The 72089-nt window shown below is 33.4% G+C and overlaps 6 protein-coding genes across 15 annotated transcripts in view; 3 read left to right on the top strand and 3 right to left on the bottom strand.

Annotated features, from left to right (window-relative positions):
• Nucleotides 1-449: 449 nt before the first annotated feature.
• LOC132271508 (probable ribonuclease P/MRP protein subunit POP5) lies at nucleotides 450-7278 on the bottom strand. Of its 9 annotated transcripts, none has more exons than XM_059772900.1 (6): nucleotides 7154-7278; nucleotides 5885-5985; nucleotides 2397-2584; nucleotides 2129-2266; nucleotides 1422-1585; nucleotides 450-1228 (listed from the first exon to the last, which is right to left on the bottom strand). In XM_059772900.1, the coding sequence occupies exons 3-5, from the start codon at nucleotides 2572-2574 to the stop codon at nucleotides 1437-1439; spliced, it is 465 nt and encodes a 154-aa protein (XP_059628883.1). In that variant the 5' UTR covers nucleotides 2575-2584; nucleotides 5885-5985; nucleotides 7154-7278; the 3' UTR covers nucleotides 450-1228; nucleotides 1422-1436. The 9 variants fall into 9 exon arrangements, with proteins under 9 accessions (XP_059628883.1, XP_059628886.1, XP_059628885.1 ...); XM_059772903.1 differs by having other exon boundaries at nucleotides 450-1219; XM_059772902.1 differs by having other exon boundaries at nucleotides 876-1293.
• A 1207-nt stretch (nucleotides 7279-8485) lies between these two features.
• LOC132271507 (thaumatin-like protein) lies at nucleotides 8486-9537 on the top strand. Its single transcript, XM_059772897.1, has one exon. It carries the CDS (start codon nucleotides 8628-8630, stop codon nucleotides 9315-9317), a length of 690 nt encoding a protein of 229 aa, XP_059628880.1. The 5' UTR covers nucleotides 8486-8627; the 3' UTR covers nucleotides 9318-9537.
• Nucleotides 9538-11269: 1732 nt separating this feature from the next.
• On the top strand, nucleotides 11270-12828 carry LOC132271506 (pathogenesis-related thaumatin-like protein 3.5). The gene is made up of 3 exons (XM_059772896.1): nucleotides 11270-11880; nucleotides 11979-12264; nucleotides 12406-12828. Exons 1-3 carry the CDS (start codon nucleotides 11400-11402, stop codon nucleotides 12557-12559), a joined length of 921 nt encoding a protein of 306 aa, XP_059628879.1. The 5' UTR covers nucleotides 11270-11399; the 3' UTR covers nucleotides 12560-12828.
• A 319-nt stretch (nucleotides 12829-13147) lies between these two features.
• Nucleotides 13148-19642, bottom strand: LOC132271505 (DNA-binding protein BIN4). Its single transcript, XM_059772895.1, has 12 exons — nucleotides 19441-19642; nucleotides 18346-18595; nucleotides 18054-18115; nucleotides 15981-16206; nucleotides 15704-15765; nucleotides 15566-15619; nucleotides 14945-15062; nucleotides 14794-14840; nucleotides 14190-14216; nucleotides 13835-13910; nucleotides 13598-13737; nucleotides 13148-13479 (listed from the first exon to the last, which is right to left on the bottom strand). Exons 1-12 carry the CDS (start codon nucleotides 19486-19488, stop codon nucleotides 13378-13380), a joined length of 1212 nt encoding a protein of 403 aa, XP_059628878.1. The 5' UTR covers nucleotides 19489-19642; the 3' UTR covers nucleotides 13148-13377.
• A 37536-nt stretch (nucleotides 19643-57178) lies between these two features.
• LOC132271504 (protein RESPONSE TO LOW SULFUR 3-like) lies at nucleotides 57179-57842 on the bottom strand. Its single transcript, XM_059772893.1, has one exon. It carries the CDS (start codon nucleotides 57771-57773, stop codon nucleotides 57396-57398), a length of 378 nt encoding a protein of 125 aa, XP_059628876.1. The 5' UTR covers nucleotides 57774-57842; the 3' UTR covers nucleotides 57179-57395.
• A 13537-nt stretch (nucleotides 57843-71379) lies between these two features.
• LOC132271503 (autophagy-related protein 13a-like) overlaps nucleotides 71380-72089 on the top strand; it is an 8262-nt gene continuing 7552 nt past the window's right edge. The window contains exons 1-2 of one of the 2 annotated variants that reach the window (XM_059772891.1): nucleotides 71380-71523; nucleotides 71855-72089. The exon at nucleotides 71855-72089 is cut by the window's right edge and continues 1314 nt beyond it. In XM_059772891.1, the coding sequence (XP_059628874.1) occupies nucleotides 72039-72089 (51 nt within the window). In that variant the 5' untranslated portion in view covers nucleotides 71380-71523; nucleotides 71855-72038. The remainder of the gene's footprint in view (nucleotides 71524-71854) is intronic. The other variant, XM_059772892.1, reaches the window with a different exon arrangement.

Raw genomic sequence — 72089 nt, 5'->3', positions numbered from 1 at the left:
AATATGGCTCCTCTTTCTATATTCATTAGTCTTTTACAAGAAATTTATACAATATCCCTTTCATTTCTCTTGAAAACTGTTTTCATTCCGAGGGTACACGTGTCAAAATACTTTCGGATTTATTTTTTTCTTTTCTTTTTTTTATTGGCCAAAAAACTCAACCATTTAACCCTACAAAACTCAAACTCAAAGCCTCACCAACCGGTTTATGAAACTTCTTCAATCTTTCAGTACCTAAGAAATACAATCAAAACACAATTAGAAAGGTCACATATGTGACAAGGATGCAGCACAAGACACACCGCACATTATGAAAAGAGTACTGCTAGACAATCAACGATCGGTTTTTTTTTTTCTCCATTCCAATCATCAGTACCCAACAAGGACTAAGGACTTTCAATTAGTAACGGACTTCAAAATGTTCAAATCAACAATAGACACAGTCAGTCGGTAATAATACCTATTCGCAGCTTTTATCATTTTCCTTCTAAAAAATGAGAGTTGTGCAAGAAATCTTGAAGTAGAAGAACAGACTGTTGAAAGTGAATCATCAACAACACTTTTAAGACATCAAGCACTAAATCTGTAAGTACAACAATTCTGTCAATGAGTAATAAAATAAAATGGCCTGTGCAATTAGATCAATTGAAAGTGAATAAATCAGCCATGACTTAACACCCCTTTAAATACTTTCCATAGCCTAACAACTAGAACTTCCTAAAATGTTCATACCTGCTTCATTTTCTTACCAGAAGTTTTCAAAACTGACTAAATTTATGATTGCCCCCATCCCAACAACATCCATTGAGCCATAAACAGATTAAAAAGACCCTTACACGCATCGTACGTAATAAATAGATTTTAATCGGGACAAGTTGAAAAGTTAAGAAGAGAAAAGGTTGCATCTTAAATCTATCCAGTTATCCGCATTAACTCGATCATCTATTTCTCGTACTCTGACAGCGACATTTGAACTATCTTTTCAAACATTAAGGGTTATGTGATTCAAAAGGCAAAACAACCTCCAAACAATCAAATATAAGGTATGTCATACTCTATCCAACCATTTTCAAGCTTAGCAAGGATTGTAATAGAAAAACTAAAAGAAAGACTCATAAAGGACCCCTTTGAACCTTCAAAAGTTATCTTGGACACGATGTCACCTTAATATGTGCTTGAACCGCGTTAAAATAGGCCCTCCGCCCATTCACATGCTCTTCTATATTTCCTTGGATACACAAAGGCAGGCAGGTCAGTAATGATAAATCGCCAACATAAATGTCATGAACAAAGCTACATGAACACAAAATTTGAAAAACAAGAATTTACTGGAGAGAAGGAAAACATGCACATAGAAGTAACAGCAAGCAGGTATATATGGAAGGGAAATAATAATATCGTTCTCCTACTGAATGTCTAACCCATTAAAAGAGAAATCAATGTTCCAAAATTTTGATTTTCTCTAGACAATTCTGCATGTGCTGGTTAACATCATCTGTGAGGCGAGCTCCGGCCACAAGCTTGTACTGCTCAAATTTCAATTCATCACACTTCAAAGCTGCATTTTTACAAGCTCTGATACTTCCTAAACAAAGAAAACTACATATTAACAAACTCATTTTATCACAAGAAGATATAATTAGATTAAAGAGAATATCTGCACTGTTGCTTGAGGTGGCATAATCTTGATGAGAACAAGACGCTATAACTATTTTAAGTAATGCATAACATCCAGGCTTTTTCCCAGAAAACAACTTTCCATAGAGGAAACACTGTGCTTTATTTGGAGAAATGGCATATTTTGTTTCTCATGTTTCAACAGCGTTTCCAGTTTCTCTCACTCATACAAAACAAGAATTTCTTTTTATTTTGGTTTGTGGTTATTTCCAGGCCTAGGTTCTCTGAAAACCAAACAGAGCCATAACTTTTTAGTTTTAATCACTTTGAAATCTACAGGTTTTCAAAAATGAACCACAGTACAAAGTAATACAGATTTCAAAGCAAGTGTTCTAGATTATTCAACTGTTTCATGTTGTTTCCTGAATACATGTCTCAAAACGTTTTTTTTTTTAATAACACAAAATTAGGAAGCCATTACATTCCTGCATTTTAAAGCTACTAGACTCACCACTTAGGTCCAATAAGTTGAATAGAACTGGACAATTTCCTATACTCTTGACCATGGTAATCGCAGACCAAACTTTTTGGTATTCATCCCTTGAGGCTCTGATGATGCACAGCTTTGTAACAGGATTCACATATTTGACTGCACAAAAATCGCATATTTGAAAATAATGAAAGGGAAATACATGGCCTTTTTATTGAATGTAAAAGGCAATTTTATAAGCAAGACATGACAAAAAGATAGAAACACCAGTGACATGTTATACACTCACCTTGGAATGATCCTAGTGATGAAGCCAACCCACACTCCCCAAAATTCACAAGAATGCTGTCTTTGATTGCTTTTGATACATTAAATTGGGTGATTATAATGGGATCATCAATCCCAAGGTCTTTATTTGGATCCAAGAAGACCTCCATTACCATGTACCGATTTTTAAATCCCACCATGACCCTACACCTTGTGGGTAACAAATTATATATTAAAAATTAAGCTATGAGATAAAGAGAGGCTCAGAGAAACATGCATCAAGATGATAAACATGAAAGAAACAAATTACTAGGTAATTAAGAAATTAGAGAGCATAGCTCAACTAAATATAAATGAATAAATAAATAAATGACAAGTATGGAAATGGAACAAGATAAAAAGCATTTGAGGAAGTTAAAAAAGGTACATGCTGTCAATTTATCGTAAGTGCACTCACATGTATACTGGTCTACAACTATAAACATTTATATTCTGATAATATATAATTCCAACAAAAATGTAAAAGCTAAATAAATACAGGAGAAGGGATGTAAGGGGCCAATTAAAAAAAAAAAAAAAAGGAACAAAAAAACAAAAACAAAGACCAACAACTAAACTCTGCTTCCACTTTTGAACATCAAAATTAAAAGCTAAAAAGAAAAATGAAGAAGAAGAACAATCCAATTATGTGGGAGATAAACACGAAAGAAGAGTTAAGCCAGGGGATCTCTAGAAGGCCAAACTTGAATCTTAAGAATTCGAAATGGAGACACTAAAATTTCTTTCAATGAGCTTCAAAATTTAAAGCTGGTGTTATAGAAATGTCATCAATACAATCCATTCACAAAAATGAGAGAAAGAGGGGAGGAGATACTAAAAGAGAAAAACCATGAAAAAAGTATAGAACCCTAAGACAACCAGAAATGAGTAGTAGATAAGGGCCTGCTTGGGATCAATTTTATGTTATTAGTTTTCTAGAATAGTTTTCAGAGAACAAGAATAGAAAAGAGTTTTCAGTCTTTTGAGTCTCAAAATCCACTTGGTAAGGAAAATTACAAAATAGTTTTTAGAGAAGAAAAACTTTGAATACTGTTTGGTAAGGAAAATACATCTTCAATTTCTTTTCAATTATTAAATCAGCATACTTCATATATAAATAGCTGATGATCAACAAAACTACAGCTTCCCCTACCAGAGTCCAAATTAGCTAAAACTCTTATATTAAGTTATACATACAATGGCAAATACAATGCTAAGTATATACACGTCTGAACAGAAGAATCCGGCAACGTTCAAGACCCAATTTAACCCAGTTTAGGAAAATGGCAAATAATACAATGGCTGAGTACATACATATCTATACAAATCTGAACAGCTGAACAGAAGAATTAGGCAATGCTGAAGACCCAATTTAGGAACCCCAGGTCAGGCCAACCAAAGCAAAGCAATTTAGGAAACCCCGAATCGGGAGTAATGTAGCCCTAGTTTCTTCCTCACTCTGAACCACAGCAATGAAGAAGAAAAATAATCATTGTAGTAATCATCCTCCTCTGCTTCACTACAGGGTGGTATAATAATCAATCGGTGACGACAACAATAACTAATTGATCAATCGGATGGAAGAGAGCAAACCACCACTGGAGGTTTCGTGAAATCTTGCCGGATTCACCATAGGTCAGTGGTGATACAGAATCCAATTGGCCAACAAAATTGACAAGAAGAGATTACTTTGATCACCAGAGCTTTGGTGTAGAGAGAGAGAAGGAAAGAGCACTTTGGTGCAGAGAGAAGGACCAGTGAATCTACCCGAACAAGAAGCTGCAACGATCTCCAATCCGCGACCTGAAGATGTTTCTTGAGGAGATCTGCAGAACACGAGAGAGCTTCAAGAGAGAGACAGAGGCTGAGAGAGAGGGGAGATAGATACAGTATCAGAGATGTGCGGCTGAAAGAAAGATGAGATAGAGATAGGGTTGGGATATAACGCTGGTTTATAAACGAGAGAAATCAATGCCACTTAAGTGAGTGAAGCTGTTCTCCGCATTTTCACCCAAATGAAAATCGTTATGAGAAAATCCACAAAACACCCTAGTTTCTTTTGAGGGTTGCGCACCCCTTTAGCGCCTTTTTAATACAAATCTTACTTATCAAATATAAATATAAATAAAAAAAGTTTTTAGAAATCAGTTCCAAGCAGAACAAAAATAATTTTTTTAGTTTTCTGTCACTCAAAAATCAGTAATGTTTTTTGAGTTGCAATCCAATAAAGGCCAAAGCTTTTTTGAGCTGGCAGCCTCCGTCCTTCGTTTGCTTGAGCACAGTGGCTTCAGGACACTGAAGCTAATTTAAACCAAGCTTAGGAATGGGCTGCCATTCTCTTGAACAGCGGAATAACAACTTCAAAGATTTAGAATTTCTCTTGAAAATCCACGGTAGCTAGAAGGTGTGCTTGATGGTATAAAATGAAAAAGAAGTCACTCGCAGCTATATGGAGAAACATGAACAAGTCAGGTAGGAGAACCCTTCACAAGGAAAGGCTAGAGTATAGAAACAACACACATTCTCCAAACTTACAGAACATAGTGGACAATGATAAGAATAGGTTCAGGCACAAGATCACACCATGAAAATGGAATAGGCACCTCAACATAGCTAAACCAGAATTACTAGATAGGATTTTATAAATTACTCAAGTTCATGGGTATCAAAATCACTTGAGTTCAGCTGAGAACATAAGTTAAGCCAAAAAACTAAAATAATAAGGATCAATTGGCCTTCCCGTGTTCGAATTCCACATCTCTATAGCATATCCTCATTTAAAAAAATAAATAAATAAATAAGAAAAGTTTTTCATATTATGTCCACTATCACCAGAATCAATTAACTTGTTAGTTCAGGCAATTAAATTATGGCCAAAACACTTGAACTGAGGCATTCCCTGTAATAAAAGGTGTTATGTGGAAGGAGTACCGACACAATTAAATGAGATATTCAGCTCAAGCCCTGATTATTGGATTATACAGCAATCAAAACAGGAATTTGTAGAATTACGTTAGAGAAGAGCTCTTGAAGAGGTTTTTATGGTGCTCTATTTCATGGTTCCCACTGAACCTTCACAATGTAGTCCAACAATAAAGGTTTTGCCAGTTCCCAATCTACATAAAAAACTAGGTTTAAACATATAAATGTTTAGAAGATTTCAGCTTCATAGACCAAAAAAATATTGCACTAAATGGTCACCAAGTTATCATGGTTAAAAACAGAACAAAATGCAATTTGAATAATTGATCCACAAAACAATTGAATCTGTGTACAACCTCATTAAATCACAATAATCCCTTAAGACTTTCGCAGGCTAAACTTTTTTCTTCCAAGCAAGTCAGTGTTCAAGTTAAACATGCGATAAATTAAGGAGGAGGTAACCCCGAATGCAAGCACATAAAGACGAGTACATATAATACATATGTGCAAAAATATATATATATAAATAGAATATAATTATTAAGATACCTGTGATTCACACTCAATAACAATGAATTTGAACCCAAAGAAAAGGCTTGCTGATTTCGCTCCTCGAGTAAACACTAAGCTTGACCATCTAGTTGTCCCTTCTAATAATCAACGAAATTAAAGATCCCAAAATTGTGAGTATAACTCTGCATACATTTTTTTTTTGATAAGTATAACTCTGCATACATATAACGTACGAGTAGAATCAATGTGCAATGCAGGTTATGAGAAACGTTTGTAAAAGTTTTTCTGAATAATTGACTTGGATAATTGAATATCAATAGATAAAATCATGTCAATAGAGCAAACTCCTAAAGAATCAATTAGAAGCTTAACCAGCAAACTCTGTCATTTTTAACAAAAATTGCAGTCACTTTTCTATATAATCAAACAAGTATACATTGTCACCTGGAAAACCTGAAGTATGAGCAATACTGCAACCAAAAATGCAGGGTTAAAAAAAAAAAAAAATAGAGTTGACCAAACAAATCAAACAATTTATTTCTTATTCTAAACTTTTAGAGATAGTTATAAAATATGTGAGTTCATCCTCATATTGAAAATAATAGAAAATAGAATTTGAGTTTTATGAAAATAATAAAGAATGGAATTTGAATTTATTGAACTATTCAGATAAAGAATATATTGATTGTGATGAGATAATTAGAATTAAAAACAAACACATTTCAAATAAAATCTCATTCTCTAGAACAGTAAGGAAACAAAAAATACCCAAAACATGATAACCATTCCTCTGTTTTAATTCACCAACACATTTGCTTTCAGGAAAAAATAACCATCTCTCTGTGTTATTTTCCTTTTAATGCACGTATAGCCTCCAAACTGAAAATTGCATATTGGTTGATTTACTATATAGTGAAGTACAATATTACATAACTAACACAATTATGGTTCTTAAAACCACATGCAAACTTGAGTTTTAAGTATTGTTTTTCCCATCTGCTGACCTCAGAGTAGTAAAGCACCCATAATAGCCTGAAGGCCATGTTTCTTCACACACATTCACATTCGACAAGCAAAGAAATTTCCATATGACTAACAACGACAAACAATGACTCCAATTCTAAGTTAACTGAAAAGGCCTATTTATTTGGTACTTCGTTGAATTTTTAAGTTTTCACATGTTACAAATAGCACAATACGTATATCCAGATCAGTAAGAATTCGAAATAGCCTAGAAACCAGTTGTTGATTTCATTGAGTGAACAAATTACTGGATAAATTCAAAAAAAAAGTATTGAGACATACCTTTCAAAATTTAGGGTTTTGAGTTGCGATTTGATGCAGAGAAGAAAGAGAGAGAAATAGAGACACGATCGGGGAAGACGGAGAGAGAGACACGATCAAAGTGCGGAAGCCCACCAAAGCTATTTCGAACTCCGAATTAACATTGGGCCATTCAAGTTCTAAACGGGCTTCAATTTTAAATTGGTAGGGAAAGGGCTGGACCAAAACTTATGATAAATTTTTATTTATGGGCATGGATCAAATAATTCACTTCAACGCATTGCGCTATTTGCAACGATTCATTTGTAGCCCTAGAATGGCTGAATACGTGTAATCATGTTTTTTTAGGATGACTTTTGTTCTATTTTACATTAATGACAGAATAATAAACACTTAATCAAATAATTCACTTCAACAATTCAATTTTAAGTACAAAAAAAAAAAAAAAAATCAATTCAATTTTAAAATCATTTTCCTTTTTTATTTGGAGAAAAGTTTTTATAAGATAAGGGTAGTTTGAGTTCCTTTCCAAATTATAACACTAATCGCTATGGACTTATTGTAAATTATAAACTATGAACAAATTCGAGGAAATTATTAGATGGTGTACTTCATAGACCAGTTAAATTTAGACTACGGAATTGAAAAAATAATCCTACAAAAGTGTATTTTAATATATTATAAGGAAATCTCAACACTAACTTTCATTAAATTAGTTCACAAATTATCCAATTGATCAAAACTAGGCACGGACCGGGGCGTATGCCCTCACTGAAATTTTTTCTATTTGCATTATTATTTATACTTTTTGTTAAAAGTTTGAAAATACCCCCTCTCACTTTGAAAAAATTTTAAAAATGCCCTCTCTCAATTGATAAAAATACAACAATTCACATTCTTGCCCCCGCTGATTTTTTCGATCCAAAAGATAAATCATCTTTTTTTCACTCTACGCCCGCCACATTTATGATTCTCTTTCACACACTTTGATATTCCCACTCAATTTTTTAAAATACCCCTATAAATATCTTGTGTTTTAGATCAAAAGAAAATAAAATAAATCGACTTTCTTGTGTCATCGCGTCCCACATTCATAGTAATCCAGAAAGCACGAACACAGTTAAAAAATCAAAGAATTTGACTCAAACAAGTCACAAAAAAAATTAAATTCTTATATTTATTATTTTATTTAAAAAATTTATCTTCATATTCAATATTTTTTATTCTTCAACAACGACCCCTAAAAAAAATTTCTGATCCGTCACTGATCAAAACCATCAGCTTCCTTAATTTCAAAACTGAATCTTTCAAAGTCAAATGGTCAAGTCAAGCCACAATACAACAATACATCATTCCTACAAAAAATTTCAACAACATTTATCATCTTATCATCTATCTCCCCAAACCTCCCTATACAAATCCCAAAAGGTCCCAAACCATTCCCTCACACAACACTCCAAACCCTAATTAACCCATCTGTCGTCTCTCTCTCAACATGAGTTTCTATATCTCAAAATGCTTATCCTTTTTCTTCATCATCATCACTCCCTTTTACTCCACCTCCACACACGCAGCCACTTTTGAGATCAAAAACCAATGCCCTTTCACAGTCTGGGCCGCAGCCGTGCCAGGCGGTGGCCGCCAACTCGACCGCGGCCAAACCTGGACCATCAACGCCAGCCCCGGCACCAAACAAGCCCGCATATGGGCTCGAACCAAGTGCACCTTCGATGGAGCTGGCCAGGGCCGCTGTGAGACCGGTGACTGCGGTGGACTCCTACAATGCAAAGCCTATGGCACACCACCAAACACACTAGCTGAATATGCATTAAACCAATTCAACAACCTCGACTTCTTCGATATCTCATTAGTCGATGGATTCAATGTGGCCATGGACTTCAGCCCCGCAAGGGCCGCAGCCGGAAAGTGCCGAGCTATCAGATGCGCGGCGGATATCAATGGGCCGTGTCCGAGGGAGTTGAAGGCTGCCGGCGGCTGTAACAACCCGTGCACGGTGTTTAAGACCGATGAGTACTGCTGCAACTCCGGCAAGTGTGGACCGACCAATTTCTCGAGGTTTTTCAAGGAGAGGTGTAGAGATGCATATAGTTATCCCAAGGATGATGAAACAAGCACCTTTACATGCCCTGCCGGAACTAACTACAGGGTGGTGTTTTGTCCTTGAAGCTGCCATATATATGTGCCTGCGCGTATAAGAAGAAGAATAAATGCATAAATAATAGTATTAGTAGTACTTATAAATAAGACCTCTCTGCCCCATTTGTGGACGGTACGAACCCGGTGTTACCGAAAACATGGATATGAAATAATATAGAGATATATATACATACATAACAACTTTTTTTTGGTCCATCTTGCTTGCACGTTAAATTTTATGAATATTACATATAGATAGACTTATGGATTCATATTCATTATTATTTAATGGAGTCAAAGTCATGATTTATAATATAAAATAAAAAATGAAGTTGACCAAAATACTAATATGAACATGGAAAAACATTATTTATTATCTAAATTATTCATATATTGCTTTTGTGCATATAGGTACCATTTTTTGTACAGGCCATGTCTGTGTACACAAAAAGTAGTATCTACATGCATAAGAGTGGTATCTTTATGTAGAAAAATAGTAATTACATGCACAAAAGTGATACATAAAATTAATAGTAAGGGTAATTAGTATTTTTTTATATTTACGTTAACATTTTGGTCAATCTTTTTTTTTTTTTTTCAAAATATCATGACTTTAACCTCCACAAATAATAAATATGAACCTGAGCACCATGTATTGGTAATAATACCTAAATTTTATTCTTCTATGTTTTTCTTACTGTAATTAATCGGTATGAGTAACGGAGAGTTGTCATACTTTATCATGACTTGAGATATATTCTTGTATAAAATGATAAATTTGGCAATTCATTTTGAGAGGGGAGAGAGAGAGAGAGAGAATCTTATTTATTACTGACAAACCTTGTTGAATCCTATTTATCGGACTCGCACCAAAATTCCACCAAGCATTACTACTCACAGGTAGGGACGGAGCCACGAGCTTCCCCACCCCCTTAAGAATGCTTCGACAAAGAAGGTTAAGTGTAATTATCAAAAAAAAAAAAAAAAAAAAAAAATTATTAAATAATTTTGGACTATTGACACTTGGTGAATTAATAATTAAAAAAATGTCTCATAAGAATATATTAATATATTATAAAAAAATTAAAAAAATCTTAACATTGATTTTTATTAAATTAGTACTTTATCAAGTGTCAAATAGTTCTGAATAACCTAATAATTTCTCGAAATAATCAAGAAGGGTAAAAAAAAAAAAAAAATTGAATAGTGTAAAAGCTTCCAATAAATGCAAAGTGGTGATATTACACACACAAATCTGTAATTTGTTTATGGTGTACCACACAAATCTGTAGTTTGCTTATGGTGTACCTTTTACGTACTTATACTCTACTATGCCACGTGGTGATATTACACACAAATTGTAATTTTTTTATGGTGTACTTTTTATGTATTTATACTTTATTATGCCATGTCCTTCTCTTTGACACTTAGTTCTAACATAAGTCGTGCAATTCTTCTCACTAAGTCTCTAGTTATTTGGACGTAAAAAAAAAAATTTACAACATATTTTTATTTTTTGGTATTTAGTTGTCCTAACATATTTACGAAGAAAAAAAATATTAAAATTTAACAAAAATAATTTATCCATAAATTTTGGATAAGTTAATTTACATGCCCCGTCTAATGGACTTGATCTCAATCTCAACGTAAATCTTTGTCAAACACCGACAAAATAAAAATAAAAAAATATTTTATTTAAATAAAAAAAATATTTTACGTGCGGCATCCCTGCTTGACACGTCTGCCCACTCTCTCTCCCACTTTCTGTGATTAAATATTTGGCTTTGAGCGGGTGCACTTAAGTTCCAACGTTCAAGCTATCTGATTGATACGCTGATAATTCAATTTTAAGAGTATTCTTTGCGTTATATAATTCTATTTTTTTTGTCACTCGACATTGTCCGTGCAGTTGTTAAAGAAAGGAATTGCTTCTAAAAGAGGACATGAATATAGAATGAAATACTAAACCCTAGAGCAAGATCTTGCGGCTGAGAGATTTAGCAAAGCAACCCAACACTTTTGTGTTTCAATCACAGATTCTCCTGTGTACGATATGTAGCAATACCCTTCTCAGAAACCGAAAACCTCCAAACCCAACATTTTTCTCCCAATGCTGACTATAACATCATGCATGTTACTCATTTTTCAGTTCATTTCTTTCTTTTCGTACTCTTCTGCTTACTCCTTCACTGTTACTAATAACTGCCCACATCCTATATGGCCCGGCACACTTGCCGGTTCGGGAACGCCACAACTTCCGACAACAGGATTGCAATTGGATTCCGGCCAAAGTGTGACAATTCCATCAGTCCCAGGATGGTCGGGTCGGATTTGGGCAAGAACAGGCTGCTCATTTGATGAGTTCGGAGCTGGTTCGTGTCAAACAGGGGACTGCGGGGGCAGGTTGGAGTGTGACGGCATGGGGGCTACTCCTCCTGCATCACTCTTCGAGATAACCCTTGGTGCAGGCAATGAGAGAGATTTCTACGACGTCAGCATCGTCGACGGTTACAATCTGCCGGTCATTGCTGCGGCCCGTGGGGTTTACGGTGCATGCAATGTCACCGGCTGTGTTTCGGACATCAACATGGGTATGACCTCAATTTACTAGTTATGCAGCAAAATTAGATTCACAGCTGTTAATACACATCTACTCGTGAAATAACCAAATCTTCTGAAACTAGAACAGGTTGTCCAAAAGAACTTCAAGTGGTTGGTGAGGATGGTGGAGAGGAAGGAGGAGTAATTGGATGCAAGAGTGCATGTGAGGCATTTGGGCTGGACCAGTACTGCTGCAGCGGGGAGTTTGCCAACCCGAACACATGCCGGCCCTCATTCTATTCAACGATCTTCAAGAGAGCTTGTCCAAGGGCTTATAGCTATGCATTCGATGATGGAACAAGCACTTTCACATGCAAGGCTTATGATTATGCCATCGTCTTCTGCCCCAATATCGACTATCCCAATGGCAATGGGTAAACATTTTTTTATCTCCGAGCCATCTGTTTTTTCTTTTTCTTCGGCAATGGCTACAAATTCTATACAGAATGATCCCCTTTTCTTTTTCTCAATGCACAAAAATAATGATGATAACAATAGTGTTTGTTGTAATGCAGAATGAAGAGATCAGATGGTGCACTTACAGCTCCACCAGCGGAAGAACACAGCAGCGGGGAGGTTGCAGGGGTGGTTTCCTCCTCAAACATTCTTTTCCCCCTTCCATTGTCAATCATCATCTTCATCTTTAATTTATTCCTCTATACATGCTGAATGAGACACCTTTACATTCATAGAAAGGCTGTAGAATAGAATCAAAAATGCACTTTTTTTTTATAAAGTAGAATCAAAATGCACCTTGACTGGAGAGGATGCTGAAGAAAGAAAGTTTAAGCTCTAATTCTAGCGGAAGAGCTGAATATGTATCAAAAAATTCTCAAGTCAAGTCCAACGAAGCTTATCAAGCTCCATAGAGACTATCTTCAGACTTGTACTCCATCCTTAAAAATAATGCAATGATATAAATCAATTGTTTTACGATCCAGTTTGAATGGTATCAAAATTCCCGAACCATAAGCATAGGGTGGGACAAGAACATCACCATGATGGTATAGCAATAAATTAATGAAAAAAACCATATCAGCATTTCACCCGTGAACATAACTAACTAGGTTTGGCTAAATTACTATATCAAACTTTGTAAATCAAAGTGGCCATCTTATATTAATCATCAATGGTATAATCATGAACTATGGTGAATTTGGAGGGCAGATTTCCTGATGGCTAACATGTGGAGAAAAAAAATAAAAAGAAATTGTTAAACCACACAAAATGGAAGAATCTGGGAAAGAATGCAAATGATTGTTGTGTAGATCTGAACCTCTTCTTTTTTCTTTCAGGAAAAAGGGCTATTACAGTCCTTGAACTAATACACCACAATTTGGGAAATAAATATGAATTTTGTAATTTCTACTGTTCTTCCTTAACCTATGAGAATAGGTGTCAGCCATTTGAGGTTGATGCTTCCTACCTAGCACATGTAAGTAGCAAAAAGAAAAGGAAAGAAAATGAAACAATACATACATTCTCTATCACTTCTTAGCCTTGGTTTTTTTTGGAGCTTGAGTTTTCTTTTTTGTGTTCTTTGGCCGTTTTCCACCTGCTGCAGTCTTACCCTTTTTTCGTGCGGCACCCTACACCGAGAATTCAATAAAATTATCATAAGTGGATCATGATATAAAAATAAATCAAGGTCTTGTCATGACATGAAACAGAGACATTTTTTTTACTAGGAAGAGTCAAGAGGCATACTGATGTTTTCCCCGCTTTCGCTTTGGTTTTTCCATTGGGTTGCTCTTCAGTGCCCTCATTTTGATCAGTTTGGCCACTAATGGCTTTAGGCATCTTCTCAGCCTCGTCTTCTGAATCAAATGAGAATCCATCCAGTGTTCCTACTCATGCAAAATGATTAAGGAAGAGCAATACTGTCCATCAAAATAAAAAATAAAAATGTAGAATATCCTAAAAGAACCTTAAAAAAATTCCTACCTTCAACCATTGTTTCAGCCTCATAAACATTAGATTGTGGTTTCAATTGAATAAAGTCATTCATGATAGCCTCTATCTGATCAAAAAAAAAAAAACTATAATGTCAAATCAATAAACCAAATTTCTCCAACATCTTGCTCATTTCTCAGCCATAAGAAAATAAGAAAGTTGGCATCAAGGAGGAGCAAAAGCTATGGATTTGTTAACCAATCATATTTTAGATAAAGTACAAGTGTAAGATTAAAGGGGCACTGTCAGAAAAGAATCAAGTAATGTGTACTGATATTAATGGGAAAGAAGAACAAGAATATTAAAGGTAAAAACTGAATAGGAAACAAATAATTGACAAACGAACCTTTGCTTCTGCCTGACCAAGGCTAACCTGAACATGAAGAATTCTATGTTACATCACAGAATCAAAACCATTTAATACTAAATCTGAACAGGAAAAAGGTATCATGAAGCACCATTACATGATCTCTCTGTTTCAACCATTACATGGAGAGATTCACGGTAAGAGTTTCTTCATCTTACGGCAGAAAGAGAGAGTTCACTGTGGGCTCTCATGATAGCACTGCTTGCATTAATTTGGGTGTACATACGAGAGAGAGAGAGGTAGTTATATGTCATGCAATTAGGCTCTATTTGTTTGAGCGTAAAATATTTTTCGGAAAATATTTTCTTTGGTGTTTGGTTGTCGTAAAATATTTACGAAGAAAAAAATATATTAAAACTTAACAAAAATAACTTATTCATCAATTTTCAACAAGCTAGCCCCACCCGATGGACTAGACCTAAACCTTGACCTAGACCTTTACCAAACACCGAAAAATAAAAATAAAAGAAAATATTTTACCTAAAAAAGGAAAATATTTTACGTCGAAACAAACGGAGCCTTAATGCAAATAAGTGTTCAAGGTTCAATTGTCTAATATAGAATTTCAAGAATAATGACATACAACACAGAATGTCCTGGAAGGAACTATGGTTGTTTTGTATATGGTTCCTGAAACATAAAGGTAAGTAAAATAAATCAGAAGAGGCTCTGCATGGAAACCTTCATAACAAGTAGCCAAGGCATTAATCCAACGGAAGAAATATAGAGTGTACCTTTCAAATCTATAAACATTTCATCATTTACGGTTGGGTTATCTGATATAACTAGTCGTCCAACAGAACCCATATCACCACTCAAATCTATGGATTCACCTTCACACTCAACAAGTGCCTGCACAACTTATATAAAACTGTCACTAGCAAGAGTTAATAAAACAGATTTGAACATGTTGGTAAACACACCAAATGAGATAAAGATAAACAGTATCAAGGCAGGCACCCGAGAGAGAACTAAACTAAAATAATACATTTACTGTAGCATACATGCAGCTTCAAATAGAAGCATTTAACGGATTTCCCAAAGACATTTTTTTTTTTTTTTTTGATAAGTGGATTTCCCAAAGACATTGAAAAGCTAAGTAACCAAACAATGAAGCAGACAACGGTGCGTAAATCACTTCTTGCTGAATGTCTCACCCTGGGTCCTAACTTTATCAAGTTCTTTTTGCAACAACAACAACAACAATAACAGGGTGAGACCTTGCAGTATGTTAGTGGATTTGATTATGCTTGTTACTCATTCTGAGACTAACCCAGGATCTTGAATCAATTTTCTGGAAAAGAGGCAAAAACAGAGAAAAATAATACCATGACCAATATGAAAGGTTTGTCTACCTTTGAACGGTGGACTTTCTCAGAGAGCACCAAAGGCAACCTTGAAGAGGAGAACTGCAATTTATATATCCCAAAGGTGATTCAGTAAATTAAACAACAGGGGAACACACTTTCAAAATGACTATTAAATCTTCTTACATGAGGTTCAATATGCTTCTCAGAAATTTCTTCTTCTGCAACCTCAATGTCACCGTCAATTCCTGTATTGTTATCAAATGATTTTACAAAACTCATACTAAGAGAGAATAAATCTACAAAGAGTGTGAGTGGTTCCAAGTTTCATGGAAGGATTATTTTACTATATTCTCTCAAAACTTAATTAGAGGTTTTATAAATAATTTATCTGAAATCTTTGCAATTCAATAAAGAACCATTACAAGAACCTCAGATCTGTCACTCCTTCTGCCTGTTATACCTTTTCTGCTCGTTTGGGGGTTCAAAATTTTCTTCTTTGTTGGTGTCTGATCCTCTGTTTTCAGCCGTTTTCTTGGTGATTTCCTTTTGGAAGCCTCACTGAACGGAGACTCTCCCCCACTGTCAATGAAGAGTGCATTCTTGTCACCTTCCTTCTCTGGCTTTAGGCCATTATCAGGACAAGACTCAGAATCTGATGATAATGCCCAAACTGAATGATTTGGTGCCTGTTCAAGCAACCACATTCTAGCAATTAGGATCTAGAAAAAGATGACAGCAAACTAGGAGATTCCAATTTAATATCCTCAAAAATTTAACAATTTAATATTATCAAGATACATATTGGTCTTGAATATCAAATTTTGGGACATTTAAGAACACTACAAGAGGTCGAAAGCCAGTAAATCTCTAGAACTCAAAAGGAAATTAGAATAACTATAGGGTCGATTGGTAACATAACTAAATAAGGGTGTTGTTGATCTATAGATAACATGAAAAACCACAACTTGGTCCAACTTGCCATGTTTCCTTACGAAGAAATTGTCTCTTTAAAATTATAAAACAAATCAATTTCATTTTAATCCTGTGCAAATGATGATCTACAAAAAGCATAGGAAAAATATGAAGATAGGTTGAATGTAGAAATTAGCACCCCAAAACAATCTTAGTGCTTCACCCAACAAAAAATGGATCTTTGCCCCCAAGGACATGTGCTGGTAGAGTAGCTGACCCTAGAAATCTCGTTAAGAATATCTTTAAACTGTTGCCTTCTCTCATCATGAAAGAAAAGACAAGCCAATCTCAGTACTGAGTACCCTGTTAGACTCCACCATAATCTGGACAAAATCTTTGGACTATGTATCGACATCTTCATTTACAAATAAAAAAATTAAAGAGAAAAAATATAGCAGTTCCCTTTAGATTCAGATACCTATTATCATGGCTAACACTAGCGGCCTCTCTTGTTTGCCTTTATAAGCTCCTGATAATGTTTCTTTGAGATCCTGCTATATGGCCATCGCTCCAGAAGAAACGATGGAAACTTTATAACATACCCTATATGCCGAAAAGGTTTTCTGCCTTGGATAATTAAAAAGTCATTAACAAACACCAACCATGTTTCCTCTAGCTTCTCGCTTATAGTCACAGACCACAATCCTTTTTCTTCTTACAACTTCACGATTATCAATCACCACGATCATGCAATTACATCAAACTCAGAATACACAATTATCGTGATATTCCTTGAAGATGCAGCTCAGTTCATTTTTGAACTCAATCCTTAGTTGCTTGCTGGGTAAAACTTTAAAAGACATCATTTTCACCTTTTCTAAACTATGCCACTTCCCTTCCCCTAACTCCCATATTAAAAATAAAAAATAGAGAGAGAGAGAGAGAGAGAGAAGGAACAAAAGTACGCATAACTTTTACCAATTTTTAAAGCTTCAGAAGATAATATCAATATGAAATGTTTCTCATGTTGCCTTAAGACATAATGACCTTGCTATTTCTTCCATTCATCCTAATGGTATCCCAACTTTAATCTTCAAATTCAAACCACCAATGGACTAGCATAAAAACAAGTGATCAATCTAATTCAAGCTGAAATTACTAACATATTCAATGTTTATGCACCTGCAAGTTACACATATGTGGATCCTTTGAAAAAGATAACTATACTTGCAAGCTACCACCAAGGGTTGTAGCCAAATGGTATTCCCTCAACTTCCCGAAATGGAAGGTTGAGGGTTCAAGTTCGCATAAGGTGCATTATTTTCCAGGATAAAGGGGGGAAAAAAGCCTATACTTCCAAGCTACAAAGATACAATCTTGGTGTAATACGGGCCATTGGCTTATTTTAGCTAATAATGACAGTTGTATTTTCTCAACTAGATGCTTAGAAGGAAAAAAAATCCATCATGATCAGGACATTAAGTAGTTCTATATCTAAATTATGGACTTCCTTTTTTCCTTTGCTCTTAAAGGCACCAAAGGCAACCTCAACAAGGATACCTGAAATTTTGGTACATTGAACTAAATAATAATTAGGCAAATTGTGTTCCAGGCTTCTTACACGTGGGTCAATATTCTCCTCAGATGTTTCTTGATTAGCAACTTTTCCATCACCCACATTCCCTATATCATCACCGAAAAACAGACACTTTAGAATTCAAAAGGTATACAACTTTCAAAAACTTATTAAGAATAAGAAAACTATAAAGATAAAATTATAGTATAATTCACATGCGAAAAGCTTCAAACCAAATCACATATCATTTCCTTCATAAGAACTTAATTGGGGGTTCTGTTACATATTTATTTAAAACCTGGACACGAGTTGTATAGCATGAGAAAATAAAACCCACCTCTTTTACCGCGATTAACTATTTTATTCTTTCTGGTGTAGGAGTGCTTTACTTTCAGCTTTTTGTTCGGAGACTTTGCTTTTGAAGTCTTATCGGATGGAGACTTTTCACCACCCTCATGAAAAACTGTATCCTGATCAGATGCTTCTTTCAGAGATGGTTTCTCGGGATCAGAGTTATCCTCCCTTGTAGGACTGTCATTTGGAGAAGACTCAGAACCTGATAACAAAGTCACGGCTGAAGTAGGTGCCTATTCAACAAAGTAATTTCTTGCAATCAACACCCGGCAAAAATGGGAGTGAAGTACATGGAACCAACCAAGCATAAGCAATCTATAGCCTTAAGAAAACCAACATTACTGTTCACCTCACAAACAGTTTTCATATCAATGTTTTTTGGATTCTTATTTCTTAACTATAATAATCTGAGCAATGTAAAATCAGAACCGCACGTTGGAATGCAAGAAAAGGGGAACGTATTATGTGATAGTTCGCATATAATTACAAATATATAGATATATGTACTGCATATAAATCTACACTGAAATGGCCACAACAAAACTAGCTGAAGATTTAGAAGTCCAATTATAGTGCAGTGTCTAGACTTCACTTAGTTACATTGCATTACTGCATAACTGAAGATGCATTAGCCTTTCATAGACAGTTTTCCGAGCTCCACACTTCTATTTAACGACTAAACAAGAATCGGAGAGAAGTTCTAGGCGAATAAATGAGTCCATGAAAAGTAAACATCTTCTATAATCCACATATAATTACAAAAAATTATAAATACATATATAAATATATATTTATATATATGTACATAGATATGTACTCAAATGTGCAGTATAAAACTAGATGAAGATTTAAAAGTTCAAGTGCAGAGTCTTGATTAAGAATTACACTGCATTGCTGCATAATTAGTGATGTATTTGTGTTTTTCATGAACAATTTTTTTAATTATATGCTTCTATATAACAACGAAACTAGAATCAGAGTGAAATTGTAGGTGAATAATTTTCTTATCTATACACATCTACTAAGTGGAACTAAAATCAGAGAAAAATGGAGAATAGAGAGATAAAATGAAAAGTACCTGAAAATGATGCAGCCAATCTGGAGACTCCTCTCTAGAGAAACTCATTCTAGCTACGTTCCGAGTCTGAACGATGGGAGAGAAGATTTTATAAAACCCTAACCTGAAAAAGAAAGAGAGAGAGCAAAAAAACCTAATACGGAGTACTACTTGCAAAGGCCGGTGACAGTTGCAGGTATGGAGGCGTGATAGAACGCAATTTACAAATATAGCCCTCTTCTTATTTCAGTTCTCTCTCCCCAAAACTAAAAGTGCAAAGAACATTCCTTTAATTTTAAAAAAGTGCAAATAACACCCCGTTATTCAAACACCACTCCTCTAGCTTCAAAACATTGCAAATAAGGACTTTTTATCCGAGGGATAGATAAAAATACGAAAATACCCCCCAATATTTTTTATTCAATAATAATATAAAAATTTGAAAAAGTCGAAATTACCCAAATAGACATTGACTTAAACTACGTCGTTTTGGGTAATGAAACACAGTGCACTTGCAAACTACGTCGTTTGGCAATAGGGTTATACAAACACTTGCAAACGACCGCGTTTGGCTAATCAACAGTTGCTGTTTCTGGCGCTCTTCGTCAGAAATGGCGGCGAAAGCACCCTGAGTGCCCTTGATCGGCGTAGTTGGCGCCGATTTCTTCCTCTGGAGCGAATTCAACTCGTCGATGGTCTGAGTCTTCACCGTCGGACCACTGTCGTCATGACACACCTCGTCCTGCTTCTTCGTCTGAATCTTCGAAAGCCCGTTCCGGCCACTCCCATTGTTGCTCGCAGCAAAGCTAAACTATCCGTTTCCAACTCCGTTCGCCGCCATCTCTTCCTTTTCTGCACTTTCACACAATTATATATAATATTCGGCGCTGTCGCGTCGCTGTCGGAAGGACCGCAATATTCGGCGTCGTCGCGTCGTTGTCGGAAGGACAGACGCCGACCTCGAAAATGATACCGAATCGATTGGCAATATTGCCGCAGAAAACTTGATTGTTAAAGCCCGTTTCTATTTATGCATAAAGGTGTTCCTTTGGCTCTCTGTTTTTTTTTTTTACTAGGGCTTGAGATTGATGCATGTTACAAGGGTTGGGATTTTGATCCTCGTAACCTGAAAATATAGTATCTATCTATATTGACAACCCCATGGGATGTGATCAGTCTGTTTGATTCGTATTCTGGGTTTTGCTCCTCCTCTGTATACTGGGTTTTGTTCCTTTAACCAATCCAATCTATACGGATAATTTATTTATGTGAATCCAAACCGCATAAATTAAATTACAATTGAAATCAACAATTGCAATATCCCCTTTTGGAACAAATGTGTGTGAGATTTCAGATACGGATTTGCCTTGTCTTTTCAAAATAGCTGCAAGTCCACATCGGTGAATCCCTTTTGGGAAGACGTCTGAGCTTGACTGACAACAAAATTGAGTCATGAAAGTGAGAGAGAAGACGACTGAACCTAACAAGGACTCGGGGAAGTGTAACACACACAGATTGGAAGCATGTTGAATAATCTAAAAGGGGTGAAGTGCAAAAAAAATTGTAATTAATGATCAAATTTTGTTATTTTGTCAAAATAAATATTATAATAATAATAATAATGATATATATAATGATCAAAATTTGTTGTTTCATAAAAAAATTCGATTAGCTCCACTGCAAATTCTCAAGCAGCTTGGGAACAGAAAAACAGAGCTGCTAGAATAATGTAAGTGGTTAGTGAATAGTGAGAGAAGAGAAATAGAGAGAAAATTGTATGTGTGTGTGTGTGTGCGCATACAGAATTGAGTGAGGGCAATTTTGGAACACATAAAGGGTAAAATTGGTATTAATGAGGCATTTTTTGTCACATGACCCGCACATGCTATTTTTTGGTGTCAAAAGTCCTTCTTTGCTCACTTTACAAACTACAGGGTGGAATTTTAACATGAAATGTATTATTTACACACTTTTGAAACTAGGAGTGTTTTTCGCGCTTACTCCCAAACTAAAACCATGTTTGGATCAATTTGAAAAAAATTGTTTCCAAAACTTAGACAGTGTTTGGTTACATTTGAAAACATTTTTTCCGGATAATTAGAAAGTAATTTAACTCAGTTTAAAAAAAACTTATTTATTTAAAAAAGTGACAACCAAACCCCTTTTCTTTTTTTTTCTTTTTTGTATAATTCTCTTAAAAACAGAAAAGTGAACCAAATGTATCTATCAAATACTAAACACCATTGGGATTCTAAATAATAGTAGCCTTCAAATATCAAACATCATATTGTGACTAGTATATTTTGTAAAATTTACTGATAAATGATAACAAAATAAAATTTATTAATTTTAATTTATTATAATTGCCATTGTGGACATTACCACTTGTATGCCACATGGACAAGGAGGTGGTCGCTGATGTGGCTATCATGTATAACCGTGATTATATGATGTGATTACTCCTCTCCTGTTTTTTGTTTCTTTTTTTTCTTTTTTCTTTTTTAAAAAAAAAAAAAAGGTTCGATTTACTCTTCTTAATATTAAAACAATTTAGCTATTCCTTTTTTTTTTTTTTTAACTTTTATATTTTTTTTCATAATCATACCCACACACCTTTACTTTTATATTATAAAAAATTGAAAGTTGGCAATATTATATGAAAATAAAATTAAGGCAATCATAACTCATAAGTTTGTAAAATACAAAAAAAAAAAAAATAATAATGATGATAATAAATAAAAATCTCGTATATTTATACTATTATTAAAAATACAAAGAATTTCTATTCAATTTTGAGTTTTTAAAAGAATTAATATAAAACACTATCACATATTACCTATTTTATTTATTTTTTTAAAAGAGTTATTTTCTTTCTAATTTTACCCTCCTATTTTTTTGGGACAATTTTAAAAAAGAAACAATTTTGAGTTTCTATCCAATCCTTAATTAAGTTAAAAAGAGTTTCAATTTTTAATTAATTTTGAAAATATTTTTTATTTTCTTTTTAAAAAATAGTTTTTAGTCAAAGAAACAATCAACTAACAATAAAGTAAATAAAGTTAGTGATTGACAACGGTTTTTTTAGTGTTGGGAAAAATCTGACCATCTGGAGCAAAACGATCCAGTACAACATATGATGTCTTGAGTTTACACCTCCTCGCTCTACTCATAATTGGCAGTTGAACGCGACCTCCCAATCCTCTAAACTTCAGGCTAACTCTTCAACTCTTATTATAGAAAAATAATTGAAATAATACAAACACTCATCTAAAAAAAAAAAAAAAAAACTCTCAAAAAGCTCTCTTACTTGTCAAAATATTAATCTCTACTAAATTTTTAGGAGAGAAAAAATAATATTTATAGATGTTAGAGAGAACTAATTATATTTCAAAAACAAGTTTAATTTATGCAAACAACTCCCCCTAAAAATAAAAAAATAAAAAAATAAAAAATAAAAATTGAACTAAAACAACAGTTCTAATTTGGTTAGAGGGCCTTGGTACCGGTCCGTGAAAGTTGGACCGGTCCATTTTTGACAGACTTGAAAATCTTGATTAAACACTCAAAATTTTCAAGCCATGATCGCCAAAAAATTGGACCATAAAGTGTGCTCGCCAACATACCTTCTCTAGTATGATGCTCTTTTCGAACGGAAGTTCAACGCATAGTGGTTTGATCGAAACGTTTTGACACCAAATTTTGCTAATATAAAATATGAACATCACAATATCTCCTTTTAGCAGTTTCATGACAAAATCCCTAAACAACATGTAATCTAACTCAATTAATAAAAGCAAATTACAATATTTTTCAAAAATAGAATGAAAAATAGAATGAAGTTTTATCTCCCATTCTCCCTCTTAAATATAGAGTACCTCTTCTCTCACTTTTTGTGAGGAATTGACAATACACTTCATAAGAGAGAGAGTATAAGATGGAGGAAACAAATGACAAAAGAGTAATATATAATCAATAATTGAGTTAAAAGTTCACACAAAATTGACATATATGAATAATATAAAAGATAAGTATGAAAATATAATTATCCATCATCCACACAAAAAATCTAAGAGATAATAACAATCATCGTCATCAAAAGATATATCCATAAAAAGCTATCATTATCAAAATAACATCAGCAATAAAAAATTCCAAATAGTTCAACAGTCAATATCATTATCAAGATTTAAACATTGAAAGATCAACTCAATTGTTATCCAACTAACGGATGGATGGCATAACAGTATCAACTTTTTTCTTTTTAAAAAAAGGTTAGACCTTTCACTTTTCAAAGGGAGATCAAGGGTTCAAGTTTCAAAAGAGACAAATGTGTGTGAGTGCCAACTAAGAAAAAAGACTCAATTGTCATCCATTTCAGATATCGTCCAACGGTTTACTCACTAGACTTTGAAACTTATTAAGCTCAAGATCTGGAGCTTGAGTCCTGCTAGGTATTCTTTGCGACTAGTCTTCGCTGCTCTGCATTGACGTACGCGGGCCGAGTGGAGAGACGCCATTTCAGGTTCTCGGAGATTAGTCGGGTTGTTGAAAGGACCTAAAGATTCATACTCGAAAACCCCGAGTTAACTATAAAAAAAAACTTATAAATTTTGTCAAAAACCTTGATTGCAATAATTCAAGCACCGATTATTTTAATTCACAGAAATATCAATAAAACTTCAAGCCAACTACAAATAAAAGAGAAACAAAAATCCACAAGATTAACCAAATTCTCTCCCAACTACAAATGACTCCTTCCAAGCTTTAAATCCTACAAATAATCATAAAGCATAAAACACTATCAATTTGGAAATATCTCCACAATTTCATCAAGGTATCACCCAAATAATGAATAAGATTATCACAATTTAAATCCTACAAATAATCATAAAAGCATAAAACACTATCAATTTCGAAATATCTCCACAATTTCATCAAGGTATCACCCAAATAATGAATAAGATTATCACAATTAACCAATATCCAAATATTAATCCCAAACTTTACAACTTTTTAATTCAAGCTCCAAACTTCAACCTATGTACCAAATAGAAACATTCACTAGAGAGAAAGGATGACGCGTAATGAGATTTCCCTGGTGAAGAATCACAAGATGATGATGCTCGGTGAAGTGAGGCTTTCAAGGGCACATGACAAGTTAAACATGCACATGCCTTGGACTGGTCCAGTTTCTAATTTTAAAAATGAAACACCAGTTGGACAGGTCCAAAAGTTTTGGACCGGTCCATTTGCCCTGAAAAATGAAAATAACAATTTTACCCTTCTTCTTCATCACAAGTAAGCGACAAACGGACCATAAAATGTAAAGAAAAAATATAAGAAAATAGCTTACCCATTTAACAATTATATATATATATATATATATATATATATAAGAAAATTCCTAATAAAGATAAATAAATATCTTTTTGGTTTTTTCAAATGTTTAATTTTTTTTTATTTTTGAATAACCAGAAAAATAATAATACAATCTAATCTTCTGATGCAATAAACATGCCATTAAGGAGTACACAAAGTGGAGAAATTTTTTAAAATTTTAAAACATTTATAAGAATGAAATTTTAAGATCCACGTATTATATAATAAAGTTTATTCTCAAGAACATAATCACAACATGAGTTCCAATAAAGTTTATGAAAATTTTAAAATTTGTCTAACTAGCTCATATGTATGAGTGTGTAATCCAACATCATAAAAAAATATCAAATTTCATTGATCAATTAATTAACATGCATTGGTCAAAAAAACATCAAAATAAAATTGTCTGAACATATTAAAAATATATATATTTGTAAGAAAGACGACTTTCACTTTAATGAGTAGACAATAATTCTCTTTTTTCGACTTGTCTCCTCCTTTATTTTTGTTATATTGCTTCACTTCAAAAGTCGAATTAATCTCAATAGTTAACATTTTCCTTAGAAATTATTTTTTAACACATCACTTAATTTTTCTTTTTCTTTTTCATGATGAAATTATTATTATTATTATTTAAAAAAACATATGCTTCTTTTTATTTTAAATGTAATAACCTTTATAACTTTTATGTTCTAGTCAACTTCTCAATTATTATCAATTAATTTCCTCAGAGTTGGACTTAGTGTGCACACACATGAATTCAAGAGACTCATCTCTAAAAATTAATAAATATAGCAAATTATTTTTCAAAATTTAGAATACACATTCAAGAATTTCATTCATTAAATAATTATGTGTCTAATTTGAATTTATAAAAATATATATATATTAAATTTAAGAGAATTAGATATCACTCATATATTAGCAATAAAAAAAAATGATTTTTCCATTCTCATAAAACCTAAAAATAAACAACTTAATCCTAAACTACAAAATATGGTTCAATGAAAACAAAATTGATATCTAAGCACAGTCTATGACTATAGAAAGTTTTTAGAACCTACTTGAGTCCTCTTTTTTCATCGAAACATTTTTAACATGTAACTTTTGAAGAGATCTTTCAACACCATTTTTTTTTTTTATTATTTTGGATTATTCTTATCATGAGAATTTCTTGGTTGACTATTCAACTTGGGAAAAAAAATATGAGTCGTCAAAAATTAAATTCTTTTACAGGCCAACGGACTAGAAATGAGCAGGAAAAAAAATAATCAAAAGATCACTTTAAAATTACCAAATGTCATAATACCTAATCCAATGAAAATTTATTGCTCTGCATATCTTTTTCTTGTTGTCAAATATAAATCATATATAAAATGGAAAATGATCCTGGCCACAGTCACAAAATGGCCAGCACTTTTTTATGACAGAATTAGTTGCCAAAAAAAAAATGCTAAGATCATGTAAGAAAAAAATGTAATTCATATGATTATATGCATTTTAATCAGTTAAATGAATTACTTTCAGAATGCCGCATTAATGTCTATCATATCCTCTAAATTACCTTGTCAACAAAGAAAAGTAACTATGTATTTGAGAAATTGTGAAGTTTTGGGATATCATATTCTCTAAATTACCTTGTCAACAAAGAAAAGTAACTATGTATTTGAGAAATTGTGAAGTTTTGGGGCTATTAACTATGTATCTGAGATATGGAAGCAAAGCTAAATAATCATAATTCGTCAATTCTCCATTTATTTCTTGAATCCTCGTTTTTTAGGGTGAGTCCATTTTGTCAAGTTTGAGATGCTGCTTGTCCTGATATATGTTCTGATTTAAATTTAGATTTAATAATTTTTTTTTTCAAATAAAATCACATATAATATTTTTATGATTTGTTGAATTCTCCATTTTTCTTTTCTTTCTTTTCACTAATACTTTTCAATTTGGATTGATGGGTTATAATCAATAAAACACTAACTTCCTTTAAGGTTTATAATCAATGCATTTCTTGTTTGGTTACGTCGTGTTACTTTCCTCTAACCGGATAAAGAGCATATCACTCAAACAATACAATGCAAAAATAATTAAAAACTGATTGAAATATATATATATGTGTGAAGGATTTCTTTAATTGTATTTATTTATTTTATTATTATTATTATTATTTTTTTTCTTGGCAAACATAGTACAGAACTAAGCATTCTGACACAAACGATCCAGAGCAATACCACTGGGCCATCCATTAATCCTGGCCAAACATTGTGCATAAGCAAAGTGGGGCGAGTAAGCACATAGCCCACATGTTGGAAAGGTGCATTAATATTGATTAGACATGTAGCACCATTAAACAGGACCATTAGATCATGGTCCATCTTGCATCCACTAGAAGGTTCAAGTAGACCAAGACCACCATGCCAAACTTGGTAAACACGCCAACAGCCAGACACAATTACGATGTCAGACGAAAAGACGTTCATTTGAGCAGACATCATCCCGAACCTCCCATCTTCGACAAACGAGACGGCAAGGAATTGATCAATTTCCAGCGAGGAACCAGACAACCAATTTCATGGGCAAAAGAAACCCAACTTTGACCTAGAATTTTGAAAGGTATCCCTAAACTGCTGCTAATAGTTGTAACACCATGTCTTAAAATATCCCCCGCAAGAATGATAGTGTGCAGTTTTGATGTACCCAACAAATCTGACGGTAATACATTTTAAGTAAGACTTTTTCTTCAAGAGTTGTAATCTTGGCATTGAATCTAGGTGTAAGGGACCTAAGTTCCTTCTCGAAAACATCATAATCTATAATGCCTTCACCAAGGGCCTTCATATTATTGACAATGTCAATAATTCTGAAAAGGTATTTTAAAATAATTTAAAAGGTCTAGAGACATAATATGTACCATAATAGGTATTTTGATTGAGGTATTTTCATTCAAATATTTAATCTTTACTCACTAAAAAACTCATTATGACTTAATAAAAAACTCTCATTTTCTTTCAAAGATTCAATCTTTTTACATTAAAAAAGTTTAGTAACTTAAAAGGTACCTTGATTGAGATATTTTTATTCAAAGATTTAATATTTACTCATACAATAAAAATGTCTAGTAACTTAAACGGTACCTCGATTCAGGTGTTTTCGATTCAATATTTTTACATTAAAAAGATCTAGTGACTTAAAAGGTACCTTAATTGAGGTATTTACATTCAAAGATTCAATCTTTAGTCATTAAAACACTCTCCGTGACTTCAAAGGAAATTCGAATAAATTTAACTTAAAACTCTCATTTTCTTTCAAAGATTCAATCTTTATACCTTATGAGAGTTTTGAATTAAACTTATTCGAATTCCAGTCACAAAGTTTTTTAATGAGTAAAGATTAATCATAACACGAAATTTAACTTGGAAATATTACTGAAACATTTAGAAATTAATCTAACAAGTTCAAGTGTGCGTGTGAAATCCAATCTCATCAATTTTTAATCAATTTTCAACAAATCATTGTCTAAACCATATTGACTTTTTAAGTCAATAGTCCTTTTTATATGTCTATGCTTTTATGCTTGAAATTCGATATATGTTGACAGGTTATCAAGTACAAGTTTGGGGGAGGACACTTGGCATTCCCTACGGAATTGGATGCTTAGCTTGCATACTTTAACACTTGGTACTGTTGCTTTTTTTTTTACCATTTCTATATGTTTAGTTTTTATACTTGTCTTTATACAATCACCGGAATCGCCAACAGCACAAGTGAAACATTGCCAATTACAGTGATTGACTAAAACCTCCTGTACCAAAAGCTTGCTTTCCTGGCTAATAAATCCATTATTACCCATCCACGGACCCAAGGTCTTGGCAACTAGTATAGTCGCATCACTCATAGCCGATCGACTCGCCATGGGAAGCCAAACCCGGAAAGAGGAGGAAGGCAAATCAAGAAATCTAAAAGACAAAACACACAGAGAACACTAACGAAAACACAATAACTTATAGCAATACCCAAATTGAAAGGAAAAATTTGCACAGATTGGGCAGCAATTCTTCAAAAGCGTAAAACCCCCGGATTTACATCTCACATCTCACTTTTCCTTTCCAGTAAGGAGAGTAGAGGGAAGCCAAAAACCTGAGACCACTTCCCATAACACACAGATGCCCATATAACTATAGATATAACCCGCAAGAGCGTCCGATTAGATGAAAGATATAAGTCATCCCAAAACAAAGTCACCACCATGGAGAAATCTCCAACCTCTGTTGCATAGAGAACCTATAAAAGAGATGAGCAGCTTCTTCATTTGCTGGTCAGATTCAATATTCTGGTCCATTCATGTACACACAAATTTTATAATTTGCAAATAAAACAAAATATGGAGCAAATAATATAATTTTATTAATTTGAGAAATTGAGGTACAATTCTCTATAATATTCTTTACAAAAGAAAGAACTGATCCTCTGATTAAATCTCCTTTTTCTGTTGGTTGGTTGGATCCAAGGGCTGCATAGGCTTGATCTTGAATCACCGTGGAATTTGATGAAAAACGATACGTCTTTGGCTGTGCTTGTTGTTGATCACCGTAAAATTTGATGAACAACGGCACGATTTGATGTGCTTGGTGTTCTTCGCTTTTGGGTTTGGATGTTGGAAATGAGAATTTCTGTATTTCTCTCTGGAATTCTAAATTTCTGAATTCTGACTTTATGTGTGAATTTCTGGACTTCTGAATTCTGAATTTATGTCTGAATTTCTGAATTTTTGAATTCTGACTTTGTATGTGAATTTTTGGACTTCTGAATTCTGAATTTGTGTTTGAATTTCTGAATTCTGACTTTGTATCTGAATTCTGACTTTGTGTGTACCTTCTCACTTCCTCAAGACCTCTATTTATAGACTTCTTGGATTCATATGATGATGACACGTGTCCTCTCTGATAAGAAAAATATCATAACTGGGCCGGGCCGGATATATTATGATAATTATCCTTAAAAATAATTATTCCAAATATATTTTATTAGTAATAATTATTCTTTTTATTTAACCATCTGGACTGGGCTTATGATACCCCCTAATTTAACCATCTGAACCATTCTTGTGCTTCTTCCAAGGCTGTTGTCCCTGGAATTTGCCTCTGTCATTCTGTCGATGTCCGTTCCCATTCCCTTTCTCAGCTGACTGATTAGCAGAGTCTCTGTCACCTCGCTTCTCACCCTTGGCCTGTCTAAAGTCCACGGTCAACTGATATTGCTGTAGAGCGGCGTCTACCACTTGAGCATAGGTAGTATAAGCTGGACTATCGGTAATAGCTCTCTTGATAGACCACATCAGTCCCTTGACGAAACTGTTGCACTTCTTCTCCTCTGTATCCACCTCTTCCGGTGCAAAGAGAGATAAGCGTGTGAACTGCTGCTCATACTCAGCCACTGTCATGTTTCCCTGCTGCAGATTAAGAAACTCAGTCTTCATAGCTGCCCTGACTGCATAAGGGAAGTACTTTTCTTCAAAGCGTGCACTGAACTCATCATAAGTCAATGCCATCCTCTCCTCTATAGTGGTAACTGACTTCCACTACTGTAGTGCATCCCTAACTAGCTTGAAGGTAACAAGCATCTGCTTTTGAACCTCCGTGCACTGAACCAAGCGAAGATGTCGCTCGATGTCCTGTTTCCACTGATGAGCTGCTTTCGCATCAGTGGAGCTTGTGAACTCAGGTAGACTCCCTTTTGTGAAAGAACTCCTGGCATTTTCCCAAGTATCAGTCTGAACAACCGGTGCTAGTAACAGTGCCGGCTGTACCTGAGGTTGATTCCGAAGTGCAGCTGTTACCCCAGCTTCTATAGCCCGAGCAATGAGATCATTGACGTGAGGAGGATATTCTGGATCCCTGCCCTGAGCCTGAGCCTGAGCCTGCTGAACCTCCTCTTGCTCCTCCTAAAGCTGACCCTCATCCTGAAACCCAAGCCTTTGTTGCTCTTCCTCCATTTGTCGACGTTGTAGGCGTTCCTGCCGCCTACGTGCCGCTCTCCTCTGTCGACTCTTCATGTTCTGTCTAGCGTTATCTATGCTGTTAACATAGAAAAAGGATATCAGTACGAGTTTAAACGAACCGTAAAGGAATACAATGAATCCTAAACTTAAGCTCTAATCAAGAGAAAACGCTATGCGGAAGACTTAATACGAAACATCCTAGAGACACTTGAACCTGGAGTGCTCTGATACCAACTGTGATACCCCCTAATTTTGGAACATGGGTTGATCAGGTCCGCGCACAAAATCAGGGGATATCACCCAATCAATAATAAACAAGCACCGAATACAAGAGGAATAATAATTAAATAAATAAATAACGCTGAAAGGGAAAATCTAAATTAATAATTAAATAATAAATCTTCTAATACAGGAATCTCCAATAAACTCTCAGTATAGGAATAAAACTTCAAAAGTACAACTTGGGAATCCATACGGTGTGGACCCCTAATCAAAATCCCAACTAAAGACGAAATAAATAAATGTCTGACTCAAAAAATAATAAATGTTAACAAAAAACATAATGGAGGTCCTACGTCAATGACACCGGAAGAGTGATGAAATCTGGCCTCTGCTCTGCATGAACTGACTCTACGTCTAGAATTATCGAGGACCCGAAAAGATAACAACAAAGGTGGGTCAAAACCCACGAACAAGCCCTTTCTACTACATCCCAAACAGAGACCCGATAAACGATACATCCTAGTCCGACTCATGCAATAACTACATATGTCAATATACATAAGTATACACACTATAGACTTTCACTGGATTAGATGGCAGCCTCAACCGGATAATAGGTCTCATGCAAGCGCACACAAGGTGGTCACGAGTACCTCTTCTACCAGGGCACACACATTCCTATAACCAGCTACTCATCTCATCTGGCAATATACACCAACCCTAACCATTGATCCCGATATCTCAAGCTCGTATCATGGTACTCAATAAAAATATTTATGTAAGTAATTGTAACCATATCCTGACAATGGCACAATTTAAGATCATAACCATATCCTGACAATGGTATGACAAAATATATAGGTCTAGGCTTAATAGCTAGCCCATGTATATATCAGCAAGCCATATCCTAACAATGGTGCTGCTAAGACCATATCCTGACAATGGTCCCATCATACACTCCTACGCAAGTATGTATACTAAAAATGAATAAACAATATTATTAGAGTTTCTCTGAGTATTTTAAATGGCGGCATAGGCTTCTATGCTTATCATGCAATAAAATAACTTAATGCAAGTAACAATATTTACATTAATTATTGCATGATCAATTATTCTATTACTCTCCAAATATATAAAAATAAAATTACAAGCTATTAAGAGTTGCTACTAACTTAAAATACAAACAAAGTCATTTATCACTTCCTAAACAATTAGCAAAGCATTAATCCTCCACACTAATTTTTTTTTCAAGACAAAGTAAGCCTTTAATAGACACTAAATTAATAACTTGAAATCTAAAAAAAAAACAATTTCATTAAATTACTTTAATAGTAATACAGTAGTTACCTAATCTAAAAAAAACAATTTTATTATATTACTTCAATAGTATTACAGTAGTTACCTTTCAAATAAGCATTAATAGTCAATATTTAATTGAACTCCAAAGATCAATCAAAGACTATGCTATATATGGCCCATAACTTTAAAAAAAAAACAAAACACTCTCCTGTTAAGTGCCAACTGATCCGGACACAGGAGTCCTCACTGAACATTATGCAAAGCCCAAACACAATAGATAAATAAATAAATAAATAAAATACCAATCCCCAATTACTAAATCAGCGAAGCCGACTGCCCTTCAACTAAGCCGAATTCTAAGTCGGCTTCTTCCTACCTTATCTCTCATCCTTCCATCCGAAGCCCTGCAACTCTCTGAAATTGTATAGCTAAGTCCCTAAGACCCATATCTAAATCCCAAAGTGCCCGAACAATCCATGAATAGAACAACCAAATTCAAGCAACATGGAAGAACAACAACTAAATTCGTGAAATAAAATAACAGAAAAATATGTCATAATGGCCCGATTAATTCATACAATCAAACTAATTTATTTTCTTATAATTTATACCCTAAAATCCTTCTAGAGATGAATCGAACACAGAGTCAAAGAGAACGAATGGAACAAGGACTTGCCTTTTTGAGAATTTCGGATCGAAACTCTTTTCTCCTCTTTTTCCCGTTGCCGCTCTCTCTGCTATTTTTTTTCTTTTGTTTCGTGGCCTTTACCAAAAACCCATCAGAAGACTAACATATATATATATATATATATATATATCTAACCTAACTAATCCTACACTAACTCAATACAACCTGCCACACCATATCACACTAACATATATGTATAATACAATATCTAACCTAACCAATCCTTTACTAATCCAATACAACATGCCACACCATAACACAATATTATATAGAATACAACCATTACCCGCACCCACTGCCACGTTTGGTTTAGACAAGCCACCAAAATGCAATAACATTGTAAATAAATAAATAAATAAAATACTAATAATACTAACTTTATTAATCCATTGTGCACATAAATATACTTTTAATTTGATACAAATATAAATCCCTATATATATATAATAAAGAATTACATATATATATATATATATATATCCCCCATCCTAAAAAAAATAAAAATAAAAATAACCCCAATGAAATATTTTCAATTAACTAAAGAACTTCTACTAAATTTAAACACTCCACAAATAATTCAAATAATCAAGTAAATACAAATAAAATAAAATAAAAACTAAATACTTAACATTTAAATGACAAACAAATAAAATGCTAAAACAAATGCACAACCAATTCAAATGGTCACGTAGCTAAATAAAAATGAAACAAAATAAATAAATAACAGTTTACATAGCCACGTAGATAATAAAAATGAAATAAAATAAATAAATAAAAGCCTTTAAAAATTTAGGGGTATTACAGGGCTTAATTAAATAATTTAAGCGGATCAAACTTGAGCCAATTAAATAACTTAATTAAACATTAGGCCCATATTTAATGGGTCCATTTGTCAAAACCAAAGTGCACTAAAATTTTAGTGTCTACAAATTGCCCCCACTTCGAGTCCCAAGCTTGACAAGACTTGTCTCCTTTTTCAAGTGGGACTTGAAGTATCCAACTTTTTTTTTTTTTTTTTTTTTTTTTTTTTTTTTGCTTTTCAATACAACTTTGGATTGGAATTTTACTTTCCAATTTATACAAATCCCTTACCTATATATACCACCCAAGTCATAAGGTTTGACATCAATTTCAATCGGCTCTGAAGGATTTGTAAGATTGCAGCCTCTGAAGATTGTGTTGGATTGCGGCATCTGTTCGAACAAATAATTGGTATGACTGTTTTTTTTTTTTTTAACTCCACGCTTGCCGGAGAAAACAATTTTTTTTTTCTTTTTCTCCTCCTCCACGCTTGCTGGACAAACAAATTGTTTTTTTTTTTTTTCCTCTCTCCTTGCTGTTGGAGAAACATTTTTTTTTTTTTTTTTTTTTTCTCCTCCACGCTTCTTGGAAGATTTATTTTTATTATTATTATTTTTTTTTCCTCCTCCACGCTTCCTGGAAGAATTTTTTTAATTTTTTTTTTTTCTCTTCCTCCACACTTCCTGGAGGATTTTTTTTTCCCTCCTCCACGCTTCCTGGAGGAATAAATTGTTTTTTTTTTTTTTTTTTTTTTTTTTTTTTCGGATTCGAAAGGACCTTTCTTATTTCCATCAACGAGTATTTTGTCAATTGAAGATATATTCAAATACTTAATCCTGACAACGAACATTATTCATCGCTTTGGACATGCACGACCACATACGAACTAACTAACTTTAGTCTTGATCAGATTAATGAAGAATCTATTGTCTCTGAAGCCTTGATACTAAATTCTTCACTTTATGAGAGAGTTGTTAAAGAAAACCAGTTTTCACTATTAGGTGTCAATGTTCAGGCGAGGGAAATATCATGGAGTATTCCCTATAAACTTTCTGCTGAATTGCCATATACCGAACTATATTATTGGGAGTGGTTAGAAGATGTCTTAGCGCGTTTCCATGATTTTCTATCAAAACAACAACTATATAGTGCTCTATTCGCCTCTCTATTTTCCTATGATCGTCATGAAAATGAAGTATTCCTTAAATGTTAGGGCCAGCCACTAATACTCTTCATTGTTCTATTGGCAAGCTATCCATTTCCCTTCGAGCTTTATATATGCTAAGCGGTCTTCCTTATCAAGGAAAAATTTCTATCAAAATAACAACTATATGGTGATCTATTCGCCTCCCTATTTTCATATGATCGTCATGAAGATGAAACATTCCTTGAATGTTGGGCTCAGCCACTAATACTCTTCATGGTTCTATCGGCGAACGAAATTTTTCTTCGAGATTTATATATGCTAGGCGGTCTCCCTTATCAAGGAAAAATTTCTATCAAAACAACAACTATATGGTGATCTATTTGCCTCCCTATTTTCATATGATTGCCATGAAGATGAAGCATTCCTCGAATGTTGGTGCCCAGCGACTAATATTTTTCATGGTTTTATTGTAATGACCCAGTCATTTTCTTTCCTTTCATTTTCTTAGATTTTCACGGATATTTTGTTTCCGTTGATCTTTTCCTTTCTGAGTTCAGTTTCTTGTAACTTAGTGTCATCTTGAGTGCTCGGGGATGGTTTCCGAGGCTCTTTTCCTTGGATTAACGACTTCCTTTGAGGACCGAGTCATTTTCACATTTTCACTTTTGTGACACTTTTCACCTTTTGTCTTTTTCTCGGTTGTCACTTTGTTAGCATAACCTCACTTTTCGTGTTCGGATTTGATTCCGGTTTTTGCATGCATCCACGATATTTAAATTCCATGCTATGTGTATTTTCACTTTTGTAGAAAAGCAAGCTAAGTGCTTACTTTTCTTGTAAAGGGTATAAATGCAAGACTTTTTTGTAATTTTTTTAACTTTTGTGGTTTTTGGGTAATTAAGTAAAGTAATTATTTTTCGTCTTAGGGACCATTTTGCAAATTAATTTAGAAGATATTTTCAAAAAGGAACTTTTTGTAATTTCTGAAAAATATGACAAGTGTCACATTTCTATGGTGCCACTTATTGATTTTGTCGTGGAACCACTTGGAGGCTTAATCTCATAACACATGGAGGGTGGAGATTCACCCACTTGTTGTCCTAGGATTGGTGCACTTGTTGGCATGGATGGTTGACAAGTGTAGGGGTAATATTTAATCTTGGAAGCTTACTTGGATTCATGACAAGTGTAGGACTCACCTTTAGTCTTGCATTAGTGTGTGTGTGTGAGGTAATGCAAGAGCACCTAGTGAGTGGAGAAACCCACCAATTTAGCTTATGGTTTACACTTTCTAATTCATTCATCACTTTCCTCTCAAGAACCCTAAGGAAGCCACCATTGGAGAAAAGCTTGACTAGTAGCTTTGACTTCATTTTTGGTGCCCTTTCACTCACCTTAGAACTTTGAACTTGGAATACTTTAGGTTCCTCCCACTCCCCTCTACAAAACCCTTGTTTGGTTTTTCATTTTTAAGTTCGGTTGCCTTGGATTCAAGAGGAACAATCCTCTTGTGAGGTAAGGGGTGTTATCATTTATCTTCCAAGTAATTTAATTGTTCTTATAGTGATATCCAAATTATATGCATGCCTTGTATTGAAATAAGAAATAAATGACTAATGGTAACTTGTATGAAATTCACTTTAGACTTGATAAATGGCATGACCATGACTTGATCCTTGTTGTGTATTAATTTGGCATGATTTAAATGAGTTTTTAAATCTAGAGGATTAATTGATTTATGTTGATTTAAATTCAAATTAATCATACCATGCTTGTAATTCATTTGTGACTTGATATAAAGCATGGCCATGAATTACTCCATGTCATATATTAAATTGGAATCATTTGGACAATTCTTGAAATCTAGAGAAATTACCTAGTTGGTCTACTTAATTTCTACCATGTTAAACTAATGATTTAGTCATATAATCCATGGAACTCATTGTGTTTTATCACATGTCATGACTTGTTGCTCTACTTGTTGATTTTAGAAACTTGGGATATTATCAAGAACATGACTAGGCTAGGATTTGGTTCTAGTACGAGGGATTGTCCCTCTATAATTATAATGCGCACTAGGGGAAGGTACCCATGGATTAATAGCCCTAAAGTGATTCAAGAGTACGGTTTTAATCCGGGCAATATCCAAGTATCCACTTTGGCTTGATTTCGCATTTAAATTCCAATTTGTTAACTTTGTGACTTCACATCACATTGTGCTATGTTGAAAGTTCTAATGTCACTTTGATAGCATGAATTAAATTGTATTGAATTGCAAACTTGGTACAAAGATAAACCCATGCATTCCCTACGAGTAAACTTGTTTACTCACCCCTAAGTTACTGGGTGTTTTTTAGGTAAAGAAGCCATAATGTGGGATGCACAACAATCTTAGACTTGCTAGACTATTTGGAGTATTTTTTTTTTGTTATGTTAAAATATGCACATGTTAGCATATCTTGTTCTATTTTGCTTACTATGTCAAACACTTGTGTTTATTGTTCAAGTCATGTAATGTGCACTTAAGTGCACCTTTTGGTACTTATTTTGGATGTGTAATATATGGCCAAGAGCCAATTTATATTTAGATTCACCTTTATGCATTATTCATAGAAAATTGCTTTTAAAGGGGACAATAGAGAAACCTAAGGTTTTTAGGTATCATTTTTTTTTGCATTGGGAGGTATTTTTAGGTTATGAGTTTTCATTTGAGGTCTATTTACTTTATTCGAGGTGTGGCCAAGGGCCAAACACTTTCCCAAATTTTGCATATGCTCTTAGTCTCCATATTTTATGTTTTTAGACAAATTCTTGTGAAATGGAGGTTTGGAGGGTTTGCATTGAGTGTTTACGGAGGCCGTGAACCATTGGTGCATGTCTAAATAGATATAATACGTTTGCGTGCATATTCATTTCAGCCTAGAAGTGCATTTGGGGTCAAATGTATATTAGATGCAAATTCACATTTTTTTGTCGTTTTAAGCCTAAATTGAGCATAAGGGCATTTTGGAGTTTTTACTTGAAAAATAAAGTTTTCTTTTGACATGGTTGGCTAGAAAACATGATTTTGAGGGTAGTTTCTTCTTTGTGTTTTTCTCAAAAAGGCCCAGAAAGTCCTCAAAATTGCATTTCAAGGTTGCATTTCAGGTGCAGCCTACAGCAGTTTGAGCACTCTAAAGGGGGGTTCGAGCGCTCTAACTTTGGGCAGAACTCTCGGGGCAATTTTCGAGCGCTCGAAGCCCTTGCTCGAGCGCTCAAAGTACTGTTTTTGTGTCTTGGTTCAGCACTGCACCTCCGACTTCAAATCATCATATCTTCTTCCTTTTAACTCCGAATTGGTCCGTTCTTGAGTCTAAATTGACCACGTTGAATTAAGCTTTCCAATGGTACCAATTTCAGATTCAGATTATTCTTGTACCTCAAGATATTCAAGTTTTAGTAAGTTAGTGTCTGTTTTTGGTTCGAACCGGGATAGGGTTTCCCTTCCTTCGACTTCAGAACTTGATATCTTTGCCGTCCGGACTCCGAATCAAGTGATTCTTGAGTCTATCTTTATTAATTTTTCGTTGTCTTTCCAATGGTGTGCACGGTGGCACCCATTTCAGTGTGGAATAACCATTTTTCCCCTAGGTTCATTCTTATCCGTTTTTGAGACGTTGCTTCCGCATTTTCTTCCTTTGGGTTTCGTAACCTCGTTGAGGGTCACATTGGTGTCTTAGAGGAGTATTATATCTCTAGAGACCATTGTTCTATCTTTTGCTTCCGCATTTTGGATCCGTTTTGGGTCATCACAAGACACACTGGGTTGAAAAATCCAGGGTCGTCACATTTATTGTTTGCAGCTATACTTTGGCAGTGGGCCTAATTTTTTTCTTCAACAATACTTCAGCGGAAAGCTAAATTTCTCTTTCAGCAATACCTTGGCGGCGAGCAGAATTATTATTATTTTTCTTCAACGACACCTCAACAGTGAGTCAAAAATTTGTTGCAACAACACCATGGTGATGAACCGGATTCTTCAGCAATGCCTTAGCAGAAAGTCAATTTTATTTATTTCTTCCAGCGACACCTTGGCGACAAATCAAATTTATTTATTTCTTCCAGCGACACCTTGATGAAAAACTGGATTCTTCGGCGACACCTTGGCGGCAAATCGAATTTATTTATTTCTTCTAGCCACACCTTGATGATGAACCGGATTCTTCGGTGACACCTTGGCGGCAAATCAAATTTATTTATTTCTTCTAGCCACACCTTGATGACGAATTGGATTATTCGACGACACCTTGGCGGCAAGTTATTTTTTATAGTGACACCTTCACGTTGAACCGAAAATCTTTGAACTTATTCTTTGAAATTACACTTTGCCAACAGATCAAATTTCCTTTGTAGCTACAATTCTGGCGACGAACCAAAATTATTGTTTGCAGCTACCCTTTGGCGATGGATCAAATTTTCCTTTACAGCTATACTTTGGTGGCGTGCCAAGTTAACAGGTACGACGAGCACTTTTTGATATCGCATAATGAGTGACTTTGCCATTTTGCATCTTTGAGGAGTTTGTTTTATTTTTTATTTTTTATGGTGGACTGAACTTGGAACATGCCTCCAAGATGCTTACGTACCCTGAACAGGAATCAAGTCATCACGTAGTTCAATTTTTTTCTTCTTTTAGACAGTTTATACTCGTATCAAAGAGTTCTTTTTTTTTTTTCTTTTTTTTCTTTTTTTTTTTTTTTTTTTTCATCAAACTGAACTTAGAATGAAATTCTAAGCACCTGCATACCCTCAAATGAGGGATCAAGTCATCACGTAGTTGAAAAGAGACATGAATTTTTTTTTTGGGCCGTACACAGTTTTAGCTCATGCGGGCCAGGAGCATTGTGCAGTTTAAGCTCGTACGAGCAAGAGCATGGTCTTCATAGGTAGTAACGCTTCAGGAACTTGCCATTAATGGGCCCCACTCTTACTCCATCTTCATCAATAATGAGATATGCGCCGTTAGTATAAACTTCACGAACGACATATGGTCCATCCCATTTGGATACAAATTTATTTCCCTTGCGATTCATGATAATTGGTCTTCGCACAGCTAATACTAAGTCTTGAACTTGGAATGACCGAGGTCGAACTTTCCTATTGAAGGCTTTAGAAAGTCGAGCTTGATAACACTTTAGCTGTTGTCGAGCTTTTAATCTTTTTCCATCCAATGCTTCCAGTTCTTGAAGACGTAAGATGGCATTTTCTTCACTTGTAAGATCTTCTTGTATGGCTATCCTTAACGAAGGGATCTGTTGTTCCAATGGAATAACCGCTTCCACGCCATAGACAAGAGAATACGGAGTTGCTTGAGTAGGTGTACGATGCGTAGTGCGGTATGCCCACAATGCTTCTTCCATTCGCTCATGCCGATCTCTCTTGTCTGGTTGACTACTTTCTTCAATAACTCACAAAGAGTTTTATTGAATGCTTCTGCGAGACCATTGGCAGGGGCATTGTACATGGAGGATTTACATTGTTTGAAGTCAAACTTCTCGCAAAGGTCGGTTACCCAACTGTTTTTTAAATTTGTCCCGTTATAAGTGATGATGTACCGAGGGACACCATATCGATAAATAATGTTAGACTTGATGAAATCAACCACTGTTTCCTTTTTCACATGCTTATAGGGTGCAGCTTCCGCCCATTTAGAAAAATAATCAGTGGCAGCCAAGATATATAAATGGCCCTTTGAAGACTTGTCTAGAGGACCAACTACATCTAATCCCCATGCATCAAATGGCCATGATGTCACAGTAGGGTGCAATGGTTCCGGTGGTTGGTGTATGAAGTTACCATAGAATTGACAAGCTTGACACCTTTTCGCATACTCCATGCAGTCCTTGACCATGGTGGGCCAATAATAACCCATTCTTATGACACGAAAGTGAAGTTTTGGTCTAAACTGATGGGCTCCACAAATCCCAGAATATGCTTCCTTCATTGTATGGGTGGCTTCATCATTTGTGAGGCAGTGAAGGAAGAGGCCCTCATATGAACGTTTATACAACGTATCATTGTAATAGATGAATCGAGGTGCTCATCTTCGTATTTCAGTCTTGTGGCATTGATCTTCGGAAGCTTTCTATGTTCCAGATAATCAATGATAGGGAGTCTCCAGTATTCTTCCTCTTGTGTCCAACGAGAAACCAAATTACTTTCTTCAAATTTATCTTCCAAGACTTATGGCAAGACCCATCGTTGACATACAGGAACATCAACCAAGTCCTCAGCAGTTAACGCCAATGTTGTAGCTAAATTTGCCAAAGCATCAGCTATCCGATTTTCTTTCCTCGGAATGTGTTCTAGCATGACGCTATCAAATTGTTCCAACAAATGAGAGGTATAACGATGGTATGGCACTAGATCATCTTTCTTAACCTCATATTCTTGAAGAAGTTGGTTAATCACCAACTTAGATTCTCCATATATTTCGAGATCCATGATCTTCATCTCATTTGCCATTTGAAAGCCGATAATCAAGGCTTGATATTCAGCTAGATTTGAGCAGTTTTCAGCGAGTGCAAAAGAGTACAGAATAACATGTCTTTTTGGAGAGACAAACACTACTCCTGCTCCAGCCTCGTCTGCTCGTGCTGCCCCATCGAAAAACATCATCCATGGAAGGAGGATGTCTACAAGGAAGACTTCTTCATTAAGAAAATCTTCAGAAATTTCCCAATCGGCTGGAATAGGATGGTCAGCCAATAAATCTGCTAGGACTTGTCCTTTTACTGCTTTTCGTGGCACATAAACAATTTCAAATTCGTTGAACAAAATTGACCACCTCACCAAGTGTCTGGAAAGGACCGGTTTAGACATGACATATTTGAGAAGATCAGCCCTTACAACAAGATGTATCGTATGAGCCAAGAAATAATGCCTCAATTTCTTAGAGGCGAAGACAAGTGCGAGGCATGTTTTTTCAATTGGATGATAATTTCACTCCATTGGGGTGAGTCTGCGACTTAAGTAATACAATGCCTTTTCTTTATGTTCTTCATTATTCTAAGTAAGGCACCCAACGATTCTTCTTGCACAGCAATGTAAAGTATGAACGGCTTTCTAGGTACAGGTGCTCCCAATACCGGAGAATTGAGAAAGTACTTTTTGATGCTATCAAAAGCATTTTGGCAAGATTGGTCCTAGATGAATGAGGCGTCTTTCTTCATGAGTCGGTTAAAAAGCTGACAACGGCCAACCAAATTTGAGATGAACCTACGAATGAACGCAAGTTGACCTTGTAAACTTCGAAGCTAGGGTAAATTCTTTGGTGGCGGCATCTTTGGAATGGCCTCCACTTTATTAGGATCAATCTCAATACCACGATAACGTACAACGTATCCTAGGAATTTCCCTGAAGTCACACCAAATGCATATTTAAGAGGATTCTTTTTGAGTTAAAATTTTCGGAGGCGATTAAAAACTGTACGTAGATCCTGTAAATGATTCCTTCATTCTTTCGTCTTAACCACCAAGTCATCAACATAATATTCAACAATCTTGTGGAATATGTCGTCGAATATCCTTTGCATGACGCGCTGGTATGTTGCTCCTGCATTTTTGAGTCTGAAGGGCATAACTTTGTAGCAATATATGCCTTTAGGAGTGTGAAAGGCAGTTAATTCCTCATCTTTCAGAGTCATTCTTATCTGATTGTACTCGGAGTAACAATCCATGAATGAGAGAACTTCATGCCCTGTGGTTGCATCTACAGTGAGTTCGAGGATGGGAAGAGGAAAATCATCTTTTGGGCATGCCTCATTTAAATCACGAAAATCCACACAAATTCGAATCTATCCATTTTTCTTCCTCACTGGAACAATGCTTGAAATCCATGTTGGATATTTGACCTCACGAATGAACCCTACTTCAATCAATTTGTTAAGTTCTTCCTCTATCCTCGGAACTAGCTCTGGACGGAAGAAACGTTGAGACTGCTTAATCGGACGTGTCCCATGTTTGACAGTAAGATTGTGCACTGCAATTGTAGGATCAAGACCGGGCATCTCTTTGTATATCCAAGTGAAGACATCCTTGTACTCAGACAACAATTGAAAGTAATCATTTTCTTCTGAGGGGCTTAGGAATGCACTAATGAAAACTGGTCTGGGTTGATCATCAGTTCCTAAGTTGATTTCTTTGAGTTGATCAAGTAGCCTGCCCCTCGTCTTCTAGTGTTGGTGGAGCTTTCTTGATGTCATCTGGTTGTTCAACTTCAGGTTTCTCTTCAATAGTGATATGGTATGAAGTAACACAAGATGATTCGCCAATGTCTTCCACTTCTTTTGCTTGATTAGTGAGTACAATGGTTCATCTTCTAACTTTTAATGTAATATCATTGGTGACATCTATCTCTGTCTTACGTTTCATTTGCGAGGACACTAGGCTTTGAACTTCACTATTGTTCACCACGTCAATGCTTGTTTCCTCTGACTTTCCACTCTTGCTACTTTTTAGCGGTGCATCATTGATAGTACCAATTCGAGAAAATACTGACTTTCGAGGTTGAGGTTGTGGAGATTTTCTTCCTTGGTCATGAAAGCTCATTCTGTTAAAAACAGAGGCACAAGGCAAACTGCTGACATGAGAACTTGAAACATTTGATTCTTGGCTTGACAACCTGTTGAATACAGATATTGGATCACATGGAGCTCCAATACGGTCGAAGACCGATTTTTGATTTATAGTCTGTTGATCTTGTTCATCCGCAACTTCTTTAAACCCAATGTAAAAAGTGTTTGACTTCTTATCCTTTTTTGTGATGTGAATTCGAAGTGGCTCAGAAGGTACGAAACCGATACCAGACTTGGGTGGAATGATTGTATGCCCTTGATCTTTCAACTTCTTCTGTGTCTCATTGAGGCTATGCATTTTCTCACCGGTGACCTCTGAATTCAGTTTTCCAAGGTTTGCAGGATTTGTAAAATCATACCTCGACTTAGCCATGAGTTGGTATGCATTAGGATCGAATCCTTCATCAGTCATTTGTTTTGGACGTGATCCATGATTGACCAGAGATTAAGAAGGCCGCATGAACCCTTTTAACGGAGGCTTGGAAGGTGAAGACTTTTGAATCTTGGTGAGAGGAAGAGTTAACTCTCCTTTCAGCTTTTGCATATCTTCTTTCTCTTTGGTTTGTAACATTTTCAATTTAAATTCATTGGTTTCAAGTATCTCAATGACAGGTGACTGCCCTTCTTATCGTTGAGATTTTGGAACATACTTTAAAAAATGTTTCGTCCGATGTGCTTTTATCGAGACCCTTCTTGTTTTAGCTACCTTTACAATGTCTGTCATCGAAACATCTAATGGATCACTTAACGCTTCTTTTGTTTTTGTAGATTGAACCTCTTGTGTAGATGGATGGCTTGGGATGAGCACTTCCAAAGGTGTATCATGATCGATATAAAACTTGGCATCAGCAAAATGAGATTCTGCTTCTGTAAATAGTTTATAGTCCGCCATAACTATTTGTACACCATTCTTGTAGAATTTGAAGCACTGATGAAGAGTCGATGGAATGACACCATTACTATGTATCCAAGGCCTTCCTAACAACAAATTGTAAAACGTCTTTGCATCAATAACATGGAATAAGGTTTTAGCTTGGAGCTCGCCAATAATTAGTTTTGCTCGAATCATTCCAATAGCTCTTTGTCCTCCTTGGTTAAAACCTTGAATAATAAGACGGCTACGAGATAACTCGTCGACTGTGATGCCGAGATTTTTCATCGTAAATTTTGGCATGTGATTCACCGCTGATCCACCATCAACAAGAATTCGAGTAACTCTTTGTTCCTTTATGTAACCGAAAACGAAAAGAGGATAATTGTGCGGCTTTGAACCCAACTGAAGATCTTCATCAGTGAAAATAATTGGTGCATAACATGAATTCAGCGTACCTCCAACTACTTCATCACCATCGGACTTTTCAATGATGGCAGCATTCTTTGCATAATTCTCCATAGTCTGGGCTTCATCTTGATCGTTGCTATTCTCACCATTAGGGCCCGTTTTAGTTGAAACCATGTAAGCTGTCACAACTTCGTCATCTAGATATCCTTCTGGAAAGAACTCTTGCAAAGTAATAGGCTTCTGGATCCTTTGGCTTATAGAGGCGTGTTTGGTTGACTGTGTCTTCTTGACCCATTTTTTGTTATGGCCAGACTGCTTATGGTGATATTGAGGTTTCTTCTTCCTTTGCCCCTGTCAGAATAACTAGTCTGAAAAATGTCAGCTCGTTGCTTCCGTGGTTTCTTTTTGGTCACCAAAGTCCATCATTCTTCATCATCCTGAAGAAAAACCTTTCCAAAGGTTGAAACGTCAAGTGCATTCCCTTTGCCAAGAGAGATGGGGATTGGTTCCAATGAGCCAAACTGGATGGTTGTGCAATACATCTCAGAAGTTGAAGGTTGATAACGAGCACTCCCCACGACAGAGGTTGTCACAGTAGCAATAGTATGATTTGAAGTTACAACTTCGTCCGTGTCTAACATGATTTTTCCTTGTTTTGCCAAGTTCATTACCACCTCCTTGAAGATAAAACACTTCTCAATTGGATGACTAACAATACGATGATATTTGCAGTATTTTGGATCGTTGACACGTCCCATCTCTTGAGGGTGTTTGCATTCAGGGAGTTTTATAACTTTACTTTCCAGTAAACATTCCAAGATGCCAGGGACATCGGAATCAGGGAAGGGGTATTCCTTCTTCTCTAACTCCTTTAGCGTAGGACGCTGTCTTTTCCTCTCTTGAAACTGGCGAGGCTTTTTATCATCCTTCTTATCATCTTTAACAGATATCTTGATTGGGGTGGTTAAGATAGCCATGGAATCTTTAGCAGTGGTCTTTGACAACTTATCGCCCTTCTTCCAATCTTTCTTATCCTTGCGTAGTTTTATGGCCACGGGACTTTTGCCTTCATGGGATTTCATACTGATCTCCATGTCATGGGCACGTGTTGCCAATTCTTCAAATGTGCGAGGTTTTATACCTTACATAATGTAAAGAAGGCCCCAATGCATTCCCTGCATACACATCTCCACAGCAGAGATTTCTAACAATCAGTCCTTGCAGTCAAGACTGCGTATTCTCCACCGATTAATGTAGTCGATTACAGGCTCATCCTTCCATTACTTCGTGTTAGTTAACTCTATCATACTAACAGTACGACGAGTGCTATAGAACCTGTTCAAGAATTCTCGTTCCATTTGGTCCCAACTATCAATTGACTCTGACTTTAGGTCGGTGTACCACTCGAACGCGTTGCCTTTAAGGGAATGGACAAACTGTTTAACTAGTAAGTCCCCCTCTGTTCCAGCATTTTTACAAGTCTCGACAAAATGGGCAATGTGTTGCTTGGGGTTACATTTTCCGTCAAATTGCTGAATTTTCGGAGGTTGGTATTCTACATGCATCCTCATACTGTCGATTCTCCTTGTATAGGGCTTTGAGTACATAAGAGTGCTCTATGAGACGCCTCCATATTGGGCTCGGATTGTATTTGATATCATATTTTGCAATTGTGCGACAGATAATGAAGAGACTGAAGAAGTATGATTGATTTGACTAGCTGTCTGTTCTGTCACCGGCGTCTGATTTTGACTGTTCTGTCACCGGCGTCTGTTTGGGGTCTTCCATGCAAGTACCTTGTGCGGTAGAATTAAGATTCTCCGTGGGTATTGCTGTGGAAGATGCAGGATTTCCAAACGGTGGTGGTGTGAAAGTTGCACGATTCCCAGTTGGCGGTGGTGTGGAAGATGCAGGATGCCCATATTGTACTGGTGATTCACCGAAGGTCTGAACTTCCAATTTGTTCATCAGCGTAGCAATTTGTAAGTCATTCTCTTCAACAGTCTTTGTGAGGTTCTCAATGGCACGAGACATAGTTGCTAGTTGTTCCTCCACCGTGATAGCTCCAGTCATCATAGCAATGACCACATCTGAGTATGATAGGCCTTGAGAGTTAACGTTCCTTGAAGTGATTGAATACTCCGAAGTCTGACGTGGTGACTCTGGGGGTGAACCGACACTAGAGCGAGCATCATGGATGGAATAAGGTGAATCTGGTGGCGGAATCTCCTTTGGAACAACGTCAGGGTTCTTGACATGTTGGGTTTTCACGTTTGCCGGCTTTGCAGGATTGGTTTTCACCAAATCTTGCTGATGTTTGGATGAAGCCATCGCCTGGGACTTGCTACGTGTCATAGGGCCCGCCAAGGTACTTCCATCACTTGATTTGGCCTTCGTGCCACTTTTCATGGTGGCTTTGGCGTCGACCTTTGTGGTAGCGATGTTCTTTTGGACTTTCTTGTCTGTCTGAGTCTTAGGGGGAGCCATAGAGTCGGACAGAGAAGAAACTTGCTGATAGGAGAAAGAGATGAGAGGCAAATGATGTCTCACCGGGCGTGCCAGAAATTTGTACACACAAATTTTAAAATCTGCAAATAAAACAAAATATGGAGCAAATAATATAATTTTATTAATTTGAGAAATTGAGGTACAATCCTCTGTAATATTCTTTACAAAAGAAAGAACTGATCCTCTGATTAAATTTCCTTTTTTTGTTGGTTGATTGGATCCAGGGCTGTACAGGCTTGATCTTGAATCACCGTGGAATTTGATGAAGAATGGCACGTCTTTGACTGTGCTTGTTGTTGATCACCATGGAATTTGATGAAGAACGGCACGATTTGATGTGCTTGGTGTTCTTCGCTTTTGGGTTTGGATGTTAGAGATGAGAGTTTCTGTATTTCTTACTTCTGAATTTGTGTCTGAATTTCTGGATTTCTGAATTCTGACTTTGTGTGTAAATCTGAATTCTGAATTTGTGTCTGAATTTCTGGATTTCTAAATTCTGACTTTGTGTCTGAATTTCTGGATTTGTGTGTACCTTCCCTTCCTCCAGGCCTCTATTTATAGTCCTCTTTGATAAGGAAAATATCATAACTGGGCCAGGCCGGATATATTTTGATAATTATCCTTAAAAATAATTATTCCAAATATATTTTATTAGGAATAATTATTCTTTTTATTTAACCATCTGGACTGAGCTTAATTAAATAATTTAAGTTGACCAAACTTGGGCCAATTAAATAACTTAATTAAACATTAGGCCAATATTTAATGGGTCCATTTGTCAAAACCAAAGTCCACTAAAATTTTAGTGGGGGAATCCATTGAGGTGTAGAAACAATGAGGAGAGGAGGAATCCCTGTATGGCAAAGCTCAAGCTTCATCTACGCGACTCGGTGGCCAGCCCTTTGAATAAGGGAGGCTTTCCCAACGTAGTGAGGAACACTAAACTCTCAATGAGATAGATCCTCTCTCCCTTTAATTGTATTGGATTGATGATGACAAACTCATTGATCGGAAAGTAAAAAGAATATAAAATATATATATAATTAACCACTTTTAATCTTGTATTGGTATATATTGGCATAAAATTAACCAATTTTAATCTTGTATAGGTATATATTGGTTTAAACAATATTTATTTTTACCTCTCTCTATATATATATATATATATATATTGATTGATAAGGAGAATTGAAATAACCAGATTAAATGGTTTAACCAGATAAAGATATAAATTCAAATTCAAAGGAGCAGATAATCTCCCCTCATTTCGTTAAATCTTCTCTCCATTTCATTACAAATTAACTAATGAATACATTAAAAATAAATAACAAGAGAGAATAAATACAAAGAGATCAATAAAATAATAAATGCATACAATATATCAATAAGCATAAAGATATGGATATAAAATATTAGCAAAACCAAAAAAAAAAAATCCAACTCAACATATTTTCCATCCATAAAACAAATAGAAATAATATGCTCAAAATTGCCGATCATACTTCCCATGAGTTTCTCTTCACTTTTTGTGAGAAATTGACAATACACTTCATAAGGGAGAGAATATAAGACGGAGGAAATAAATGACAAAAGAGACAACATCAGTACCCAATCGATAATTGAGTTAAAAGTTCACACAAGATTGACATATATAAATTATATGAAAGATAATTATGAAAACATAATTATGAAAAGATAATTGTATATCTAAGAGATAACGTCATCAAAAGATATATCCATAAAAAGCTTTCATTATTAAAATAACATCATAAAAATATATATATATATCCAAATATAGAATAAATATCAAAATATTTCAAAAAGTAACTTCAACAATAATATCATTCATGTCTATAAAATCAAGACTTAAACATAAAAAGATAATTATATATCTAAGAGATAACATCATCAAAAGATATATCCATAAAAAGCTTTCATTATCAAAATAGCATCATAAATATATATATATATATATATATATATATATATAGAATAATTAGCAAAATATTTCGAAAAGTAAGTTCAACAATAATATCATTAATGTCTATAAAATCAAGACTTAAACATCGGAAGATCAATTCATCATATTCAACTCAAATGTCCTGCTCTTTTAGGTCTTACCATTGAAAACACACTCCGCATTTAAGCATAAAACACTATGCATCAATTTCGAAATATCTCCACAATTTCATCAAGGTATCACCCAAATAATGAATAAGAGGATCACAATCAACCAATCCCCAAATATTAATTCCAAACTCCAAACTTCGACGAAGATGGATCGGTTCAATTTGTCCAGTTGCTAATTTAAAAATTGAAATACCAATTGGATTGGTCAAAATATTTTGGACCGGTCCATTTTCTTGAAAAATAAAAATAACAATTTTACCCTTTCTTCACAAGTAAAGCACACATGGACTAGCGGACCATAAAATGTAAAGAAAAAATATAAGAAAATTCCTAATAAAGATAAATAAATATCTTTTTGGCTTTTTCAAAAAATTAATTTTTTAAATTTTTGAATAACAAGAATAATAAGAATAAAATCTAATCTTGTGATGCAATAAACATGCCATTAGGGAATACATGAGGTCCAGAAATTTTTTTTTAAATTTTAAAATATTTATAAGAATGAAATTTTAAGATTCACGTATTATATAATAAATTTTATTCTCGAGAACATAATCACAATATGAGTTCCAATAAAGTTTATGAAAATTTTAAAATTTGTCTAATAAGCTCATATATACGAGTATGTAATCCAGCATCATAAAAAATATATCAAATTTCATTGATCAATTAATTAATGCACATTGGTAAAAAAAATGTATATATCAAAATAAAATTGTTTGAACACATTAAAAAGTACTTATATTTGTAAGAAAGATGACTTTCACTCTAATAAGTAGGCAACAATTTCCTTTTTTTGACTTGTCTCTTTCTTTATTTTTATTATATTGCTTCACTTCTAAAGTTTTAGGAGTTAATATCAATAGTTAATATTTTCTATAGAAAAGATTTTTAACACATTACTTAATTTTCTTTTCTTTTTTCGTGATGAAATTATTTATTTTTATTTTTTAAGACATATGCTTCTTTTTATTTTAAAAGCAATAACATTTATAACTTTTATGTTCTAGTCAACTTCTCAATTATTATCAATTAATTTAATTCCCTTAGAGTTTGACTAGTGTGCAAAGATATGAGCTCAAAATAGTCATCTCTAAAAATTAATAAATATAGCAAATTATTTTTCAAAATTTAGATTACACATTCAAAAATTTCATTCATTAAATAATCACGTGTCTAATTTGAATTTATAAAAAATATATTAAATTTAAGAGAATTAGATATCACTCATATATTAGCAAAAAAAAAAAAAGAAAAAAATAAAAAAGATGATCTTCTCATTCTCATAAAACCTAAAAGTAAATAACTTAATCCTAAACTACAAGGTATGGTTCAATTGAAACAAAATTAATATCTAGGCACAGTCTATGACCATAGAAAGTTCTTAGAACGTAGTTGAGTCCTCTTTTTTAACATGTAACTTTTGAAGAGTTCAACACCATTTTTTTTTTTTTTTGGATTATTCTTATCATGAGAATTTCTTGGTTGACATTTTATTGAACTTGGGAAAAAAATATGAGAGTCAAAAATTAAATTCTTTCACATGCCAAGCACTTTTTTGTGACAGAATTAGTTGCCAAAAAAAAATGCAAACATCATGTAAAAAAATGTAATTCATATGATTACGTGCATTTTAATCAGTTAAATGAATCACTTTCAGGAAGGCAGCATTTATCTCTATCATATCCTCTGAATTACCTTGTTAAAAAAAAAAAAAACTTTCTATGTTTTCTATTCTTTCAGTTCATTTATATATCTTCGAATGTAGAGGTTTTTTCATTACATATTATTTTCTTTTTCTTTTTCTTTTTCAATTTTAAAGGACAAGTTTTTTTTTGAGAAATTGAGAAGTTTTTGAACATAAATTCGCATAAGATCCTCAAATAGAATTAACTATGTATTTGAGATATTGGAGGAAAGCTAAATAATTAAAATTCCTCATTTCTCCATTTCTTAGATCCTTCTCCATTTTTAGAGTGACAATCACTTATCTTGTCAAGCATGTGGTTTTTGGAGTTGAAGATGCCGCTTGTCTGAGAGGTGGTATGTTCTTCTGATTTAAATTTGGCTTTCGTGGTTTTTTTTTTTTAAATAAAAACACATCTAATATTTTTATGATTTGTTGGGTGCAAAATTTTGTCTGCCATTTTTCTTCTTTTTTTTTCACTAATAAATTTGAATTTACTTTTCAATTTGGATTAATGGGTTAATCAATAAAACACTAAGTTGGGTTTTATTCCCCGTTACTTTTCTTTGAACTTGAGAGAGCATATCACTCAAACAAAACCAGTGCGGTGATCAACGGATGCAGCCGCAAAAATGAGTAACCGAATAAATAAAAATAATTATAAATTGATTGAAATATATATATATATATATATATATATATATATATATATATATATATATATATATAATTAACCACCTTTAATCGGTATATATTGGGGTTAAAATTAACCACTTTTAATCTTGAATCAATATATATTGACTTAAACAATATTCAATTAACCTCCTTTAATCGGTATATATTGGGGTTAAAATTAACCACTTTTAATCTTGTATCAATATATATTGACTTAAACAATATTTATCATGATAGTTAATATGATTCTAAATTGAATGAATTTTTCTAAATTCCGGTTCAAGTTTTCGAATTATTAGCAAAATTCAGAAGTTAGAATATTTTTGCTACATTTTCGTTCTAATTTGATAATTTATTTTACAACAAATATATAAAAAAAAAGAATCAAGGATTTAAAATATTCAAAATTGCAATTATTATTTTGCAAGGAAATTTTTTATGGTTAGAATATTTTTGATTTTTTTTTACGATAAAAATTGCAATTATTATGGTTAATATATATATATAGTTTTGGAATTTGGATCCGGCATTTAGAATTTTGAGTTAAGTATCGTCTGATTCACAAACATTTTGAATAATGATAAAAGTATATATAAAAATTTGAAATAAACAAGTGAAAATCAATTCAATCAAGTTTATGATTTTTCTGGCCGATGAAAGACTGTCCTATTTTTTCCTTCCCGTTGGGTTCTTTTAAAATAGCAGTTGTATTTATTTATTAATCTATAGTTTTCTATGGATTAATAAATATGTTTTGGGTCCTTTCATATTTAATTTCTTTAAGATATGTATATTTTTTTTTTTAGCTGGTACTCACACACACTTGTCTCTTATGAGAGTTAAACTCCTAACTTTCCTTTGGAAAGTAAGTGACGGATACCTAGGTCACTGACATATTGATTCTCTATTTTTATTTATTAATGTTGATTTCTTTATGATTTTTCATGGTTGTAAATCTTGTGATTAAGTTTTTCTAGATAATCATTGCAGAATGAAGAGTGTATCAGATTACATTAGTGGCATAACCAAAATTTTCTTATTTGAGAAAGCAACTTGTTTTATACTTCATTAACTATTTCATACATAGCGAAGAAAAAAAAAAATAATCTGTTTCAGGGTGTAGGTAATCATATGGGATATATGTAATGAAAAATCAAGTGATAATTACAAAAACGTAAGAGTTTTTTCGACTAATTTACAAAGTAGTGAAATAAAAAACAACGTATATCACTTTCATAAATTTTTCTAAACTATAAAGTGAACATAAAAAAAAAACTGGTCATTTGTCAAAATAATTTTTAGTATTTTCAAGTACCATTTTTGTGTATATAAATAACATTCTTGTACACGTATGTATCATTTTTATACAAACCAAGTTAACAAATTGGTCTGCACAAAAAGTAGTATCTCTGTGCACAAGTATAATACCTATATGTAAAAACATAGGTATCGTGCACAAAAGTGATACTCACGTGAATAAAAGTAATACCTTTGTACACAAGAGTGATACCTCTAATAACAATAGTGGCACTTATATGTACAAAGAGTGGCACTTCTATGCACAAAAGTGATATTTACAGGTACAAAAGTGGTACTTATAAATATTAAGGGTAGTTTGGTCAAATTAACATTGTTTTTTCATGTCCAACTTAGTCTTTCAAAAAAATTAATGACTATAAAAATCTTTGACTTTGTAGATTGGGTTAAGTTAAAAAAAAAAAAAAAAAACATATTAAGAAGCCCTAACTACTGGAATGTAAACACTAAAAAATAATTACACCAAAAAATAGTTTATACATGGCGACCAAATTACCCTGAAGTGCATTTTGAAATTTACTAAATAACACTTGCTTCTCTCTCTATCTGGTATTTTACTTTACCGGTCAAATTAAAGAACTATTACTAAGAGCAACTCCAATGCTATCTCATTTGGGCCTCACAAACTCAAAATATGAGAGTTGGGTAAAAAAGGGCCTCTTCAATGGGTTCTTATTTAAGCTATTAAAATTTGAGATTCTCAAATTTCTTCTCATATATGGCAGTTGCCAAATTTTTTTAGCAAGTATCTCATTTTCTAAAATGGTACCATTTCTCACCAATTATCACTCACTCGCATCTCTATAGGTATATTATATATATAATATATTATATATAATATATATAAATTTTTGAAAAAAAAAATTATATAAAAAAAATTAATTCACAAATAGTGGTAAAAAAATTATAAATAGTCTGTTTTTTTTTTTTTTGGTCCTTTTTTGACCAGATATTTTAGATTTGTACTTCTTTTTAATTAGGTTTAATTATAGTTTAGTTCTAATGTCTATAATTTGACTTGGAATGTGCCTAATATTAATATTGCTGATGCAAATATGAATGGTGGGAATGGTAATTTAAAAATAATAGTGGTTGTGTTAAAAAATAGCATAAAAAATAGCATTTTGCGTGAAATGTACCATTGGAGCAGAGTTACTAAAATGTAGTATTTTGACACTGTAGCACCTGTCAAAATATAGATTTGATATGCAAAAATAGGTTTTAACATTAGAGATGCTCTAAAGTTGCTTCTTCTATATGTTTAGGTGATGAGAATAGCGATTGAGTGACTGAGACTGAGTTGTGCCTTGGCGGGTCTCCATTGAAGACCCATTTTGAGATTTATTTGTTGTATATTTTACATTATTCAGTAAATGTTTTATATTATTGTCGTTATTATTTTACTTTGTTAAGTACAAGTTTTACATTATTCGTGAGCTCCATTAATTCCGGTGAGTTTTGATCAACAAAACTCTATTGATTCTGATAAGCTTTGAGCAAACAATAACTAAACCTTAGTGACGACCAAACTGAACGGTTTTAGTATCTCAACCCGTAAAGTTACAACGAACAAACCGGTAAAGAGGTATAGCCATCCAACCAAAAAACTTCATTGAAGACCCATTTTGAAAGTTACTTGCTATATATTTTACATTATTCAATAAACGATTTACATTACTAATATTACTATTTTACTTTATTCGAATACAAGTTTTATATTATTCTGTAAATGTTTTACATGTAAAGAACGTTTAACATTATTTTGTAACATCTTAAATGAGTGCAGTGAATGTAAAGTGTATTTTTTGATTGCAGTGGTGAACATTTTAGAGAGTTAAATAAAAAATATATTATCTATATACTCGAGCGATGACTACAATGAGAATAGTGATTGAGTTGTGCCTTCGAGCAGTCTAAGTAATTAAAGAGCAACTGAGAGAGAGTAGTAATTGGTGTGCCCTAGGTCCGAAGAGAGAAGGAAAACAATGAGAAAGGTGTAATAGGTTGGTAAAGTAGATATATGAGATGGGAATAGGATAATGGTTATTTAGTAAATTACAGAAGCTACTTAGAGATTATTTGATCTCCATATATTCATGAATAATGAAAATTGACTTATTTATAATTACTTTTTCCTAAATTGTTTTTAAATGAGATTATTTGTGAGTGGCTTCCTAAGGTGTTCTTTTATTTTATTTTATTTTTTTTGAATTAACCCTCGTAAGTGACCTCCAAAACTCCATATTTTCGTAATTATTCCAAAAATCGAGGAGTTATTTTTTGTCTTGCTGATCAATTGGGCCTAAATAGCTTATTTTGACTCTGTCTATTTTGCAAGTCTTTTGGGCCTTGAGGCACGATCTCTTGAACCTTTGCTTTTAATATTTCGACAGGTGCCAAATCGAGGAGTCTTGAGAGGGGCATATTTGGTAAAACGAAGTCACTTATGGATTAAATTCAACTTTTTTACTAATAAATTTAAATTAATAAATTTTTATTATTATAGTGACAAAATTTAGTAATAAATGTTGTAAATGAACCGAGCCGAGTAATGATGTGTTTCGAACCCGGTTCGGTCAACATAATAGGCTGCTTAAGTTCGGCTCGAGTTCGAATCGAACCTAGAAAATTTAGTTTGAACTTGGCTCGGCTCTGTTTGACGCAATTCGAGCCGATAGCTCGTTTATTTTATTTTATTTTATTTTTTATTTTTATTTCTGGTACTTCGCATCTAAGATCTGTTGTTCTAACAGATCTGGAACAAAAAATCTGTTTTTCTAAGATCCATTTTTTGGTTCAAAAAATTTGTTATTCTAAGATCTAGAACAAAAAATCTGTTGCTCTAAAATCTGGATACTTCGCATCGAGCCGAGCAAAATCGCATCTAAGATCTATTTTTGGTACTTCGCATCTAAGATCTGTTGTTCTAACAAATCTGGAACAAAAAATTAAAAAAAAAATTGCATCTAAGATCTGTTAGAATTACAAAAAATGTAAAAAAGTATGAGAGAAAAATAGTTTTGCAGTAATAAATCTCAAAATTTATACTAAAAATCAGTTTGTCTACGTGTACAAGTTTACATGAGAGATGAGATGGGTATTTTTGGTGTCCCAATGGTGGGTATGTGTTTGATGAGTTTGTTGCTACTGTGTTACCTCACGAAAAAAATAATAATAATAAATAAATAAATTTACATGAGAGAGTACAGATGGAGGGAGAGAGGGTGACTTATTCCATTACCCTAAACCTAAAAAGATTTATATACAAAGACAAGGAAGGCCTATTTGCATAATAACCACAAATTTTATATATAATTATAATCTGACCTTAACTTTTGTATATATTATAATTAGATATGTGTGTATATATACATTCACGAACATACTCGACTCGTTTGTTCATGAACAGTTCACGAACTGAACTCGATAATACGTTCACGAACATACTCGATTATATATATATGTCAAGCCTATTGATGTTAAAGTTCGGCTCGTTTATAAATCGAGACTCACAATTCGGTTCAAACTCAATTCACTTATTCACTAACCGAGCTCGAGTAGAATAATTAACGAGCGAAATCTGAACAGTTCGCGAACGACTCGGCTCGTTTGCAGCCTTACTAAGGTTGCACCATTATCTGTTAAAAAGGATGTACATTTCGATTCATGTTGTTCGGTCACAAATGACTGGCCCGCGGAAAGCACCCCCACTATGTGACCGCGGCTGCTGTATCGTTTACTGAAATTTTTGTCCGTGCCTAAATAATTGAGAGGAGGGTCTTGCAAATAAATTTGTAATTAGTATGTATGTGTGTGTGTGTGTATATATATATATATTTGATTTACAATAGCTTTCCAAGAAAAATTAATAATTGTTAATTACTGGGATTTGAAATCAGTTTGGAATCGTTTGTTTGGATTAAATTTAAAATAAAATAAAAATAGATAAAATTTTAAACTACTTTTTTTTTTCATTTTAAATTATATTAATTATGACACCACTGAAACAAGTGAGATAAATAAAGAGTTTGAATTCATGATAATCAAATTCAAAACAGAATATCTACTAATTACACGCAGTTCACATATGTAAGAATGAAGCAATACACAAACTGAAATACAAGAACAAAATTTACTTACCAAAAAAAAAAAATTGATTATAGAAGGCTAGCTGCGTATATATATATATATATATATATATATATAGCTTGGTGTAAATATATATAGGTCATTGAGAGTTGGGGAGAGAAATGGACGCAGATTGGAGAAGCTTTTGAGCCAATGAAAGCTGATCCATTAATGAAAGAAGGCGAGCTTGGTAGGCCCGGGCCTGGTCGACGGCCTCGGCTTCGAGCTCGCCGAGCTGGGTGCAGAGCCGCTCCTCCGCCTCCTCCGCCACCATGAGCCTCTGCCATGTTCTCTGCAGCTCCTGCTTCATCTTCTCCTCTCTCTCCAGACTCTCCTTTAACTCTCTCTCTAACTCCTCATTTCTCTTTTTCATCAGCTCCTCCTCCTCCGCCACAGCCGCCGGTGGTGGCGGCGGCGGCGGCGATTGGTGGTGGCGTGGCTTTGTTTGGGCTGAAGGCACCGCTATGGTTGGAGCCATATTGCTCTCCAAAATTATAGGACTGGGAACCAAACACTCCTGATTTCTGGTTGTGTGGTCGAACCTTTGAATCAATACTGATCTTTATAGACCCAAAATGGGTATGTCCAGGTTCAATGTATCTAATTTCACGCTAGTATTATTACTCAATCGGTTCAGCGTTCGTATCTTTATTTTTATTTTTGTTGTCTCAAACTAATTATCTCAATTCAAAAGTTTTTTTTTTTAATATTTTTTTAAAATTTACTCTACGTGAACCTACTTAATGTATTTAAAAATCTATTCCCTATCACTATAATAAAAAATATTTAAAATTTTACTTACATTTTCAAAAAAAAACGACACGAGAATGGAGTACAATTGATTTATTATTTTAATTTTATTTACAAAAAAATAAAAATAAAAAAAATATAGTTGCTTGTGCAGTTGGTTAAAGGTTAAGTGTGTGCCATCGTTGATTACTACTAAAAGGAGAGGTTGTAACTTGTAAGTTATTCACTCTCGATCCAATGGGGTTGGGCCCACCTGGACTATTTCTTCATTAAAAATAATATCGGATATGTTGGGCTCCTAATGTAACTCAAATTATAATTTTATTTTAATCACATTTTAAGAGTCTTGATGTATAGCTTATATACACCTTTACGTGAGAAGAGATCAACGGGGCAACATGTGATTATTTCATAAAAAAAAATATTATAATAATGTAGATTAACCTTCATTAGCTGACTAGGCATGTAAGGAATATTCGTTCTTGCATTCGAAACTTTTATAATGATGATATGATAACTCTACAATGCCTTTATGGAGATGATGGTACATGTGGTTGAAATTAGGCTGCAATTGGGCCCAACTCTTATCACATTTCAAATGCATTGCATCAGAAGTTTGGCCATTTACCTTTCACACAAAAGGTTGTGGTCCCTTTGCTGAATATATATATATATATATACACACACCACGCAAAAATGCTTGAAATCATCCTCGAGTGATGTTACCCAATCAAAAATAATAATTCGTTTAGATTATGACCAATGACAGATGCATTTATTTCACTTTCAATGAAATCGTTTTTATCTTTTTCATTTTCTCATCCAACTCTTTTAGCTCAATGTCATAAATAATTTGTATTTTTGTATATATTGATGTTTAAATTTTGATATCCATTCAAAAAAATTATATAACTCTTCTTAAAATTACACTTTTATCCATTCAAAAAAATTATATTGTACTCACTAAGATTGTTAAAATTACACACTTTTTTTTTTTTTTTCATATACGTCGTTGAAAAGTGCTTTATTTTGTTATTAAATATGTGCTATGCACAACTGAGCAAACATAACATTTGAATATTTAGAACTTTTTAAAATCTTATACACGGTCTTGCCAACGTGAGTGAATTAGAACACAAGAGTATATTGTGGGGCCGGCTATAATATACCAGTTTGTTACCTTGGGGTGGGTCCAAAAGGCCTTGCCCAAAGGAATTCTGGGTATCAAAAAAAAAAAAGTATATTGCTTTTGAGTGAACAATTAGAATGTCCGATATTTTATTTTAAATTGCAAAAATTAAAATGGGATAGTTTTGGATGCAACTAAATTTCTTTTTAACATAAAATTATCTCCAGTAAAATCTTGTTTGTTGTATATGTAATGTAGTGAGTGGCAACTATTATACCTTGCTTGTTTTTTTCAATTATAGTGACTTAAAAAATAAATTCAAAAAACACAAATAGTGATCAAAATTATAAGTAGAGATTCTTGATTTGACTCTTATTTTACTAATTAAAGCGCTAATGAGCAATAAATAACAAAAAGATGATAACAAGATTTACAAATGTCATTTTTTTTTTATAAAAGTACAAAAAAATAAAGTTCGATTTGTCCATGTGAGTGTTGTCGTTTATTCTCAACATCATCAATGGCACTCCTAGATGTGTTGAGAGACATCAATAATTATTTATTAAGAAACATATTTTAAATATGGTTAAGTGCCAAAAAACAAAAAACAAAAAAAAAAACCTCTGTCTATCATGTTCAAATACCTCCTACATTTTTAAAATGGACAAAATATCAATATAGTTGTCAATTTCAAGATTGAAATATCTAAAATATTCTCAAAACAAAATAAAAATAAAAAAACATTAATTTCATAAACAATTATTATTAAAAGTATTTTAAGATTTTAATAAAAAAATTTGTCAAAATTAAATATTAAAAATAATTTGCACATATTTTCAAATATTACGAACAAGTTGCACCTATGGGTGAGGGCTACTGAATATCAGTGGAGAGGACCCATAAATTATTTGACAGAACGACTCACATGGCAAAGGTTGCCCATCTACTACTGAATGTCTTCTTCATCAAAGTGTTTCTCTCTTATCTTTCTCCAAAATTATCCATTATAGGGTACATCAAATTAAGGACTTGATTTTTCTTAAAGAAAAATCAATTTTCAAAGGATTTTTTTCGGGAAAAATTAAATGATTAGTCTGTCATGAAGAGCTATTTTTATTTTTGAGTGAGACTACTTTAATCATGTCTGAAGTAAGTTTGAAGAAATTTTTTAGAAAAGAGAACAAAAAATTTGAGTTTAAATCATGAAATCGTCGCATCATGTTTCTTAAGGAAATCGAGTTTATAAACTTCCACAGCAAATCTAATTTTTTAAAAAATTTCCAAGATTTTTCATGTCCAAATTCTAGTAAAATCTCCTAATTTTTTTATTTTTTTATTTTTCCATAAAATCCCCAAGGTTGACTTTATACATATATATATATATATTGTACTTGGCATGGATGCAATAAAATATTCAAATACAAGAATCAATTTAAATAATCCAAATTTTTTAGAATCTTATATATATATATATATATATATATATTATACTGATAAGCTGTTAACCCATGTTAGAGGGTAACGTGTGTTACTTGCATGCTCTTATTATAATGGAAAGAAATTATTAGGCACGATCAGTTTCTATATATATTATACTGATAAGCTGTTAACCCATGTTAGAGGGTAACGCGTGTTACTTGCATGCTCTTATTATAGTGGAAAGAAATTATTGGGCACGATCACTTTCCATTGCTATTTTAATATTGTTGGGTAACTACTCTAATAGTCTAACCTCACAAATATGGCCAAACTTTTATAATTACCAACGTTGCAAAAACAAATGTAACATTTATAATTATAATTATTATATAATGATGATCCTAGGACTCAATATATATATATATATATATATATAAACCGAAAATAATACTAAAACCAAAAAAATATGTTGCGGCTGGATGTGGGAACTGAAATGGTCAAATGTAACCTACGGTTGGATATATATATATATGTCCGTGTGTGTGTTTGATGATAGGGTAAATAGGTTAGTGGAGTTCGGCTTAAGTTAAAAGAATTTGGACTTAATGAAAAATAAAGTTGGGCTTATAAACACACAATTTGGATTGAATTTATATTATATGGGCTAATAAAATTGTATAGAAAATTTTTAATAAATAAATAAATAAACCTTTCGCTAAACAAGCCTGTTCACAAGCCGAGCTTGGCATTACTCAAGCTCGGCTCGTTTACTAAACGAGCCAAAAAATGTGTTCAAGTTCGGCTCGTTTACTAAACGAAAGAGCCCGAGCCAAGCTTTTAACGAGCCGAGCCTGAGCTGTTCATGAACAGCTCAGTTCATTTGCAGCCCTAGTTGTTGTAAAGTGCACGAGAAATGTGAGCGGTGCGGAGCAACGGAGGTGGTCATGGTGGAGAGCAACAGTGGGGAGAGCGAAACGTTGGTGGAGAGAGAGGGGGTGGGGCCGGAGTTAAGGCTGCAAATGAACCGAGATGTTCATGAACAGTTTGGGCTCAGCTCTTTAAAAGCTCAGCTCGGACTCGTTCATGAGTTAAATGAACAGAGCTTGAGCTCGATTTTCAAGCTCGTTTAGTAAATGAGCCGAGCTTGAACATTACTAGGCTCGGCTCGGTAAGCTCGTGAACAAGCTTGTTTAGGAAAATGTTTTATTTAATTTATAGTTGGCCCAAATAAATGATACCCAATAGTGTTTATTACTAAGCCCATATCAAAATGTTAAGCCCATACAATAAAAAAATAAATTAATAAACTATTTTGCTGAGTCCAACTTATAAGCTCACATTGAATTAGAAAACCCTAAAATCTCCCCACACAAACGCCCCACCTATCAACCCTATTCTTATCTCAGCATCAAATCTGTGCAGCAAGGCTTCATCAGTTCATCCCCATCTATCATCTCTTTTCGAAGTTCCCCATCTCTCTTCTTTCGTCTCTCTTCTTTTTCTTCCGTTATAGTTGGTGCACGCTACAAATTCAGCCCTATGATTTGTGAGAAGATGGAGTACGATCGAGATAGAGACCGAAGGAGAACAATGGATGAACCTCCAAGAAGGCATATATATAATATATACATATTTACAATACATAGATTTTGTTTATACATACAAATGAATATGTGTTTATATATACGAATCAGAGATTTGATCCATAGTTCCAACTTCTATGAATATCTTGATACAAGAAGAGATTGTATGAGTTTTGGCAAAGCAAGCCCGAGCCGAGCCGAGCTCGAGCTTGGCAAAATATTCACGAGCCGAGCCTGAGCTTGGCCTAGTCAACCTCGCCCGAGCCTGAGCACTCCCCTAATTTAGACGAGCCGAGCCCGAGCATACCAAAGCTCGGCTCATTTGCAACCCTAGTCGGAGTGGCAGTGGTGGTTGAAACTTGAAAGGGAATAAGAAAGATCAGTAAGGAGTGTAAATTAGTAAAATCAAATTACTTTGCTTACATCAACAATGATCACATTCTTTGAAATAATAAAAGTCTGTAAGCCTAGTTTTGTCTATCTCTTGTAACTTAAGTTATGTAACATGTTTGGTACAATTATGAGGATATTGTTAATCAATTATTGTGTTTGCCGGTTAATTAATAAAGGAAAAAAAAAAAAAATTTGATAGTAAGAAATGAAAGGAAAATATTTTAATGAATTTACTATCATACCATTTTCTATAAATTTTGTCTTTTCAAAATATAAAGGTAAATTTGGTATTAACAAAATTTTATTAAAAAAAAAGGTAACATTTTATTTTTTTCCTTCTATTTTTGGAAGGATAGATAACAAAACCTACATATCATATATAATTTATTTCCCTTTGAATATTTCGATTTCCTTTATTTTCTTTTAAAAATTTATACCAAACACAATATTTTATTTTTCTTTATTATTTATTATTTTTTCTTTTCTTTTCTTTTTCCTCCAATCCAACTGGGCCTTTGTAATCTATTGCGTCTACTCCACGGAATTTGTCATCAATTCCTAAGCTTTTCCACGTTGCAACATTCTATTTAAACCACCATTGTCCATGTATCACAATCGATCCTTGATAGCAAGATAATAATGACATAAAGAAGGGGTCTCTCTTGCCGCATCACACAATCGCGTGTTCATCACCATTATCTTAAAAGGCAAGAGAAAATATTTTTTCGCACACCCCTCAACCTCAGTCCGGATAAAGACGGACAATCGTGTCCATTCCATATGGACCTATGGTTCATCTTAATTTTATTCACATTTTAAGGGTCTTAATATATAATGTATATAATACACATCCGAAAGTGACGAAGAGTATATCTTATTTGTTATGCATGAATAAATGAGTAACTATTTCAGCACTAGTCAATTGGTTAAATTTGTGGGTAAATGGATAAATACTCACTCATTACAATTGGTATTGAAACCAAACACAATATTTAATTTGATGTCACCCCAAATACTGTCCGAATGAGCCCTCCCAGATATATAGGCAGGGTGGCCCAATCGCAACGAATTAGGATGAACCCACCCCGATAGGTAGTGTAAACAATCAACATTGAACCATGATCCGGGCTCATCAAGAAGAGGTTGGATCCTCTGCAATAAAGTACACCTTATTGTGAAATGGGAAACAATCAAGATTGAATCATGACTCATGATGCGGTTCGATCAAGGGTTTAATTCGAAAGAGGCCAGTGGTTTGCCATGACATATCTAGTATTTTATGATAGTGTGAACATATTTAAAAAAAATTAAATATTCAATTAGTTTAGACAAAATATATTTATAGAATTATAGAATATTGAGGAGTTTGAAGAAATTAATAGATTGAAGAAAATTTTGAAAAGTGTATGGAGTTTGTATTTAAAATATTGAGTTATAGAATGTTGAGGAGTTTGTAGAAATTGGTAGATGGAAGAAGATTTTAAAAAGTCTAAAAAGTTTGTATTTACGTTCTAGAAATTAAACATGCTTCAAACTCTAAGAGGGGTGATAGTGCTTTGATGTAGGGGTGATAGTGCTTTGATGTGCTTTCTAGGTTTCTTTGTTATTGGATGACAATGATATCATTAATTCTATTTATATTTCAAACAAATTTTACTTTAACAATTATTTATACAGTAACTTAAAATTTATTCAAAAAAAGACAAATAGTTTTAGTGATCAAAATTATAAGAATAGATCCTTAGGGCGTAGTAGAGTTGGTTGGAAGGGGAGCCTAGTGCTTAGACATTCGTATCTAGCATTTGGATGTGGATTCGATTCTCCTCTACCTATGTAAGTTTGTTATTTGCGTTGTGGGACCTAGGTGGATGGTTAGTGGTTTACCTTGTAGTTACAAGTTCAAAGATTGAGTAATTGCGAGGGTTCGGACGTAATTAAAAAAAAAAAATTATAAGAATAATTTTAGTGATCAAAATTATAAATGGAGATTCTTCATCGGACTCCTATTTTATGAAATTAACCTCTACAAGATATTCTATGCTTGCCAACGTGTAATTTGGAGGCAAAAATGTGTGTTGGACAAAAATAATCCTACTTAATGGTAAAGTATAACTTAAAAATAAAACGATGAAAACAAGATTTACAAATAACATTTTTATTTTTTTGAAACAAATTGATTTGTCCATGTGAGTGTCCTTGTTTATTCTCAACAGCATCTATGCACAATGAGATTTTTTTTTTTGAGAAAAATCAGTTATTATTACTTTTAGAAAGAAAAAAAAAAAAAATTTATTAGAAAACATATTTTAGATATAATTTTATTTTTCATATCATATTGTAGATTTATTTATTTTATAACTATAGCAAGAAACATGCTCGCACAATTACTTATCTCGATAATGACTTGAACACTCAATCTGAGTATTAAAATAAATGCAAGTTTATACAACAAATAAGCAATAATAAAGCTCTCAACCTATAAATAAATATATATGTAACATAAAAGCAAATGGACTATTATTCTGTTTTTCTAAAACAAATTTGAAATTCAAAAGTTAAGAATCAATTTGACACTAGCTTTATCTTGGTGTGTAGCCTAAAAAACAAATTGTTGTGTACTTGTGTGCAGTAATTATTATGATTTATTAATATTATGAACTTTATAAATATATTTAGTTATCAGTTCGGGCCTACTAAATCTAACAGCAGAACAATAAGTTAATGATTATTTATTTTGAAATTGGAATTAAAATTGCAATTGAAATTGAAACAAAACGAAACATCGACCCAACTACAGTCAACACTTACACGTTAACAAAAAGTTGAGTAAAGCTTACAGCTTTGATCGGAATGTGATTTGAGCCGGGCAACTCTGGGCGAAGGCTGATCAGAATGGACTTCTTTGTTCACTCAGTCACATACTAATTCTACAAGATTGGGTGGGCCTGAGTTTCTATGTCCATTCAAGTTTGTTCCTTTCTGAGCTCACATAATTGGAAAAGGAAAAAGGAAATACAGTTGCAGGCCCATAATATAGAATTTCAACACTAGCCCAACCCAACATTTTAATTTTTTTATTATTTTTAAAATTTTTATAATACCACTGAATTACAATTCTTAAATAGTATGGTTGAACAAGAAAAAAATTTCTAAGCTTTGTTTGTTTGGGTGTAAAATATATATATTTTTGTACTGTTTGATTGTCGTAAAATATTTACAAAGAAAAAAAATATTAAAACATAACAAAATAATTTATCCATCAATCTTTGATAAGTTATTTTACATGTTCCGTCCGATAGACTCGACATTGACCTAAGTTTTTGTCAAATACAAAAAAAAATAATAATAATAAAAATATTTTATGTACGTCAAAACCAACGGAGTTGAATTGAAGGATAAAATGCAAACAGGTGAAATAAAAATAAATATTATGGAACAATGGGTAAAAATAAATATCTTTATGCACTCTAGCATTTGAGCCCGACTGGCTTACAATCAAACACGTTTTGAGTCCAAATTGTTTCAAGATTGGCTTCTTCATTTGCATCTTAATTTAAGCTATGGAATGTTGCTTATCAGATTCAAACTTCCTAGTACATTTTTAAGATGAACACTCAACTCTTTGCATGTAAGAAACAACCTCCTTTCAACTAATCCATGTCTTCATGCGTGTTTTTTTTTTTTTTTGAACATAAAATTAAAGAAAAAGCTAGAAAGAAAACGAAATTATTAAGTTGTTTTTACTTGGGATCAAATCAAATACCAAATTGGTTATTCCACTCGAACATTATCACACCGTAAAGAAGTTCCTAGCTTGTTCCATTTTTATTTCATTTATGTTTTCTTTGGTGAGAAAAAATAAAAATAAATGGAAGATAAAAGAGAAAGATAAAAGGGTAAAGTGTAAAAAACACTCCTAATATATATACTCCGCGTAACATTTTTATTCATATTTAAAAAAGTGTGCAAAAAACAACTTATTCTTTTAAAATTGTGCGAAAACACATCTCAATCAGAAATTTAATATAAAACAATATTGTAATACTCATTTTGCCCTTTTAGTCTTCCGAAAATGTTCAAAGGGTGTGTATGCTAATAATCTCATAATATAAGGATAGTATGTGCACATTAACTATATTTAACTCCCTTTTAGGGATTTTTTTACCTTTTCGAATAAAAAAAATTTCTCTATATATTTTCGCTAATATTGTATTATCTTTCGATATTATCTCTCTCTCTCAAAAAAAAAAAAAAACCTCCGTTCCTTTTATAATTATAAAAAAGAAAAAAAAAGTATTCCCAATTAAAATTTTAATATAGCAATTATAATTTTTCATTAAATATATATTAAAAAAATTAAATTAAAGATACTTATTCATTATATATAAGCAATATGCATTTAATTTTTTAAACTTTATAATTTGCAACAAATTTTCACACACACACACACACACACACACACACACATATATATATATATATATATTCCTAATAAAGATTGATCACCTTGGTGATCAATCTTTATTAGGGAAAAAAAAAATTATAATATTCAATCACCTATCGTCATCATATTATTTAAATCGCGATAAAACTACGTTTTCAATTAAATCTAATCATCAAAATCAAATGATTCAAAACAATAATAGTTTATAAAGTGCAAAAAAAATACTCATATAGTATGTTTACAGAGCGTATCACACCCCTCATATGCTAAATAATTATTTTATTCGTTTTATAAAATGATGCATTTTTAAATAATATATAAGGGCAATTTAGTCAAACGAAATATGCCTGGAGGGACCAATTTGCACCCAATTGAAATTTTAGAGGTGTTTTTTTTTGCACATAAGGGGTGTGATATGCACTTGTAAGTATATTATAGGGTGTTTCCTACACTTAACCCAAAGATAAATGGATAAGTATTCTTAGAGAAGGAATAATTTGTTGGGTTTGTGGCTCTGCGTGCGGAATTAGTTTCTTTTTATGTTTAGGAATTTCCAAAGGCCTAGACTTGTGAAAGAAACTGTTTTTTATTGGGATAGTTGTATATTAGAGTTGTGATTGATATGATCATTCCTTGTATTTGTGGGATTCTTCTCGTGTTTGGAAGGTTTGGGTAGATAGAAAAAAAAAAATGTAAGGGGGTGAAAGGGTAGGCAAATTGTGTTTGACCACTTTATAAATAGAACAAGTTTGGGTAGAGAGATAGAGAGAGAAAAGATGTAAGGGGCTGGAAGGGTGAGAGTGTTATGTGGAAACGGGAGAGTATATGTAATTCCTTAGATGTTGTTTGAGAAGAAAGAGATTCTAGTAGTCTTAGCCCGCGAAAGAAGAAGAGTGAAAGAAGAGACCGAAGAGTGAAAAAAATAAAATAAATAAATAAATATATATATATATATATATATATATATATATATATATATATAGTGAGAAAGAGTGGTGTTTTGACATCCGTGGTTGTATATTCTTTTCCTTATAAAATCTCCACCTTTATGAATGTAACTTTAAGGTTGGGTGAACCATGTAAAATATTACATTGTGCGTGGATATGTATGATTGTTATCTTCATAGATGTTTGTGTTAATGTGTTGTAATGATACTTCCACTATGTGTGATAAATAAGAGATTTAACTCTCAACGACAACCAATCAATTTGTGGGTTAGAGGGTGTTAATATTTCCTAACAATAATGTTTTTCCCTCTTTTTATTTGATTGGATGGAAGAGAAGGAATTGTTAAAAAAGAAGGGAAGAAAGAAATTGCTAATATTAGATTTATCTAATAATTTGAAGAGTAGTATTATAATATAAAATTTTTATAGGGGTGCAACTTAGGTTGTGTGATACCATTCGATTCTAAAGTCACGGGTGATCAAGTCCGAGCACAGATTCGAGAGATACCAAACAATTAAGTATTTTAAATCGAACACATAATACAAAAATAATAATAAGAATAAATAATTTATTGAAAAGAAACTAATTGATAATCCTTGAATTAATAAATAAATAATCCTCCAATAAAACATATCTAAATCATCTGATATCATTACAACTCGGAAATCCATCCAGTGGACCCTTGATAATATCCAACTAGAAAATAACTGAAAATGAAAAGAAACATAAGATAAAGTCCTACGTCAAATTAGAGGAGTGAATGACTGTCTTTGCTCGGCATGAACAATTTCTAAGACTGGAATTGTCGAACACTTGAAAAATAATAGTGGGTCAGGCCTACGAACAAATTCTACTCTACTACAATCCAAACAAAGACCCGATACACATATACATTCTAAACAACTCAATAATAGCTATATAGTCCATATATATATACACACACACTAAGGGACTTTCACTAAACTACAAGGCGGTCTCAACCTGACTAATAGGCAACATGCAAAACACACCTGAAGTGGGCATGAATACCTAGACCTAACAGGGTACACCACTAACCATCATAGCCAGTTATGCATCCCACTATATATACGCTCCCTAACCATTGATCCTGAGACTCAACCTCATATCATGGCATTATAATCATATATATAAAAATTCATCCAAAACTAAGGTATGTCATTCAACTGCTCATTGACCTGACACGAATATAAGTAGGACTTAACATTATAGTTAATCCATTCCCTTATAAATGAATAGGTAGGACTTAGCGTTTTGAGCTAATCCGTCTCTAATATGCCACCGTCTCATACTCGTGCATATAATCCACAAAATTCAATAATTGATAAAACAAAATAAAGTAACTCATCAATTAAAATTCAGATAATGATATAATGAAAATCAGATAAATAACTGAGCACATTATATTGAAGTATTCAAGAGTAAACTCATATTAACCCATTTAACTTGTTAGAACAATGAAAAGCAATTAAATCTTTCATAACCATTGACAGCATGCAAATCAATATTTAAATTTCATAATGTCTAAAATCACAGCATAATAGCATAGATTAATCATTCTGGAGTTTTTACATGTTTATATAAATCATTTAAAACCCTCATGACAGTTCAGAACCACATTACAGCCCCTGAAAATCCAAAAACACCTCAGAAATACACATGTTGGTGTATTCACAGCTGGGGAGCTGCCTCCATTGGAGATGGAGCCGGCTCCATTCAAATGGAGCCGCCTCCACTCCAACTATTCTCCATCTTTCCCGTCTCCAGAGAGTTCTAATCCCTCTCTATTCCATTGGTAATGGTCTCAAAGGTCTAACCTTGTTCCACAACATCCTAGTAATATTTATTAAGTTGATATGCATCATAAACATAACTTACAACAAGATTTCAGACAAGAATTATCAAAATAAAAAAAATATAAAACATACATATAACGTTGTTTAAATCTGTTAAACTCAACTTAGCATGCATAATTAACTAATTTACAGTATAATTAATCATGGAATCGTCCTAGGAATGCATAGAAACACAAGTCTAGGGGAATGAGTAAGAGAAGAACTTGCCTTCAAGGTTTTCAGAATGAAAATCTTAAACCGTCTTCTTCCTAGGTTTTCCGGCGACTTCGGCCTACCGTCAAGATTTTCTGTTGCTCTTAATTCAACCCACAAGCAAGCTTCAATAACCCTTCCTTGGTTCAGCACCTGTCCTTGGCCAAAACCCTAATTTCCCTCTCTCAGTTTTTCTCCCTGTTCTTGCTTCTCTAACAGATACGTGAATAGGGTTTTTTAAAATCCTAAGGTAGACATATTGCATATATATATGGGCTTATACAAAAAAAAAAAAAAAAAAAAAAAAAAAAAAAAAAAAAAAAAAAAAACCACCTAATTCTAATTATACAAGGAGAAGGAAAAGAAAAATATAATATAAAATAAATATATACATAAGTCTGTTATCCTACAACGTGTTATCATTTATATATATCAAACCTTAAAACTATATAATACATATATACTGAATATTACTGCTAATTTAACCATTAATAATAATTAATAATTAAACTAACATTATATACATATATATCCATACATATATGTATAACTATCCATGGATAATAGTTGTACCCATTTAATTTCCTATCCAAGTAATCCATGAGACCTAAATGGTTGGTCCATTACTACTATCCAAGCCCAATTCTTTTAAAATAAAAATAAAAATAAACAGAATAAACATTTAATTTAAACAATTAATTACACACATCATCTAATCACATTATTTAATTAACCAAATTATTCAAATAAAACAACAAATAACAATTAGATAATTAAATCAATTTCACAGGTAACCAATTAGTCAAATAATTACAAACTCAAATAAAAATGCAATTAAACAATTAATTAAATATCGAGACTATTATTTTATTCCTACCTATTTTTCTTTACCTATTTTTGTTGCTTCTTATCAAATGAAACATCCCATTATCTCTGTGTTTCAAATACCAAAGATATTAGAGTGGAGTTGGTCAAATTAAGGATAAATTATACTGACCTTCTTTAGAATTGAACAAATTACACTTGAGTAGGTTGTTTTTATTTTTTTACACTTGCGGTCCAAAGGCACCTTAACATTTTTTTTCCTTATGCATGTTGGACCAGATTTTATAAAATGATAATTTTATCATTTACCAAATTTTCACATCCAATATAACTTTTTGGCCGATAACTTGATTCAGGAATGTCAAATTTGCAAAAGAATAAAGTAATATACCTAAACGGTTTAAGTGTAATTTACTCTTCAATTAAATTTTCATATTTGATGCCAAAACAAGGAAAATAAAAATATACTCTAAAAACAAACATGGCGCCCGAAATCAAACAAAATCAAAGAGTCTAAAGTGATTAATTTCGAAAAAAAAATAAAACTAAAGTGATTAATTAATTTACATTAAAGAGTCTATAAGTGCAGAGACACTGCTCTACGCAATCATTGTCGGGTTTCTTTCTAATCTCTCTTTCTCTCCGGTGCTGAAGAAATCTCTTATCCTGAGTAAGTTTTACCTTCCTTTTCACTCTTCAATCAATTCATCGATTTCATAAGATAGTTATTGTTAAATTTATAGTGATTAAATAAATCTATTTATATTAACATGTTTAGTTCAATTACTCACATGTTCGTCGATTCGTTATCATCATTGTGCTCTCGAATTCGATCAGATTGACCTGTTGTTTCTTTGTTCTTGTACTGTATCTTTGATTTTTGAATCTTTCTGAGTTCTGATGATAAAAATATACCTAAGTTTATGTCTATTTATTGTTTATTATTTCGAGAATTTCGAAATCCACCTATCAATCCATCAGGCATATATTTTTTCATACAGATAAAGCAATGAGTTAGAGAGATTTGGTTTGGTTGATGATGGGTTTTGTGTATTTACAGCCACGGATAGAGTTGGAACTGCATTATCTAGATTTACGGAATTTAAGTTGTTTAGAGTGGTAAATGGGAGTCCATTATAAGATGGAGGACTAGGAATTTGTGTAATGGTGTGTTTGTAGAGAAACATGGATTTTCAGAGTAATTCTCAGCCTGAATATGGACGGTTTGAACAAATA

This window comes from Cornus florida, unplaced genomic scaffold (assembly GCF_030987335.1).
Source record: "Cornus florida cultivar Cherokee Brave unplaced genomic scaffold, ASM3098733v1 CherokeeBrave_3.0.0_Hap2_Chr08, whole genome shotgun sequence".
Lineage (NCBI taxonomy): Eukaryota > Viridiplantae > Streptophyta > Magnoliopsida > Cornales > Cornaceae > Cornus > Cornus florida.
This window is presented reverse-complemented; position numbering and strand designations above follow the sequence as displayed.

Excerpts from the sequence above, each read along its gene's own strand:
- LOC132271508 (XM_059772900.1), bottom strand. The coding sequence starts at position 2,574 with ATGGTGGGATTTAAAAATCGGTACATGGTAATGGAGGTCTTCTTGGAT. Across the intron at positions 2,267-2,396 it reads ATCACTAGGATCATTCCAAG|TCAAATATGTGAATCCTGTT; the intron begins GTGAGTGTATAA and ends ATTTTTGTGCAG. Across the intron at positions 1,586-2,128 it reads CAACTTATTGGACCTAAGTG|GAAGTATCAGAGCTTGTAAA; the intron begins GTGAGTCTAGTA and ends TTCTTTGTTTAG.
- LOC132271507 (XM_059772897.1), top strand. The coding sequence starts at position 8,628 with ATGAGTTTCTATATCTCAAAATGCTTATCCTTTTTCTTCATCATCATC.
- LOC132271506 (XM_059772896.1), top strand. The coding sequence starts at position 11,400 with ATGCTGACTATAACATCATGCATGTTACTCATTTTTCAGTTCATTTCT. Across the intron at positions 11,881-11,978 it reads TGTTTCGGACATCAACATGG|GTTGTCCAAAAGAACTTCAA; the intron begins GTATGACCTCAA and ends AAACTAGAACAG. Across the intron at positions 12,265-12,405 it reads GACTATCCCAATGGCAATGG|AATGAAGAGATCAGATGGTG; the intron begins GTAAACATTTTT and ends GTTGTAATGCAG.
- LOC132271505 (XM_059772895.1), bottom strand. The coding sequence starts at position 19,488 with ATGAGTTTCTCTAGAGAGGAGTCTCCAGATTGGCTGCATCATTTTCAG. Across the intron at positions 18,116-18,345 it reads AGTTAATCGCGGTAAAAGAG|GGAATGTGGGTGATGGAAAA; the intron begins GTGGGTTTTATT and ends GTGATGATATAG. Across the intron at positions 13,911-14,189 it reads TTGGTCAGGCAGAAGCAAAG|ATAGAGGCTATCATGAATGA; the intron begins GTTCGTTTGTCA and ends TTTTTTGATCAG.
- LOC132271504 (XM_059772893.1), bottom strand. The coding sequence starts at position 57,773 with ATGGCTCCAACCATAGCGGTGCCTTCAGCCCAAACAAAGCCACGCCAC.